This window comes from Bubalus kerabau, chromosome 13 (assembly GCF_029407905.1).
Source record: "Bubalus kerabau isolate K-KA32 ecotype Philippines breed swamp buffalo chromosome 13, PCC_UOA_SB_1v2, whole genome shotgun sequence".
Lineage (NCBI taxonomy): Eukaryota > Metazoa > Chordata > Mammalia > Artiodactyla > Bovidae > Bubalus > Bubalus kerabau.
In genome coordinates this window covers 81,714,664-81,786,752 of record NC_073636.1, presented here as the reverse complement: position 1 = coordinate 81,786,752, position 72,089 = coordinate 81,714,664, and the positions used below count along the sequence as shown (strand labels likewise).

The 72,089-nt window shown below is 46.3% G+C and overlaps 1 long non-coding RNA gene across 1 annotated transcript; it reads left to right on the top strand.

The window, feature by feature from the left end:
• Positions 1 to 54,547: 54,547 nt before the first annotated feature.
• On the top strand, positions 54,548 to 65,333 carry LOC129625141 (uncharacterized). Its single transcript, XR_008701278.1, has 3 exons — positions 54,548 to 54,630; positions 64,011 to 64,052; positions 65,138 to 65,333. It is a non-coding gene; the product is annotated as an uncharacterized LOC129625141 (long non-coding RNA).
• The last annotated feature ends 6,756 nt before the right edge of the window (positions 65,334 to 72,089 follow it).

Here is a 72,089-nt window from a genome sequence, read left to right as displayed (position 1 = left end):
TCCTACACGCCACCAACAAGAGCCGGATGCTGGAGGAAAAACTGAACTCCTTCTCCCAGGATACACTGCAGATCAAGCAGAATCTCATTAAGGCTCACTTCAAAGATTCGCCCTTTATTTCCATACAAACAAGTTTAAATTATCGTGCGTGACTCTGCTGTTAGCAGGGACTCTGTTCCATTATGCATGATTCCTCACTGCTCGGATCATGAATAATGGGCAGTGCTCCATTAGCGATTTCCAGTAATATGCTAAACTTTGGGAGTGGTCACGTTATTAGGTTAAAGTTCTGTCGTTTGCATATTGATTTTATTCCTTACCCAAGTTATCAGGCTCTGCTTCATCAGAATAGCTACAGCAATCTTGTAATTAAACACAGCTAAATACATGCTGTAGCTATGATTTCTTTATTGTTATTATTATTATTTAACATTTATTGAGCATTTACTATGTGCGAAGCATAGTGCAAGAGATGTTACACTTGCGTGCAGTAATATTGTTTAATCTTCACCAGAAGCCCATGAGATAGTTTTGATTCTTTTTCTCATTTTACAGGTAAAAAAATGGACAACCAGGGAGGGATCTGAGTTGTCCGTGGATAAGGCTTGTAATGAGTCTCCCTGGTTGCTTAGTGTCTAACCCTAACCCTAGCCCATGCAGGAAATGTGGGTTCAATCCCTGGCTTGGAAAGATCCCCCGGAGAAGGAAATGACAAGCCAATCTAGTATTCTTGCCTGGGAAATCCCAAGGACAGAGGAGCCTGGCTACAGTCCATAGTGTCGAAAAGAGTCCGACATGACTTAGCAAGTAAACAACAACGACTCATAGTAATTGGGAGTGGTGATTCAAATCAGTCTGTCTGACTTCAGATACTCCTAATTGCAATATGTGTGTGTGTGTGTGTGTGTGTGTGTGTGTATGGGCTTCCCGGGTGGCTCAGACAGTAAAGAATCTGCCTGCAATGCAGGGACTCAAGTTTGATCCTTAGGTCAGGAAGATTCCCTGGAGGAGGAAATGGCAACCCACTCCAGTGTTCTTGCCTGGAGAATCCCATGGACAGAGGAGCCTGGGGGGGTACAGTCCATGGGATCTCCAAGAGTCAGACACAACTGGGCAACTAACACTTTCATATATGTGTATTTATATATTAACCACGCAATTACTTTCTGAAGAGCTTCCCCAGATAATCTATCATTTGGGAAGTAGAGAGTTTAACACCTATTGTACAAACGAGAAAACTTGTGCCCAGAAGACGGATTGATTCCTGGGAGTGAGAACCCCTTGTTCAGGCCCTGGTTTTCCACCTTTTGTTATGAGACAACTGGTCTTCCTGGATATGATGTGGTGGTTTTGCTCTGGCTTCTGCATTTTTTAGGGTCTTGGGGGCACAGGGGTTTTTCCAATATTCTCTCCTGATCACTGTCTCTGGAGGCTTCTTAGGCAACACACACACTGACCCTTCCTCTTACTGCGTGAGCTTGGGCGGATAACCTGACTTCCTCCACTTCAATTCCCTCGTCTGTGCTGTGGAGTTGGATGCCCGCATCGTTTAGGGTCATTGTCAGGAATAAATGAGTAGGAGAGACAGGGTGCTAGCTGGGGTTCAGGAAGCACTGTTTACACGTGAGCTGATATTTTTTTTTTTCCCTTTAAGATCCTTAACACTGCTTAACTTGTGTCCTTCTGATGAACCCAGAGTCACCTAGCATGTTATTGGAAGCTTTCCTTTTTTAAAGGCCTCCTTTCTGGGACTTCCCTGGAGGTCCAGTGGTTCAGACTCTGCACCTCCACTGCAGCGGGCACAGGATCGATCCCTGGTTGGGGAAGTAGGATCCTGAATGCTGTGTGGTGTGACCAAAAAAGAAAATAAAGTAAAAGCACCCTCTTTTTTTAACATCCATAGCTGGACCAATAAAGTCATCATTTGTTTCCAGGTTCCTGCCTACTCCCACCGTCCAGGACAGTGAGCTGCCGATGGCATTATCCCCTTGGCCACGCTCACAACCTAACGAATGATGTGAAGATGGTCTGAAGAAGCTGACTCCAAGTATTGTTTCTAGCCTTAGATTATTGAAAAACCGTTGGAAGGGAAGCTTGAATTGGCCACAGATTTTATTTTTAACCTCCTGAGTTAGCTGATGTCAAATCCAGCCCTGTTGTCAAGGCAGGAAATGTTGGGGTCCTCTGGAAAATGTCTTAATCATTTCTGCATTATTTATTCAAGATATTTGGCCAGCTCAACTGGGAATGAGTTTTCCATTTGGAAACGTGTCACAGAATGCCCCAGACAGGAAATAAACTTAAGAAGCTTGAGTTTAAAGACTGATCTGGGCTCTCTGAACACACCCAACCCTTTCTTGCACAGAATCACTGCTCCTGCTGCCAGCTGGACCTGCTGCTCCTTTACACACTCATCACCTCTCCTTCGACAGGGTCCAGAGTACATCATTCTTCAAGATTCATCGAAAAATCACATTTTTCTTATTCTAGGAACTGCTTCTCCAATATCGTATATTAATATTGTGCTTTGCACTTTTTGAAGTGCTTTGGCAGATATTATTTCATTAATCTGGTTGAATGCTGTCTGGGTGTATTCTTTACATCCATCCCTTTTCTATCACACAGGACAGAACTCTCCTTCCCCACAACAGGGGTTAAAGCCTCTTAGCTTCTCTGTGTTAAGAGAACTTTATTCTACCTGCAGGCTCCTCGGCCTTGTTGTTTACTAAGCCTATGTTTTTTTTTTCTAGGCCGTGCCCTGTGGCATGTGGAATCTTAGTTCCCTGACCAGGGATAGAACCTGTGTCCCCTGTATTGGGAGTGTGGAGTCTTAGTCACTGGACCTCCAGCTGCTGCTGCTGCTGCTAAGTCGCTTCAGTCATGTCCGACTCTGTGCGACCCCATAGACAGCAGTCCACCAGGCTCCGCCATCCCTGGGATTCTCCAGGCAAGAACACTGGAGTGGGTTGCCATTTCCTTCTCCAATGCATGAAAGTGAAAAGTGAAAGTGAAGTCGCTCAGTCGTGTCCGACTCCTAGCGACCCCATGAACTGCAGCCCACCAGGCTCCTCCGTCCATGGGATTTTCCAGGCAAGAGTCCTGGAGTGGGGTGCCATCGCCTTCTCGTCTGGACCTCCAGGGAAGTCTGGAAAATGGGTGAAGGGAATATTAAAAGAAGTCAATGCTATCTGGATTCCTTTACAATCAAAAAGCAGAGAAGTTACATGTGGAAAGGCAACCTGAAGGTGAGGAAATGGCAAAAAGAACCAGACCCCAGGAGGCTGAGATGGCGGCGGTCTGGGAGCACTTTTTTGGTGAGCTGCTAGGGACCGCTGGTATTTCATGCAAAGTGGAGCTCTGGGGGAAGTGGATGAATAGAAAGAATCAAAAAGTAGTTTGTAATGAATGAATGTTCTCACGCCTTTGGCATTTGGGGAGAGGCTGCAGTAAGGATTTATATTGTTCTACAAATATCTGTATGTGATGGATGGGCATTTCTCCTGAGTACAACACCTGGGTCAAAACTGGCCTGACCTTAACGAGCTGATGTCTGTACTAGAATTTATGTGTGTATTTGCCCCCATCTCTCAACACACGCATACTCCAGGAAGCTTCCTGAATGCAGAATTTGGGTTTGTATTCATTATCTATGAGGCTCTACTTCTGATTGGTTTCTTTAGTGAATAGTGCTCATTTGTCCATGTCTCGGAGGCAAATACTTCCTGATGAGTCCACGCTCCTGAATGACTTACAGATCGTCTGCGTTTTCAGGTCAAGTCATCTGCGATAGACCCACAACGGACAGGGCACCGTGGACTCAGGCTGTCAGTTTGCATCTCAACTTTGCCTTGAATGACATACAACCTGAGTGAGTTACTTAACCTCTTTGTGCCTCAGTTTCCTCATCAGAAAATGTTGTTTCCTCTAGATTATTGAAAAAGAGCAATGTGGTTCACGTTTTCTAAACTGATGGAATCATAGAATATAAGTAAGGCAAGTGTAGTCCCTGAGTTGTGTCCAGCTCTTTGAAATGCCATGAACTGTAGCCCACCAGGCTCTTCTGTCCATGGAATTCTCCAGGCTGGAAGACTGGAGTTGGTTGCCATTCCTTTCTCCAGGGGATCTTCCTGACCCAGGGACTGAACCTGGGTCTCCTGCATTGCAGGTAAGGATCAGAAGAAGTCTGAAGAAAGTAACTGGTCCTGAGATGGCAAATAACTTTTGTTAGCTCTGAGCTCTAATCAGTGGTAGTGTTCAGAGTAGTCATTTTCAACTAGGGTGCTTTTTCTGTTCAGGCAATGCTTGCAGGCATTTTTGGCTGTCAGAACACGCATTGTTGTTTAGTCACTAAGTCGTGTCTGACTCTTTTGCAACCCCATGGACTGTAGCCCTCCAGGCTCCTCAGTCCTTGGCATTTCCCAGGCAAGAATACTGGAGTGGGCTGCCATTTCCTTCTCCGGGGATCTTCCCAACCCAGGGATGGGACCCGTGTCTCCTGCGTTGGCGGGCAGAATCTTTACTGCTGAGTCACCTGGGAAGCCCCACACCAGGCTTGGGGGCAGTGTATGCCACAGGTGGAAGAGGCCAGAGGTGCTGCTAAACGTCCTACAAAGGCCAATAGTGCCAATTTGTTCTGAAGGTCGACCTTCCTTGAAACTCAGAGGGAAAGAACAGTGTGATTGATTAGTGTCTGCCTTGGATACAAGAGGCGGAGTTAGGGAGTATGTGTTTGTCATCATGATACAAGGCCAAAAGCCTATTTCATAGAGGAGGTTAACACCGAAGTAGCTTTTAAAAAATTTTTGTGTTTGGCTGCACTGTGTTTTCATTGCAGTGTTCGATCTTTCTCTAGTTGTGTGCAGGAAGGCTTAGATGCCCCGTGGCTTGTGGGACCTTAGTTCCGCAGCCAGGATGGAATCAACATTCCCTGCATGGGGAGGATGATTCTTAACCACTGGACTGCCAGGGAAGTCCCCTAAGGAGCTTTTTAAGGTGCATGGCAAGCAAGTGGGAGAGCTTAGGCTGTAACCAATTGCTTTTTGACCTAAACCACGTCCCTCAAGAACAGAAGCTGGTCCAGCACATCTCCAGCACCCAGATCACCCCTCGCACACAGTAGACATTCAACAAATATTTACTGAATCAAAGACTTGAGTTTTTGGCAAGGCTAGCTGTAACTACCAACTCTAAGCCAGTTGTCTCTATACAAAACTTACTTTCAGTTTTAATAGTTCATGTGAAAATAATAAAACTAATAAGAATATGTTATTAGATGTTTAATAGGGATGGCAGTTTCCCTATAAACCTCAGAGGCCATGTTCCCTTGTTGAGGGAACATCAACCCCATGAATAACCCCAGGACAACTTGTGAGGCCTGGCCAACACCTGGGAAGAGTCCTGGGTGTTTGGTGAATTGATTTTTTTTCCTTGCTGATTTTCTGTGCTTTTTTTTTTTTTTGACTGTATCATATGGGTTAGTTCTCTGACCAGGGATCTGATCCATGGCCCCTGCAGTGGTACACTGAGTCCTAACCACTGGACTACCAGGGAAATCCCTTCCACTGACTTTCTGATTGACCCAAAGAAGAGCAGTCTTTCGGAACCTCAGGTTTACCTCTTATAAAGGAGAACAAATGTGAATTGTGGGAGCAGCTGGAATTTGTAAAAGAGTTAATGTGTTTTTAAAATTTTTAAATTTAAAACAATTATAGGTTCACAGTAAGTTGCAAAGATGGAGTTCCGTCTGTCCATCCCCCAGTTTCCCCGAATGGTGGCATCGATCTTACAGCTGTAGGGCTTACTATGTGAAAGCAGGAGATCGAAATGGGCGCGATATTGCACCCAAAAACTACAGCCCCTGGTTTTGATGGTTTTGGATTTGTGTGTGTGCGTGTAGTTCTGGGAAATTTTACCCCTTGAATAGATTAGTGTAATATCACCATAGGCAAATACAACATTACTCAGGACAAAGAAGAGTGATGTTAACAGCTACCATTTGTTGGGTATGTGCTATGTTACAAGCACTCTGCTGGGCATTTTATATATATAACATTATTTAGCATCACAACAATCTGGCAAGTTAGATGCTACATGTGTTTTAAAAAGAAGTAAAATGAGGCTCAGAGCACTGAAGTAACCTTGCAAAGGTCATCTGCCCAAGGCAGTGAAATAGCAAAGCGAAATCTGCTGGCTGTCAGTACACGCCCTCTTAGTAACTCCATGCTGGGATTGATTTTTAAGAAAGATCGCCCCATAATCTCACCATACAGAGATAACCGTACTTAACAATTTGGTGTTTTTCCTTCTAGTCTTTTTCTATGAATATGCAGATTTAAACTTAATTGGGATGAAACTCTGTGTACAGTTTCTATCTCAGTTTTTCCCGACTTCATATTTCACACATCATTAAGACTTTTCAGAATGATCGTTTTCAAAGACTGCCCCAAATTCCATTGTTCTATGATGGAACAAGATTTCTCCGATGCCCTCTTATTGATCAACAAAATGGCTTCCTTGTTTTTATTATTTCAAGTAAGACCAGCGTGAACATCTTTGTACAAAAACTTATATGTAAAAATCCAAAGATATTCTTAGCACTGGATTCTGAGATGTGAAATTATTGATTTGAAACATAAGAAAATGTGTATGATTTTTAATAGGATCGCTTAAATATTTGAAAGGCAACGTCTTTAAAAACATGATACTGGGTACTCTCCATCAGAGGCTGGTAAATTATAGTCTCCGGGACAAATCCGGCCCTGCTGCCTAATTTGTAAATAAAGTTTTATTGGCACACAGCATATTGATTGGAAACAAATATGCTCATTTGTTTACACATTATCTACAGCCACTTTCATACTATGTCAGAGCTATTTGCAAAAGAAACCGTATGGCTAGCAAACTAAAAATATTTACTATTTGGCCCTTACAGGAAGAGTTTGCTGGCCTCTGCTCTAGATAAAAGCCATGGATAAGAGCTAACAATGGCAAATTCAGTCAACACAGTTATACCAAGCCTAGCCTCATAGCGTGGGTCCACTTGGAAGAAAACGCTGCAAAAATGTTCACCAAAGCCTATGGGACAGCTATCAGAGTTCTTGCTCTCTTGTGCCAAGTGAGAAGCACACAGTTGGAATTTAATAAGTGCCTGTTGTTTGCTGCTGAGCACAGGGTGGATAACAAATATGGCGCTGACATCCCCACCCTCCCTTCTCTCATGTTTGCCAGGCTCTTGGAATTCGTCCTGGGTGGATAACTTCCTTTTCACACCACTGGTGTATAGAGAGAAACAGCTCTATTATTTAAATTCTCCAAGATCAAGGATGTAAACTGAAGGCTGCCCCTGGCCCCACAAGACACCCAAATAAATCTTGAAGCTTCCAAATGTGGCGGTGTCACCCTGGGATTAATACCAAGTAATCCAGTGCCAACATCAAGACAGTGAAAATAAGCATTTACTCTCCCGGAAAATCATTTTATACTGATTACAAGTTGTAGCCTGTCACTAGGATGTGAATTGAAAATGTGCGCATTTGCAAGGTTAATATTTCCTCTCTAAAGTCACTCTCTCCCCTGCCTACCCCCATACCCAGCTCAAAATGAAACAGGAATTCCAAATAAATATTTGTCCAGAGACATCCTTATTCCAAGGTACAAAGTTTAAATCAGCTTTTCATCTACCTCAAAGCTCCAGAACAATCTGAACGCAAGCAGCAAGTGGTCCACCGCACCCTCTTCCAGTCTTTGCTGTTTAGTTGCTCAGTCGTGTCCGACTCTTGGACTGTAGCCCGCCAGGCTCCTCTGTCCATGGGATTTTCCAGGCAAGAATACTGGAGTGGGTTTCCATGCCCTGCTCCAGGGGATCTTCCCGACCCAGGGATCCAAGCCGAGTCTCCTGCATTGGCAGGTGGGTTCTCTACCGCTGAGTCACCAGGGAAGCCATAGCACTATGACATTTCAGGTCAGATGATTCTTCGTTGTGGGGGCCTGCCCTGTGCATCGTTGGATATTTAGTAGCATCCCTGATCTCTAATCACTAATACCAATATTCCCGTCTTGATTATGAAAATTAAAGTATCTCTTGACATTGTCGAGGCTCCGCTGGGGGTCAACTCACCCCAGATGAAAACCCACAGATCTAGAGATTTTGAAACAAGCAAGTAGTGGACTTCCCTGGTGTTGCAGTGGATAGGAATCCACCTGCCAGTGCAGGGGACACGGGTTCTCTCCCTGGTCTGGGAAGATCCCACATGCAGCAGGGCCACGAAGCCAGTGCGTCGAACTACTGGAGCCCACACACCCTGGAGTCGGATGCTGACGCTATCAATTCCATGTGCTGCACTATTGAAGCCTGCGTGCCGAGATGCTGTGCAACAAGAGAAGCCCCCATGAGTACCCCCCAGTGAGTGGCCCTTACTCACAGCAACCGGAGAAAGCCCTTGGGCAGCAGTGGAGACACCGTGCCACCAAAAATAGATAAATTAATTTCAAAAAAAGCAAGTGAGGAGCCAACCCCATAATGTGCCAAACGGCAGAGCATGGCCATCTGTCTACCTTTCCAGTGCCCTCTCTCTCTCACTACTTTGCCTTCAGCCTTTCAACCCAAAGCATGCCTGCTCTGCCATCTCCTGGCATTTGCTTGTCCTTGCCCCTCTGCCTGGAATTCTCTCTCCTAATTTACACATTCTGGAAAGTCACCTCCTCCATGAAGTCTTCCGTGACTATCCCTACCCTAGACCTAACATGGAATTAGATTCAGTTTCCTCTGGGCTCTCATGGCCCTTTCCTCATGCAGTGGGGAGATTATCATAGAAGAGTTGGTCTTTAGGTCAGTTTACAGCAAAAAGTACATAGAATAAACTTACCCTTGGGAAATTCCTTTAATCTGTCTTAAATATAGTATGATTGGTTTTGTTGAGTCAGCTCTGTTTAGTCACTTTTTATAGCCACTAATGTCTAAGAAGTATTGAGTTACACTGAAGGAAGGAATACTAGGAAACTCTATGCGATGTCTGGGCCTTCGGACATTTGCATGTTTAGAAAATCTTTGAACACAAATGGGGAACAGTATGTCCCCACCTGCCTGCAGAGTTTACTTCATTTTGTTTTAACACTGAACCTGCATAATTTTAATATCACTGACTAATTTACCATTGAAAGAATTAGACTAGATAACATATGTGAAAACTCCCTAAACATAGAACCAGGAACAAAGGTGCACATTGAGGCTTTCTGAATTTAAATCTAAATCTAAGGTTCTTTTTTTTCCTCCTTCCAGTTTTATTGAGATATAATTGACATATTGGCACTGTGTAAGTTGGTGCTTCTCTGGTGGCTCCGTGGTAAAGAATCTGCCTAACCACGCAGGAGATGCAAAAGATGCAGGTTTGATCCCTGGGTCAGAAAGATCCCCTGGAGAAGGAAATGGCAACCCACTCTGGTATTCTTGCCTGGAGAATCCCATTGACAGAGGAGCCTGGTGGGCTATAGTCCATGGGGGTCACAAAGAGTAGGACATGACTTAGCGACTAGACAACCACAACTGTATAAGTTGAAAGTGGACAGGACCATGACTTGACTCGCACACATGATTATCATAGTAAGTTTAGTGAACATCCATCATCTCATGTAGATACAAAATTAAAGAAAAACTGTTTTTTTCCCACACTGTTCTTTGAAAGTTCTAGAGAAGAGCATGTCACTTGCTGCGTGGATTTCTAAACCGGCATTTGTGTGCGTGTGACCGCAGTTGTTGGGCTCCTGACACATTTTTCTCACAACCCTCTAAGTGCCCGTGTCATCACGGTAGATTTTGTTGTTTGTGTGTGTGTTTTGCTGAGTGCCATTTCCCACTGGACTATGGGCAACTTGAAGACGCAGGCCCTGCCTCATTTCGTTTTGTCTCCTGAAAGTCTGCTGCAGAGCAAATGCCCAATAATTTGCATGTCAAATAAGGCATTGAAAAATATGAATTTTAATTACCGTCTCCTGTATCCTATTTCCAGTTTTAAAGTTCTTCCCCTACTGAATGGGAACACTGTGAGATGTTATATCTGGTGGGACCTGCACAGTGTATTAAAAGCATATACTTTCTTCTTCAGCACATAGGACAAGCCCACCAAGTATCTGTTTGTTATTACCGACTCTTTACTATGTTCTAGAAGTGGAGACGGCAAGAGTGGCACTGCTCACGGGATGGGTATGAAGGGACCCTTCTCAGGTGGCTTGGTAGAGATGGGTAATCTGCATACTCTTAATTTTACCTTCTCATGTACTCTTAGCTTTTCACTACCGCTTTTGCCAAATCCACCGACACTGGCGAGGTGCAATAATGATGTTTTGAACAAGAGGGGAGCAGAGTCAGGCTGCTTTTTTCTCAAATATAGAATTGAGAGGAAGAGGTCTGAACATCCCCCAAACCTGATTTGATTTACACCCCCAATGACTTTTGCCTTTACTGCAAAACGATCCTAGTGTTTTCCATGATCACTGTTATGTTCTAACAGGTGCCTGAATCTGTACTTTAAGGATGTCCAAGGAAAGAAGTCCCAAACTAGAAACCATCTCTGAAGAATATCCCCATGCAGAATCAAGGGAAAGTGAACCAGATCTTAACGGGAATCTAAAGCCAGGACCCGGATGGTTAATGGAGACCACGGGAAGGGGCAAACTTCCTGGCTCATTTCTTCCAGGAAGGCAGTGTTCTTAGACAACAGTTTTCCGCATTGCGTATGGGGGATGTGTGGGGTGTTTGTAGCGGAAAGTGAGATACTGTGGAGCTAGATATGCTGGACATTTGCATCGGGATCTTAATGAAAATGCAAGCGAGAGTGGTCGCACCTCACTTCTAAAGCCCCTCTCTGCTCGGGCGGATGTGTGAAGTCAGAAGCCAGGAAGAAGGAGGTGACAGCCACGTTTCCCGACCTCTGAAATCCAGATGACATCAGAAAGGGTTATTTAATTCCAAGGTGCACCAGCGGGCTAGTCACACAGAGGGAGGAAGAAAAGAATTTATATCCCTTTCATATATAAAAGGAAACAGATGTGATTTTCTTTACAAAAGAGCATTTCATTAAAAAAAAAAAAAAAAAAAGGCAAGGCGAGGCAGAGTTAACATAACCATTATTCTCCATCTCAGGAAAAGCAAATCCTGTTTGCCTGTCATTACGGAAGGTAGCAAAACCTTTTCATCCAGTGATTAGTTGTAAACATTCTGCCGCCTTCTGGGAGCAGGCCTCTGTTCCCCATCTCACACCGAAGCCATTTTCTTAGACTAATGTTTTATACACACAGCTCAGCTACAATGCAAACTCTCAGCACCCCAAAGGCAACGGGGCATTCGCTTATACTAAATCAGAAGTGTCGCCCTTGGCAACCTGCAGCAGTGAAACATTTATTCAGTCTTGCATTGCTGGCACTTAGAATTATTTCTTTCATGCCTGATAGCCAAATTACAATATGGCAGGTTTCCCTGGAGCTATGGGATCATTAGTGCCAGCTCACAACATACTTTCAACTGATATGGCATTTCATGTACAGCTGCCAATCAAAAAATGGGATATGCAAATGAGGATGGAGCCTTGGTGTACGATTCCTGTACCGTGAGCTCCTCACAGATTTCCTTAATGACTAGCAGTCATTCCGCTGAGTGGAAGAAGTGGAAAGAACACAGGAAAATTCCCCTAGGAAGCTGGTTGCAAGAGCCAGAAGTTTTTACATTTCATTTCCATATTTATTCTCTTTCTTTCTCCCCTCTCTGTGTGTTTCTAAACAGTGGGCCTAGAAATACTGGAGCAAGGCTTGTATGAATACAGCACCTTGTCACTGCAGTTGAGTCTCAGGCCACGCTTAGACCCCAGCTGTGGGTTCTGGCGAAATGCGGGCGGGTCCCGCCTCCTCTGATGGCAAAAGGCCGGGCTCATTTAGGGGCTGGTGGATGCTGGGGATGAAGTAAGATGAGGGCGAGGCGGCCTCCGTGACGCGCAGGCGCGGCGTCCGCGCGGGGTCCCCGTGATGAGTTTCCGGCTTCCCTTGCCTGCTTGTCTGGACCACTCTCCTATTGCGCTCGCTAGATCCTAGCCTCCGGAGCTTTCTTTTCACAACCTCAGAAGTCCTGAGTTCCTTCCTGCCTTAGGCAGAGACTGCCCAGCGCCCGAGGACGAGGTAAATCAAACCGTTGGAACGCATGAAGGGAGCTCTCCGTGGACCAGTTATCTCCTGACTCTGTTTGGGGATCCCGGATAAAAGCTCCGGTTCCATTGGAGACCTTAAAGACGCCTCCGTGGGGAGAAGGGACGAGGGCAATATTAAGGATGCGGCAGCCCCACGACGGGGAGTGGCGCCACCCTCCTCTCACTGCGAAGCGCTGCGCCCTCCTTCCCCAGGTTGGGGCTGTGACCTGCTTTCCCACGCGGAGGAGCACAGGGCCGGTCCTCGGGAGTGCGTCTCCATCGCAAGCTAATTCGCTTTTTTCTACTTGTGACGGTGAACCCATCTACTTAGCCAGGCTGGGTGTGCAATGCTAGCTTCTGAGTTTTCCTTTATTTCTTATTTTTGAGCAGCTGAACTCTCGGAAGTAGTAACGTGACATTCCAAAACAAAGAATCGTCTCCTTCCTGCCTGCTGTTTCCACATTGTTCCTGCTGCACATGGAATACTTTTCCTGGATAATGAGATCAAGGTGGATTCTTTTTATTTTTCAAAATGAGCAAATATAATGTCATTTTGTGACTTTCCTGCTGGCTCAACAGTAAAAAAAAAAAAAAAAAAAAAATCTGCCTACCAATGCAGGAGAGGTGGGTTGATCCCTGGGTGGGGAAGATCTCCTGGAGGAGAAAATGGTAACCCACTCCAGTATTCTTGCCTGGAAAATTCCATGGACAGAGGAGCCTGGTGGGCTACAGTCCCCGGGTTCTCAAATGAGTTGGACTCAGCTTAGGAAACAAACAACTGAAACAAATGCCATTTAACTGCAATTTTACGATAACCTCAGATCCTGAAAGATGGTGCTGTGAAAGTGCTGCACTCAACATGCCAGCAAATATGGAAAACTCAGCAGTGGCCACAGCACTGGAACAGGTCAGTTTTCAGTTCAATCCCAAAGAAAGGCAATGCCAAAGAATGCTCAAACTACCGCACAATTGTACTCATCTCACACACTAGTAAAGTAACGCTCAAAATTCTCCAAGCCAGGCATCAGCAATACGTGAACCGTGAACTTCCTGATGTTCAAGCTGGTTTTCGAAAAGGTAGAGGAACCAGAGATCAAATTGCCAACATCCATCTGCTGGATCCGGAGAAGGCAATGGCACCCCACTCCAGTACTCTTGCCTGGAAAATCCCATGGATGGAGGAGCCTGGTAGGCTGCAGTCTATGGGATCGCTAAAAGTCGGACACGACTGAGAGGCTTCACTTTCACTTTTCACTTTCATGCATTGGAGAAGGAAATGGCAACCCACTCCAGTGTTCTTGCCTGGAGAATCCCAGGGATGGGGGAGCCTGGTGGGCTGCAGTCCATGGGGTCACACAGAGTCGGACACACGACTGAAGCGACTTAGCAGCAGTAGCAGCAGCATCTGCTGGATCATCGAAAAAGCAAGAGAGTTCCAGAAAAACATCTATTTCTGCTTTATTGACTATGCCAAAGCCTTTGATTGTGTGGATCACAGTAAACTCTGGAAAATTCTGAAAGAGATGGGAATACCAGACCACCTGACCTGCCTCTTGAGAATCCTATATGCAGGTCAGGAAGCAACAGTTAGAACTGGACAGGGAACAACAGACTGGTTCCAAATAGGAAAAGGAGTACATCAAGGCTGTATATTGTCGCTCTGCTTATTTAACTTCTATGCAAAGTACATCATGAGAAACGCTGGGCTGGAAGAATCACAAGCTGGAATCAAGATTGCTGGGAGAAATATCAATAACCTCAGATATGCAGATGACACCACCATTATGGCAGAAAGTGAAGAAGAACTAAAGAGGCTCTGGATGAAAGTGAAAGAGGAGAGTAAAAAAGTTGGCTTAAAGCTCAACATTCAGAAAACTAAGATCATGGCATCTGGTCCCATCACTTCATGGGAAATAGATGGGGAAACAGTGGAAACAGAGTCAGACTTTATTTTTCTGGGCTCCAAAATCACCGTAGATGGTGATTGCAGCCATGAAATTAAAAGACGCTTACTCCTTGGAAGGAAAGTTATGACCAACCTAGATAGCATATTAAAAAGCAGAGACATTACTTTGCCAACAAAGGTCCATCTAGTCAAGGCTATGGTTTTTCCCGTGGTCATGTATGGATGTGAGAGTTGGACTATAAAGAAAGCTGAGTACCGAAGAATTGATGCTTTTGAACTGTGGTGTTGGAGAAGACTCTTGAGAGTCCCTTGAACTGCAAGGAGATCCAACCAGTCCATCCTAAAGGAGATCAGTCCTGGGTGTTCACTGGAAGGACTGATGTTGAAGCTGAAACTCCAATACTTTGGCCACCTGATGCAAAGAGCTGATTCATTGGAAAAGACCCTGATGCTGGGAGGGATTGGGGGCAGGAGGAGAAGGGGACGACAGAGGATGAGATGGTTGGATGGCATCATCGACTTGATGGACATGGGTTTGGGTGGACTCCAGGAGCTGGTGATGGACAGGGAGGCCTGGCGTGCTGCGGTTCATGGGGTCACAAAGAGTTGGACATGACTGAGCGACTGAACTGAACTGAACTGAACTGATGGTTTAAAAGTTGATTTGAGGATGCTGAGTAAAGCAGAAGCAACCTGGCTCATCACTGTGTCTGTTTTCTGGTCAGGGAGTGTTTTGACTTATAACTGGGCAAAACAGGCACTGTGCAATCATTTTGTAATATTGAACACAAGCCCAGAGGGGTCAGGCTCCTTTGCTGAAGTCACACAGCTGGGAATCGGTAAGGCTGGGACTAGTTGTCAGGACTGGAGATGGCAAAGTCAGCACACAGCTCACAGCCGCTACTCTGGCAGGGCTTCAGGGGTGTTACAAAAGTGAAGCCGTAAAGATGGTGTGTGGTGCTTTGTGACAACTTAGACGGGTGGGATGGGGAGGGAGCCACAAGAGGGAGGGACATATATACGCCTGTGGCTGATTCATGGTGATTACGGCAGAAAGCAACACAATATTGTCAAGCAGTTATTCTTGAATTAAAAACAAATACATTGAAAAAAAAGAGAGAAAAATATGGACTGATGCTCTCTCCACCAAAGAATGCAATCGTTAAAGATGCTGTATTCTCATCTTAGTTTGATTTGGACAAATACGGCTGCATGTGGCTGAAACGGGTGGCTCTATTCACGAATCCATCTGGGGCTCAGTTCCGCTTTCCTTCTTTCTGGGGTTTCCAGCCCGGATCAAACCTCTCGCCAACTGTAATGAATGTCTTCCTCTCTCCCACTTTCGTCCCTTCCTGCTATTTGTCTGTAAGCAAGAGCCGACTCACAGCTCCCAACAGTGAGCCCCTGACATAAATTTCCCTGTATTTCTGGAAGGAAACCCTCCATCTCACGGCTCCTCGGGGAACCTGGTTGGCGCTCACACCTCCCCTTGGCCAAGGTCACAGGCGCTTTCCCAGGGGCATTGCTCTGACCGCTTCAGGTTTCCAACACGGCGAAAAGGCTGAGCAGAGTCTCGGGTGGATTCCCACGTCATCCCGAGAGCGTTCTGGGAAGGTTTCAAATTGCACATATCAGATCTGGCTTCTTCAGGAAGCCTAAGCCTTTGAGTTACCTCCTGAAATTATATTAAGGGAACAGCTAATCATTTATCATGGTAAACTTCCAGGACTGAAATAACCAGCAAGCTTAAATAAATGAGGTATTTAGGAGGAAATGGGAATGGTGCATGCTTGTTTTTTGTAAGAAACAGTCAGGCAGTTGTAAAATAAAAGTCATGCAGATTCATCCGCCTCCACTGAACTAGGGTAGGTGCCGGCATTAGGGGTATACTCAGGTTGATTGCAAACTGTAAGTAAAACCATGCCTGATATCCGTGTAGTCTTTCTGGTATATGAAGCATTTACATAGACAGTCTTTCAGGGGCCCTGGAAAGCAGGGATTGTCCTTGTTGTTTTAGTCGCTAAGTCCTGTCTGACTCTTTGCAACCCTGTGGACTGTAGCCCGCCAGGCTCCTCTGTCCATGGGATTCTCCAGGCAAGAATACTGGAGTGGGTTGCCATGCCCTCCTCCAGGGGATCTTCCCAACCCAGGGATGAAACCTGCGTCCCCGGCACTGGCTTAGGTGGTGGGATAACATTGGGATGACTCTTTGATTTGTTTCCCCTTTTTCTCCAGTTCCTTTAGCCCCATGACTGTTTCCCTTTTGGAGGGTAGTTACAGAGAAACCCAAGGGGCCTGGCATAAACAATTGATTTGGTAAAAGACTTTCTCAGCTGATCTTTATCTTCACTCATCCCCAACCTCAGGGTTAGAGGGGCACATAAGAGTCTGCTGAGGACGGGCTTGAAATATAATCAGAACTGACGAAAGCAGCATAGTCCTCACTCTTTTATTATAAATATTTCGTCCTTCCTTGGGATAGAGAGGATTTCCCAATAAAACCAATATAATAATAATAATAGTCATTATTATTAAAAAATAGAAACATGTACAACTGGCACTTTCTTGAGACTTTACATAAATAATCCCTTTTAATCTCCAAAAAAGAGGTTACCTTCTTGCTCAATGTTAGCAATGAAGGTTATTTTTCAATTAAACCAATCAATTGGATGATTAATCTGGATCGATCTAAGCTTGAAAAGTGGATTCTGCATACCCACCCTCTCTGCCTATTACTTTTTTCATTATATTTTATTAAATGAAGGATGTGGACTTCTCTTCTGCCTTGTCTGTTATTAATAGAAACAGTCTCAGCTCTATATAGACTAGGGCTTCATGACTCTCAACAATCTGGGAAAAAAACTTTCTTGAATTTTACCATGTCTGAGAGCTATCCTGTGTTCAATCGTTTCCTTAAAATTCCTTTCAGAAAAATTAACATGCCTTTAAGAAGCTTCACCTTGTTCTAAGGAACAGTTCATAATATCATGGGGCCATGAGATGTATTTTTATTTATGGAGCTAGTGGTAAAGAACCCGCCTGCCAACGCAGGAGACGTAGGAGACTCAGGTTGGATCCCTGGGTCTGGAAGATCTCCTGGAGGAGGACATGACAACCCACTCCAGTATTCTTGCCTGGAGACTCCCATGGACAGAGGAGCCTGCGGGGCTACAGTCTGTAGGGTCGCAGAGTTGGTCACATACACACGTAAGATAGTACATAACTGCTAAAGAAAGTCCAGCATTGTCCACATGTTACCTAAAATCACCTCTACTGAAAATAGTAGGAAGAGTCCTGCATGTTTGGAAACACTGGTATAGAAGAACTTCCTAAGTTTTAGATAAACCTTTCATAGCACACACACACACACACACACACACACTTAATGAGCCTTCAAGTTTGTCTTTCCTTGAAGCTGGTGACATTGATGTTGAAACGACCTGAATTACTTTCAGCAGGTAAATAGACACAGATTATAGTGGCTATTTTTGTGAACTGGTTTCTCAAGACTAGTTTTGGACAGGCCAGAACTCTTTGCTACATGTTCCCTTTCCAAGTCCTTTTTCCATGGTTTGCTACATTTTGACACCTCAGTGATGTGTCCACTTTGGCGTATGATCTTACATGAGGGAAATTCATGGCACGATCATAAGCTTCTAGAAGGAAGAGGATTTTAATCACAGATGTCTTTGATGATTATTAACCAGCAAGCCCCTTGGAAGAAAACCATTTTCCCCATAGACTCTTGGGGTTGTTTTGACTTTCCCCCCCTGGCGTCAAAGGTGTCTCTTAGAAACTTTCCCTTTTAATTGCTGTTTAATTCCTAAAGCATTGCTTCAATTAGACAGACTGATTTATGGCACAATTGGGCTTCTCTTGGTGAAGACATCCCAAGAGACTGTCCACTGTTAATTGACTGATTTTAAACCAGCTCATCTCTTCCGCTCCGAGAACTTGTGAATGTGCTGAGGAGCCTCTGAAATTCTATGTTCTTGAGTCTGTGTCACATTACTTTCCATGACTCAAAATTAACCCAGTAATTTGAATGACAACTTTATTAATTTGCTTTCACATTCTGTGTATTGGTAGCCTTTTATGCAGCAAGCACTGTGTTAGGTAAAAGAGATGAAAAAGGCAAAACAGACAATAAGTTAAAAAAAAAAGAACCCTATGGTACCTGTCTTCCCCAGGTGGTTATTCTGGTGTTTGAATAAAGCCAGGTAGGGTAGGAAATATTGAATCCAATGTTTCCCAAGAAAGAATACTTTTCCACAATTTTTCCATACATTTGATCATCTCTAAATTATTTTTCTTTAGCAACTTTATATCAACTCACTTAAAAATGTAATTAGAATATTTAGCTTGTTCTAAGCAGCATCTGCCTCTTGAGAAACCTGTATGCAGGTCAGGAAGCAACAGTTGGAACTGGACATGGAACAACAGACTGGTTCCACATAGGAAAAGGAGTACATCAAGGCTGTATATTGTCACCCTGCTTATTTAACTTCTATGCAGAGTACATCATGAGAAACGCTGGGCTGGAAGAAGCACAAGCTGGAATTAAGATTGCCGGGAGAAACATCAGTAACCTCAGATATGCAGATGACCCCACCCTTACGTCAGAAAGTGAAGAGGAACTAAAAAGCCTCTTGATGAAAGTGAAAGAGGACAGTGAAAAAGTTGGCTTTAAAAGCCCAACATTCAGAAAACTAAGATCATGGCATCTGGTCCCATCACTTCATGGGAAATAGATGGGGAAACAGTGGAAACAGTGTCAGACTTTATTTTTTTGGGCTCCAAAATCACTGCAGATGGTGATTGCAGCCATGAGATTAAAAGATGCTTACTCCTTGGAAGGAAACTTATGACCAACCTAGATAGCATATTGAAAAGCAGAGATATTACTTTGCCAACAAAGGTCCGTCTAGTCAAGGCTATGGTTTTTCCAGTGGTCATGTATGGATGTGAGAGTTGGACTGTGAAGAAAGATGAGTGCCAAAGAATTGATGCTTTTGAACTGTGGTGTTGGAGAAGACTCTTGAGAGTCCCTTGGCCTGCAAGGAGATCCAACCAGTCCATTCTAAAGGAGATCAGCCCTGGGATTTCTTTGGAAGGAATGATGTTAAAGCTGAAACTCCAGTACTTTGGCCACCTCATGCGAAGAGTTGACTCATTGGAAAAGACTCTGATGCTTGGAGGGATTTCGGGCAGAAGGAAGAGGGGATGACAGAGGATGAGATGGCTGGATAGCATCACTGACTCAATGGACATGAGTTTGAGTGAACTCCGAGAGTTGGTGATGGACAGGGAGGCCTGGTGTGCTTGGATTCATGGGGTCACAGAGTCAGACACGACAGCGACTGAACTGAACTGAACTGAACTGAAGCAGCATCTGTGAAGTAACAGCTTCCATGTGGCAGTTATATGTTTATATATTTTAAAATACATATTAAAATAAATTTTATAATGAATAAATGGACAAATAAAAGAGTTCATTAATCTTATTACCTCAGGTATTTTCACTTATTACCAGAGGTGTACGTTTTACATTTTGGAGAACACTGAGTTACTTTTCAGATGCATGAATTGAACTCCTGTCATGAGAAAAGGACTCCCTGGGTTGTGCCTTCATCCTGAAGGGTCAGCTGCTGCTGCTGCTTACGTGCTGGGTCGCGTCTGACTCTGCGACCCCGTGGACTGCAGCCCACCAGGCTCCTCTGTCCATGGGCTTTCCCAGGCAAAAATACTGGAGTGGGCTGCCATTTCCTCCTCCAGGGCATCTTTCCGACCCAGGGATCAAACCCAGGTCTCTCGCATTGCAGACAGATTCTTTACCAGCTGAGCCAACAGGGAAGCCCATGAATGTCCAGAGTCTACAATAAAACAGGGAGAAAACCTGGTGGGACTGAAAAGTGCAAATTCAGCATGGATTGGAAGAGATGCTTTTTTCTGGCTTCCAGCCTCAGGCTTGGGAGATTTTGAAACTTTCCTCGGCTAATGTTTTATCTTAGTTCTCTGCCTTGTGCCATATTATTTTAATCTGTTGATCACGTCGCAGAAGCGAACTCTCCTTTCATCTTAGGCTATTTCGTCTTCACTCCTCCCTTAGCACTTTTCCCTGGTATGCCGTTGAGGCTGCCATATAACCCAGAAGTGGGCAAACTATGGCCCCGGGGTTTGGCCAATAGCCTGTTTTTGTGAATAAAGTTTTATTAACACACAAGCACACCCACTTGTTTACATATCACCTGTGGTTGTAATGGCAGATTTGAGTAGTTGGAACGGAGGCTGTGAGATCTGCAAAGCCTAAAATATTTGCTGTCTACCCTCGGCTGTACAAGGAAGAGCTGAGAGAGCTCTGATTCGTCTGGGAACTTTTTGGAGAACGAGAGCTGTTAGGGAAGGGGAGGATGTAAGGCTTTCCTAAATGCTACGTTCTGCAAGAAGACGGCAAAATCACTGCAGGAGACACTCAGGGCAAAAAAAAAAATCTTTTTTTTTTTTCCTGTTTAGATAATTTTATTATACTTGCAGTGAATCTATAAATCAAATAAAAAAATCTAGAACTGGGGTTTCATTCACAGGTTTGTTCCTTCTTTATACCATCACGTGAGATGTTTTCCTCATGTGAAGAGAGTAAGGTAATGCTCTTGAAAGGGATTAGAAAGTGTTGTACCATGAGAACCAAACCCTGACTTCCACAAGCCGTGGTTAAAACATGTAATTTTGAACTAGACTTGCAATGACTCCTTGCCTGTTTTCATAGGGCCAGATGTGTCTTGTCAGTCAAGCTTACCATGATGGGATGGAGCAGACTGATCTGCAGCATCTTTGGAAGAATAAAGATGGTCACACATTTCTTTGCTATTCTTCCCATCAAAAAGAGTCTGTTTCCACTGTTTTTGAATCTGCTCTGCTGCTAAGTCACTTCAGTCATGTCCGACTCTGTGCCACCCCACAGACAGCAGCCCACCAGGCTCCTCCGTCCCTGGGATTCTCCAGGCAAGAACACTGGAGTGGGTTGCCATTTCCTTCTCCAAAAGGCCTGTGACTCACTTTGACCCACAGAATGCAACAGAAGTGACTTCCAAGCTAGGTCATAAAAAGCTTTGCAACTTCTGTGGGTCTCATGGAAAGTCAGTATCATGTAAGAAGCCTGATACACGTCCATGGTGTGAGGAAGCTAAAGCAGCCGTGTGGGGAGGCTGAGGAGGGAGGCAGCGAGACCCAGCCAGCTCCCGGTTGGGCCAACCATCCCAGGACAGTTGGTCCCCATGAGCACCTACTAGCCATAGCGACTTTCTTTCTCATCCTTATTTTTTTTTTCCTTTGGCCATACTGTGCAGCTTTGGGGATCTTAGTTCCCTCGCCAGGGATGGAACTTATGGCCCTGGCAGGGGAAGCACAGTGTCCTAGCCACTGGACTGCAGGGAAGCCCCTATTTCTCATCTTTAAACACATCAGTGCTTCACGTCCAGAAGCTCAGTCATGCTGATGCCCTTCCCCGCTGGGTTGACTTCTCTCCTTCCTACTGCCTTTTCCAGGAGAGTCTTCTCTGCCTCCCAAGACTAGGGAGCAAAGACTCTCACAACACTGTGGGCTTCCTGATAACACCAACCTCGGCCGGCCGCTCTCTGTGCACTGCGCTGATGAACACCTTCTCCCTTGCTGGATGGCGAGACCCAAGCCCGGGAGGGTTCTGTTTCCGCTGCTGCTGTTATGTCAGTATTCGGCATAAGAGGCGCTCGATAAACGAAAGAATAAACGAACACATGAAGGCAGAGGGGCAACATGGGTTCACACTCAGTACCACGGTTTAGGTCTTAGATGGAGGGAAAAAGTGGAAAGATTCAGCACTTCTCAGATCCTTTAGTATTTAGGAGATGGCTTGAACTGACACAGGTCCAGAGGCTAGTGCAGAAAACATGATTTCAGTGAAAGAGAGTCTCTCACAACTGTCCTCACGAGGACAGAGGACAATCCGCAGTTGGCTAACATCTTGTCTCACGGTCTTGATGCCGTGAGGATGGAGAGATGGAAAGAGCGGGCAGGTCTGTGGCTCCCTTGCGAGGCTTCCAGCAACAGCTTGCCCGTGTGCTGTGTCGTACTGCTCTTCCTCAGCAGGTTCAAAGGAGACAGAAATGCTACGATGACTAATGGGAGGCTATAGAAAGATTTATTGGACAATTACCAATGTTTTTCCTCACTCAGCTCTCCTTTAGTAAGTCATTATTTCATTTGGGGAATAAGTGCCGCTCATACCACCCCTCTGATTCTGTCATCTCATCTCCGAGCTTTACGCTACTTCGTCGCCTTGATTTGTAGATGTAGGTAGACTGTGGATTGGAACAATTTCTCACTAACTGAATTTGAGTTTTATTCTCCTGTCATTTTCATACGCATGAAGATAAGATTTGGAATGATTCTCTGCTTTTCAAACTGCGATCGTTTGTGGGCCACCTTCATAATATTTTTGCCATATTCCAGAACTTATTTTTTTATTATTCTCTTAGTACTTAAAAAATGGACCAGTTTTTAAAAAGTTAGTATCAACCTTGTGTCATAATTCTCACAGTCATGGGTTTGATTGGTTCATGTATGTATGTGCGTGTGTGTACAACTGTCAGTGAAATAAATGCCCCAAAATTATAATTAAAAACACGTCCATCAAAGCTATATTTTCATGAATTATGACTTGGGCTAAAGCTATGTCAACAAGTAGAAGTTCTATTGCAACTTAAAGTAATCTATGAAATTAAAAGACACTTGCTCCTTGGAAGGAAAACTACGACAAACTTAGACAGCATACGAAAAAGCAGAGACATCCATCACTTTGCCGACGAACGTCTATATAGTCAAAGCTATGGTTTTTCCAGTAGTCATGCACGGATCTAAGAGTTGCGCAGTAAAGAAGGCTGAGCACTGCAGAAATGATGCTTTCAAATTGTGGTGCTGGAGAAGACTCTTGAGAATCCTTTGGACAGCAAGGTGATCAAACCAGTCAATCCTAAAGGCAATCAACCCTGAATATTCATTGGAAGGACTGATGCTGAAACTGAAAGTCCATTACTTTAGCCACCTGATTCAGTGAACTGACTCAATGGAAAAGACCCTGATGCTGGGAAAGATTGAAGGCAAAAGAAAAGGGTGGCAGAGGATGAGATGGGTTAGATAGCGTCACCGACCCAATGCACATGAATCTGAGCAAACTGCAGGAGAGGGTGAAGGACGGGGAGTCTGGCGTGCCGCCGTCCATTGGGTTGCAAAGGGACACAACTGAGCCAACAGCAACCAGTTTCTGTGGTATATACACAGCTCGGAAAACCATGATAAAAACCAAGGTGAGCTATTCCTTTTCATAGGAAGCCAGTCTGAAATTGCTGCTGTAAAGGCAACTCCTGGCCCAGGAAGACTGTTGGCTTACATTTCACCTGAACCCCACCCAGATCCTGGTTCCAGAAGCCTGATGCCGCTGATCTGTGGCTCTGACTTTATAAAAACCTCACTCATAGAATCTTAGAGACATCCATGAGTCCTTGCTTTCTTTAGGATTCCACTATCAGCTGAAGCATTAGCGAAGCCTGTGGATTCAACTAAAGATGTGTCCTGAATTTCCCACTATCTCTCATGACCTCCACCCACCTCTAAGTCTGCATCGTCTCTCCTGAAGTTGACGGCATCACCCTCCTAACTGGGCTCCTCATTCCCACTCCTCTGAAAGCACAAGAAGAAAGCCATTTCCAGGCTGTTATTATGTATTGGATGCAAATAAACTCTCATTAGGGAAATAAGAGGAAAGACAATTTGAATATTTAAAACACTTGGAACACAAATGATGGAAGAAAAAAGACCAGAATTGTTGGGTGGCCTCATAATAACATCTCAGGTCAAAATCACAGAGTCCTTTTTAAAATCTCACTGAACATATTTTCTTCATAATTTGTCGTTCCTTTTGGACATAGCATACAGGGTGATTTTAAATTGATATGATGTAAGAATAAATACCAAACCAGTCAAAGAAGTCAGCAAATGTTCGGAATTATAGAAAACCAAAGAAATGGGCTCTAATTGCATCATTATCTAATCTCTGTACTTTTGAATACCATTGCTAAGAATGGACTCACTCATCTTATGTCATTATCTTTTCTTGTGAACTTTTCCATTTTCCCCCAAGAACAAGACATCCATATTTTAGGGCTTGCTGTGTTTTGTCGTGCAAAGCAGGAAAAAGACTCATCAGAAACATGATGGGAAGGAAACTCACAAAGATCTGGAGTTAGAAAAGGCCATAAGGGAATATGATTGGAAAAGGCCTGGAACACTTTTCTTCCAAGTTCTTTATTCACTGGGAGAAAGAAAGTGAAACAGTGGTTTGGTTTTCTTCCTCTGAGTGCTCTATTTCAGGATTTCTACAGGTGGTTTTTCAGAAGGGTCTACTGGAGCTTGAAGTCTACAAGTCAGGAGCTATCAAGTTTAAAAATGGCAGAGGAAATAAAGCCCTCTTTTTCTCTTGAAATATTTTACCACTAATGACATTTTCAAGTTCACACTGGATTTTAAATTGGCGTGGATGTTTGGAAGTTGATACAAGCGTCTTGAGGAAGTACCTGGGTAGAAAGTTTAACAATGATTCTCAAAAAAAGCCAGAAAAGTTTTATTCACAGAGTTAGGCAGTTGGAAGGGACCTTATTGGTAGTAGAATCTGTATCAGGTTGAATAGAGTCGTTCTCAAATTCAAGATGATCAGATGAGAATGAATCAGTCCACTGATTGGTGTCCTTAAGAGACGAGGAGAAAACACAGGCACCCACCCAGTAGAAGGAGAGGCTGAGGGATGCAGCTACAAGCCAAGGGACCCCAAGATAGATGGGAACCCCCAGAAAGCGAGGAAGAGGCAAGGAAGTTTCCTCCTCTAGAACCTGCCAGGGGAGTGTGCCCTGCTGACACCTTGACTTCAGACTTCTAGCTTCCAGAACCCTGAAAGAATACACTTCTGTGGTTTCTGCCACTCAGCACATGATACTTTGTACGGCAGCTCTGAGAAATCAGGCAACACAGTTCAGAGAACATGACCTGGGTCTCAGGGCCAGGAGAAGTCACTTTAGAAATCCACAGCAGGTCTCTTCCACTTATGTTCACTTCCTGGAGAGACAGACACCTTTAACTTGACAGAGTAGATTTTTTTTTTATTGGAGGATAATTGCCTTACAATGCTGTATTGGTTTCTGCTGTACAACAATGTGAACCAGTTATGTGTATACATACACATATAACTGTGGATACTATATGTATACATATGCATATAGCCGTGTATACTATATGTATACATATACATATAACCATGTATACCATATCTATACATATACATATAGCCGTGTATACCATATGTATACATATACATATAGCCGTGTATACTTTATTTATACTTATACATATAACCGTGTATACTATATGTATACATATACATATAACCATGTATACCATATCTATACATATACATATGGCTGTGTATACCATATGTATACATATACATATAACCTTGTATGCCATGTGTATACATACACATATAGCCATGTATGCCATATGTATACATACACATATAGCCGTGTATGCCATATGCATACATACACATAAAACCGTGTATACCATATGCATACATACACATATAGCCGTGTATGCCAGATGCATACATACACATATAGCCGTGTATGCCATATGTATACATACACATATAGCCGTGTATGCCATATGCATACATACACATATAGCCGTGTATACCATATGCATACATACACATATAGCCGTGTATGCCAGATGCATACATACACATATAGCCGTGTATGCCATATGCATACATACACATATAGCCGTGTATACAATATGCATGCATATACATATAGCCGTGTATGCCATATGTATACATATACATATAGCCGTGTATGCCAGATGTATACATATAACCATGTATACCATATGTATACACATACATATAGCCATGTATACCATGTGCACACATATACATACACATATAATCGTGTATACCATGTGTATACATACACATATAGCCATGTATGCCATATGTATACATATACATATAGCCCCTCCCTCTGGGGCCTCCCTCCCATCCCCACCCCCAGTCCCAGCCCTCTGGGTCATCACAGAGCACCCAGCTGAGCTCCCTGTGTCACACAGCAGCCTCCCACCAGCTGTCTGTTGTACACACGGGGGTGTATACATGTCGGTGCTCCTCTCTCAGTCCGTCCCACCCCCTCCTTCCCCTGCTGTGTTCACAAGTCTGTTCTCTGTGTCTGAGTCTCTATTGTCGCCCTGCAAATAGGCTCATCAGTCCTGTCTTTCTAGCTTGCATATATGTATATACACAGAAGCAGGTTTTAATCCTATTACAGTTCTCAGGTTTCTAGGCCAGAATCTCCATTTTTAAGAATTCATAATAGAGCCGTATTCATCTGTAGAGGGTTTGATTGCATCCCCTTGAAAGTCGCGTTCGAGCCCGGATGGGTGGGGCCTGTGTCCGGATGGGTGGGGCCTGTGTCCGGATGGGTGGGGCCTGTGTCCGGATGGTGGGGCCTGTGAACGTGACCTTGCTCGGAAGTGGGGCCTTTGCAGCTGCCATCAGGTTACGATGGGTCCTCCTGGATCAGCGTGGGCGACACTCATGCCTGGCGGACTTGATAAGGAGAAGACCCCGAGACACAGAGGAGAAGGCCATGTTAGGGAGGAGGCCGAGGTTGGCGTGTTGCAGCTGGAGAGTCCGACCCAGAGCTGGGAGCTGGAGGATGCTGGGCCACCCTGCCCTGGAGCCCCTGAGGAGCACGGCCCTGTCTGCACCGTGATCCCGCTCCTCTGGGGCTCCAAGACCTGAGAGGGTGCATTTTTGCACTTCAAGTCACCCAGTTCAGTTCAGTCGTTCAGTCATGTCCGACTCTTTGCGACCCCATTAACTGCAGCACACCAGGCCTCCCTGTTCATCACCAACTCCTGGAGTTCACCCAATCTCATGTCCATCAAGTTGGTGATGCTATCCAGCCATCTCATCCTCTGTCATCCCCTTCTCCTCCTGCCCCCAATCCCTCCCAGCATCAGACTCTTTTCCAATGAGTTAAATCTTCACATGAGGTGGCCAAAGTATTGGAGTTTCAGCTTTAGCATCATTTCTTCCAAAGAAATCCCAGGGCTGATCTCCTTTAGAATGGACTGGTTGGATCTCCTTGCAGGCCAAGGGACTCTCAAGAGTCTTCTCCAACACCACAGTTCAAAAGCATCAATTCTTTGGCACTCAGCTTTCTTCACAGTCCAACTCTCACATCCATACATGACTACTGGACAAACCATAGCCTTGACTAGATGGATCTTTGTTGGCAAAGTAATGTCTCTGCTTTTGAATATGCTATCTAGGTTGGTCATAACTTTCCTTCCAAGGAGTAAGCATCTTTTAATTTCATGGCTGCAATCACCATCTGCAGTGATTTTGGAGCCCAGAAAAATAAAGTCTGACACTGCTTCCACCGTTTCCCCATCTATTTCCCATGAAGTGATGGGACCAGATGCCATGATCTTCGTTTTCTGAATGTTGAGTTTTAAGCCAACTTTTTCACTGTCCTCTTTCACTTTCATCAAGAGGCTTTTTAGTTCCTCTTCACTTTCTGCCATAAGGGTGGTGTCATCTGCATATCTGAGGTTGTTGATATTTCTCCCTGCAATCTTGATTCCAGCTTGTGCTTCTTCCAGCCCAGCGTTTCTCATGATGTACTCTGCATAGAAGTTAAATAAGCCGCTAAGTCACTTCAGTCATGTCCGACTCTGTGCGACCCCATAGACGGCAGCCCACCAGGCTCCCCACCCTGGGATTCTCCAGGCAAGAGTACTGGAGTGGGTTGCCATTTCCTTCTCCAATGCAGGAAAGTGAAAAGTAAAAGTGAAGTTGCTCAGTCGTGTCTGACTCTTAGCAAACCCATGGACTGCAGCCTACCAGGCTCCTCCATCCATGGGATTTTCCAGGCAAGAGTACTGCAGTGGGGTGCCATTGCCTTCTCCGGTTAAATAAGCAGGGTGACAATATACAGCCTTGACATACTCCTTTTCCTATTTGGAACCAGTCTGTTGTTCCATGTCCAGTTCTAACTGTTGCTTCCTGACCTGCATACAGATTTCTCAAGAGGCAGGTCAGGTGGTCTGGTATTCCCATCTCTTTCAAAATTTTCCACAGTTTATTGTGATCCACACAGTCAAAGGCTTTGGCATAGTCAAGAAAGCAGAAATAGATGTTTTTCTGGAACTCTCCTGCTTTTTCCATGATCCAGCGGATGTTGGCAATTTGATCTATGGTTCCTCTGCCTTTTTTAAAACCAGCTTGAACATCTGGAAGTTCACGGTTCGTATATTGCTGAAACTTGACTTGGAGAATTTTGAGCATTACTTTACTAGCGTGTGAGATGAGTGCAACTGTGCGGTAGTTTGAGTATTCTTTGGCATTGCCTTTCTTTGGGATTGGAATGAAAACTGATCTTTTCCAGTCCTGTGGCCACTGCTGAGTTTTCCAAATTTGCTGGCATATAGAGTGCAGCACTTTTACAGCATCATCTTTTAGGATTTGGAATAGCTCAACTGGAATTCCATCACCTCCACTAGCTTTGTTCATAGTGATGCTTTCTAAGGCCCACTTGACTTCATGCTCCAGTAATCCAAGTCTATGCCCCGACCAGTAATGCTGAAGAAGCTGAATGGTTCTATGAAGACCTACAAGACCTTTTAGAACTAACACCCAAAAAAGATGTCCTTTTCATTATAGGGGACTGGAATGTAAAAGTAGGAAGTCAAGAAACACCTGGGGTAATAGGCAAATTTGGCCTTGGAATATGGAACGAAGCAGGGCAAAGGCTAACAGAGTTTTGCCAAGAGAACACACTGGTCATAGCAAACACTCTCTTCCAACAACACAAGAGAAGACTCTACACATGGACATCACCAGATGGTCAACACTTAATCAGATTGATTATATTCTTTGCAGCCAAAGATGGAGAAACTATACAGTCAGCAAAAACAAGACCGGGAGCTGACTGTGTCTCAGATCAAGCCACCCAGTGGGTGTTAATTTATCACAGGGCCTTAGGGCCCTGATAGGCCATTCTACAGCCAACCCCGTCGCTCAGGGGTGTTTTGGGGCCGTGCATAGTGTGTGCGTGCACGTGCGTGCGTGTGCATGCATGTGTGTGCGTGCGTGCACATGCACGTGTGAGTGTGCATGTGTGTGCGTGTGAGTGTGCGTGTGTGCACGTGCGTGCATGCGTGTGCGTGTGCGTGCGTGTGCATGCGCGTGCGTGTGCATGTGTGCGTGCGCGCAGTTTTAAACGTTTACTATGCGGGTCTTAGCTGCAGCACATTTGCTCAGTAGTTGCAGCGCGTGGGCTTAGCTGCTTCTCTGCGCGTGGGATCTTCGTTCCTTGACCAGGAATCGAACCTATGTTCCCTGCATTGCAAGGCAGACTCTTAACTACTGGACTGCCAGGGAAGTGCCTTGGTTTTATTTTTAATTGAAATAGTTGCTGATATTTACAAACAGGGAGATTTCACATAAAACCCTGATTTCCGTGTTGTCTTGAAACCTCCAGGGAGGTGCGAGTAACCCTTGGGTTTCCCCGTACGTGGTGACCTTGGGGCTCAGCGGAGCTGTCGCTTCGTCAACACCCGTGTGGTCCAGCGCGGAGGTCCCGTTACTCCCCGGGGCTGGGCCCGCTCGGCTGGTTTATCCAGCTGCCTGCTTTCTTTGTCCTTTGTGCGTTCATTGACTCAGGAGTCTTCTAAACCTCGCTCCTGGTTTTGGAGAGCGGAAAAGTGAAGCCCAGAAATAGCAGCCCGCCGCGTGCCCACCCGCGCGTCTGAGACGGCGGGCTCCGGGTCCAGGCGCCCGCTCGGGCCGCCCCCACCTACAGAATGCCACAAGATGTTCCCGGAGCAGGCGGCACAGACTTCTAGATTTCACAGACCAGCTTCCAAAAAATTTCAAGGAATCGACAAAGAGTTTCCCACATTTTATTTTGCCAAGAAAGAATGTTTAAAAAAAAAGAACACTGCCATACCATCTTTTCCTTTTAAAAAAGGTGATTTTATCACCAGCAAAGCAGGAAACACACAAGCTCAGTGAAACCTCACTCATGTTCTGAGCACCTCTCAAATCTCTCCTCCTTCCTTCCTCACTTCCTGCGCCCCCCACCCCCACCCTGGCTTCCTTGCTGTCCTCTGAAAGCAGGAGGCCATCGTTGCCTGAGCGTCTGTATGTCCACTGTTCCTTTTCTCTGATACACCTTTCCCCGAGGTCTTCAAGACTCACTTCCTCCAATCACTCGAGTCTCTACTAGAATGTCCCTTACGGTCCATCCTCACCTGACGACATTCTCTGGGCTCCTTTGGATTCTCTGGGCTCTTTTTTTGGATTCTTACTACTACCACATTGTCCATATATATTTATTTTCTGTTTACTTGTTCATGCTCTGATAAAAACTGCAGAGGAACAAAGATTCTGTCCTCTTCAATGCCTAGAAGAGTGGCTGGCACAAGAAGATGCTAATAAATTGTATTGAACTGGATCAAATAAAGTATACCACACTACACTGAATACATTTCACTTACTGTAAAGCCTCCGACATCACCTTTATTTCTGCTCATGTTGCTCAGGACAGGTGAGAATGTTTATCTTATATCGTCACCTATCCATTTGTGGTTTGACTCTTGACCCTCACTGTGGTGGTAGGGTTCCCCTGGGATTTGAACCCCTGCTGGCATTTTGATTTGGGATAGCAGTAGTCAAAGACCCGGTAGCTTTCGACTGCTCACCCTCCCCTAAAACAACCCTGTGTGTGTGTGCTCCGTCGCTCAGTCATGTCCAACTCTGCGACCCCACTGACTGTAGCCCCCCCAGGCTCCTCTGTCCATGGAGTTTTCCAGTCAAGAATACTGGAGCGGGTTGCCATTTCCTCCTCCAGGGGATCTTCCCCATCCAGGGATCGAACCCCCATCTCTGGCATCTCCTGCACTGGCAGGCGGATTCTTTACCACTGCATAACCTGGGAAGCCCCAAAGAACCCTATATCCAATCAAAAGACATGTAAGTGAAAAAACTCTCACCAAAAACCCCACCAGACAGCAATCCTTTAGGGGGGCTCCACAAGCTTCTGTAATGACCGTCTGTCCCAGGGCAGGCGGGAAATTATGCGTGAATCCAAACACATACATCACATATAAAGTGCACAAAATTTACACTGCATCTGTGTTCATCATTTTTTAATACCTGAAGTTCATGAAACTATAAAAATAAATAGATTTGTCTTTGGTTTTCATTTCTAGTCATCAGCTTGTCAGGGAAGAAAGAAGAAAGAAAAACTGTAACTTTATTCTCAGCAGTGCTTACCATCTCAGCATTGTCACATGAAGTAAATGTACAGAAAGCCGGTCTAATTTGGATTAACTAGAAGAAAGCGCTTGCAGAATTAGCACAATTCTGAGATGTTTGGCATTTGAAAAGTGAGGCGCTCTCCAGTACCAGTTAAGGGTAGGGGCTGTGGGATCAGATGTACTTTGGATCCTGGTATCCACACTTAAAGCTGTAAGTCCCTGACCCAGCTCTGTGGCCGGGGCCCTTCATCTGCAAAGCTGAGCTGACACTCACGGCACATCACGGAAGCGTTGCCAGGCCTGAGTGAAATTACACATGCAAATTGCCTGACTTGGAGTAAGAATTGGATACTGACGTCTAAGGTTATTTTTGGTGGCTCAGTGGTAGAGAATCCACCTGCCAATGCAAGAGATGTGGGTTCCATCCCTGGGTTGGGAAGATCCCCTGGAGGCGGGCATGGTAACCCACTCCAGTGTCCTTGCCTGGGAAATCCCATGGACAGAGGAGCCTGGGGGGCTACAGTCCATGGGTTCACAAAGAGTCGGACATGACTTAGCGACTAAACAACAGCAACAACAAGGTTATTATTGTTTGAAAAGACATGTGGTTCTATTACTTTCAAGGATGTGCCATTCTGGATAGGAGGGGACTTTGGGAGAGAATGGATACCTGTATGTGCATGGCTGAGTCCCTTTGCCGTCTACCTGAAGCCATCGCGACATTGTTAATTGGCTATACTCCAGCATAAAATAAAAGGTTGTCACTGAGCACCAGCTGTGGGTGCCCTGTGACCATGTGAAGGGATGGAGGGGAAGGGAGGTGGGAGGGGGTTCAGGATGGAGGGGACACAGGTAAGCCTGTGACGGATTCTGATGTATGGCAGAAACCATCACAATACTGTAATTATCCTCCAATGAAAATAAATAAATTTTTTTAAATAAAGAAGGAAAAGTTTAGAATAAAAATAGTCGTGTCAGAATTAAAAAAAAGAATATGCAATAACATAGCTACTGACAAAAATGTGGACAAAGCAGAGCAGAGTCTGGGCTATCTGCTTCATCTTCGTAACCACAATAGCTACACCTGATGCGAAGAGCTGACTCACTGGAAAAGACCCTGATGCTGGGAAAGATGGAAGGCAGGAGGAGAAGGGGACGACAGAGGATGAGATGGTTGGACGGCATCATCGACGTAACGGACATGGGTTTGAGCAGACTCCGGGAGATGGTGAGGAATGGGGAAGCCTGGCGTGCTGCAGGCCATGGGGTCGCGAGGGGTCGGACATGACTCGGTGACTGAACAACAGGGACCTGACAGGTCCCTCCTATGTGCTCAGCCCTCGACGTAGCCTCGCATTTAACAGCAACAACAGCTCTACGAGGGCGAGCCTGTCAGGACCTGCACTGGGATGAGAAAACCTGTCAGGACCTGCACTGGGGTGAGAAAACCCACTGGCAGAGGTTGAGCCATTTTCCACAAAGGTAGTTAGAGGCGAGGCTTGCGTTAGGTCCCAGGCAGTTGGAAATTCAGCAGCAAAATGTTTATTATCATGTTTGGAATCAACCCATGTGTTTGCATGCAAAAAATGGGCAAAACTCCTTTTAGAGGATTTATTTCCTTAAACTGGCTAAACATTTTGCTTCTTAACTTTCCTGACAGATGGACAGAAGTGCAGATAGATAGACAATAGCACATCAGCTCTATAGGAAAACCCTCAGGGAAAGTGTGGATAATGTGACTGGCTAGACCCCGAGAACCGTGGCCTCCACAGTAGACAGAAGACCCTCTGCCCTCTGTGACATGCTCTAAAATAACCCTCTGGGAGAACGGCCCCAGTAACTCTTCTCCTGCCAAGCGAGGAGACGGGTGTTCACGTTCTCCTAATGTAGAAACCTAGAAGCTTTTATTCCCCTTTCTCTTTCTTTGCTCTATCAGAAGATGCGAACGCTAAGCCTTCCCTTCCTTTGAGAGAAATGGAACAAAATTTTGGCTGACTGGCTTCGGGCCCAAAGAATCTTCAAGATGTAGAATTGAGAAAGAACACAGAAAGAGGAAGGCTTTTGTGGCGGAGGTGACGGGGGCCCTGCTCTTGGCAAAGGAACTGTCCTCAGAGCATCAGACTCGCAAGGGATTCAGCTGATGGAAAAGACGTGGCTCCTACGGGGTCCCTGCCATCTGAGCTGGAGAGGCTTTTTGAGAAGATGGACCAACTGGTACTCGGAAGGACTTAGATGGGGACGAGTGGCTTTGACTGGGGCATCCCAGCAGCAAGGCCATCGGTGGAATGACAGACGTCATGGAGCTGGGCAGCCAGGGCCAGCAGGCATGGCGTACTGTCGCTGTGGACCACTGCTTGTCACCACACCGCCCTTTTGTCAGAATCCAGCATCTAGCCAGTCACTCCCTGGCTGAAGGGCCATTCATCCATATCCTAAGACATCACTGTTTGCATTTGACTTACTCTACACAGAAATCCCCGCTTGCAAAGCCCCGGACACTGGGAGACCTCCCAAACAGCTGGTGTGGTGATCAGCTGAGGGGGTGGTGTAGAACCCCTGTGTGTGTGTGTCAGGATTACACACTGAACGAACCAGCCACAGACCTCCAACCTGGGCGAGCTGTTGGCAACACCCCGGTTACATGTGCATGCAACACACCAGGAGCCAAGGTTAAGTCAACTGACCGCTTAGGAGAGGGCTTTAGAACCAGGAAACAGGCCAGTCAGTTTTGCCCAAGCATCACTCTTCATTACAAAAACACCCTTTATTCTCTGGCCTTGGCTTCTTCAGGAGCCAGAGGAATCCACAAATGTTCGAGGACAAAGATTTTCCTGAGTTGGGGCATCTTTGGTAAGGGGCAAACTATCCCCCCTGGTTTCAGGGGCGGTCTGCACGCTGGCATTGTCGTTCTTGGCAGTCCTGCCTCTCCGCACCAGGCCAGCATCCTGCAGAGAGGCCGTTAGCACCTCCAGGCTTTACAAGGAGCACGTCTTCCCTAAAAGGCGAGGTCTTCCAGGCCACGGCAGGATGACGGAGGACTTGGCCATCGTTATAGCAAGAGAGTCATTAGACGTAATCAGGCCTCTGCCCAGATAGCGGTTTGGATGACAGAGGGCTGTAAAGCTCCCACTGGAAGCTCTGCTGGAGTTGGCAGTTGCGTCCTGGAAATGCTGGTGCAGGTCTGCCAAGGAAGTGCCCCTCTGCCAAGCCTGGAGCTCCAGGAGCAAAGATGGCTTTTCTATTTGGGGCTTTCCCACTGGGATCTCCAGCAACACGCCGTCCTGACACGCTGGAGGAAAAAAAAGGCACAAACCTCCCTGTCAAATAGGGACAAAAAGCAAGGCGACGCTTCCCACGTTCTGGGTGTGTTGCGAAGAGAACAAGTGAGCCCAGAAAATCCTAACCTAGGATTCGTCTTCTCTCTGCCTTCGCCTCCCCTCCCCACCGCAGGCAGGGCATGCTGGCTCAGGGGAGGTTGGGCAGGACGTTCAAGATGGGCCACCTGCACAACTTTGTGGCTATTGTTTTAAAAATACTGTGGAGAAAGTTTGAGCATCCTAAATTGCCAGGAACTTTGCCCTGCTGGCGGGCAGCCCTCTATGGAGGCGACATATCCCTCAGTTTTCCCTGGGAAGTCAGACGATCTTGCAAGTCTGGGCTCTGCCTTCGAACGGGGCGATCTTTGCTGTGCTCAGCGCAAATACTTCTAGGGGTTGGACCCTCTGCAGCCTACACCGTGCTCGCTGCTGCTTTAGCGAGGATGCAGATCCTGGACCTTAAGGATCAGTGTCTTTGCCATTCATCACTCTCATGCGAGGTCTTCTCTGACCTGCCTTTAAAAAAAATCCACACCGTCACCTCTAGCCTCCCCTTCTGTCCCTGTCCTGTTTTCTTTTTCTCTATTTTCTTTCATTTAATATAATCCACTTGTTACAGGTTTATTTATTATCACCCTCTCCTAACTTGATAAGGGAAGTGATCTTGTGAGTGTTGTACACCGATGTATATCCAGTGCCTGACCAAGAGCAGGTGTTCAATAAGTACTGCTGAATGAAAGGATGGAAGCTCTATGAATCCATGTTTCTGCTCAAAGTGGGAAACAAAAGCTGTTTCTATCTGTGCGACTTTTCCAGCAGCTAGGCAGCTTTGCTCATTCGTGTGGTGGGCTTTAATTCGTGAATCTGACACAGCAACCCCTGGAGGTCAGAGGCTGGTTTGCAGGGGCTGGGTGTTTCAGTGCTGGAGAACGCAAACCGGGGCAGCTACTGCGGAGAATGACACGGAGGGTCCTCAAAACACCGAAACCAGCACTGCCGTATGACTCGGTGCTCCCGCTCCTGCGTATGTGTCCCCAAACACAGAGACGCTAGCTTGCAAGCGTGCGTGCACGCCAGTGTTCACAGCAGTGTTATGTACAATAGCCCGAAATGCGGACGTGGCCTGAGTGTCCAATGACAGATGAACGGATAAAGATTTGGTGTATATATACCACGGAATATTATTCAGCCTTAAAAAAGAAGGAAAATCTGCCATTTGCAGCAACGTGGATGGACTTGGAGGGTATTATGCTAAGGAAGGAGAAGGCAATGGCACCCCGCTCCAGTACTCTTGCCTGGAAAATCCCATGGACAGAGGAGCCTGGTGGGCTGCAGTCCATGGAGTCATTAGGAGTCGGACACGACTGAGCAACTTCACTTTCACTTTTCACGTTCATGCATTGGAGAAGGAAATGGCAGCCTACTCCAGTGTTCTTGCCTGGAGAATCCCATGGACAGAGGAGCCTGGTGGGCTGCCGTCTATGGGGTTGCACAGAGTTGGACACGACTGAAGCGACTTAGCAGCAGCAGCAGCAGCATGCTAAGGAAAGTGAGTCAGACAGGGAAAGTCAAATACTGCATGATATCACTTATAAGTAGAATCTAAAAAAATACAAGGAACTTGTGAACATAACAAAAAAGAAATAGACCTGAATACAGAGAACAAACGAGTGGTGACCGCTGGGGACAGGGAAGGGGGAGGGGCAGGTTCGGGGACGGGGGATTAAGAGGTGCAAAGTATTAGGTATAAAATAAGCCATGAGGTTATATCGTACAACATAGGGAACATTGTCAATATTTTATAATAACTATAAATGAAGTAATTCACTTAAATACTGTGAATTACCATTTTGTAACCTGTAACTTATATAATATTGTACATGGATTATACTATAAAAGAAAAGAAAGATAGGCCCAGAACCGGGAGACTCGCAGTCCTGAGAGAGCCGCCTGAGGAGGGGTAATCGAGGCCCCGGTGGTCTCTCCTCGGCATCACGGGGCATCGCACACAGACCCTGGAGCGGCGGCGCCCAGCGCTGTCACACGCAATCCCTTTTTCAAGCAAGTGCGTCGGAACAGCCTGTCTGGGTTGAGGTTCCCCAGAAGACCCTGAGACAAAGACACGAGTTTAATCGCAGACGGGCGATGATCCCCAGGGGCGCCGCCAGGGCATGAGTGGGCAGGAGCCGGTTCCGGACGCCTGGTGGAGAGGGTCACCATCGCGGCAGCGGGGCCTCTCGGGGGTCTCACCGTCAGCTCGGCCCGCACCGCTGCTCAGGGGAAGGCCTGAGGCCCAGGGCGGCCGCTGGGGGCGGAGGGCGTCTTTCTGTGCGAATAAGTGCTCTGGGGATGCGTGGGACATCAGCAGAGTCTGTTAAACACTCCTTTACAGACCTGAAATCCTTTATCTACACTCATGATTCTTGCTTTAAAAATTAAAATGCGTTATTTAAATTACAAGTTTTAAAATGACTATTGTTGAGGCAGAAGTGTATGTTCTAGCTAATATTTTTTTTAATGTATTTATTTTAATTGGAGGCGAATTACAATATTGTGGTGGATTTTGCCATACATCGACATGAATCACCCAGGGGTGCATGTGTCCCCCCGACCCTGAACCCCCTCCCACGTCCCTCCTCCCACCCCATCCCTCTGGGTTGTCCCAGAGCACTGTCTTTGACTGTCCTGCTTCATGCATCAAACTTGCACTGGTCATCTGCTTTACATACAGTGATATACACGCTTCAGTGCTATTCTCTCAAATCATCCCACCCTCGCCATCTCCCACAGAGTCCAAAAGTCTGTTCTTTACATCTGTGTCTCTTTTGCTGTGTTGCTTATAGGATCGTCATTACCATCTTTCTAAATTTCACATATATGTGTTAATATACTGTATTGGTGTTTTTCTGACTTACTTCACTCTGTATAATAGGCTCCAGTTTCATCCACCTCATTAGGACTGACTCAAATGCATTCTTTTTTATAGCTGAGTCATATTCCATGTGTATATGTACCACGGCTTCCTTATCCATTCATCTACCGACGGACATCTAGGTTGCTTCTGTGTCCCGTATACTGTAAACAGTGCTGCGATGAACTACAATCATGATTCTTCAAAGGACAAATAAGAGGACATTATTTATAATAAAATATGGATGTCAACACTTAGATACTCGGGCTTGGCATGATAGCATACATGATAAAGCAGTCAGGTGCCTGCCCTCATACACAGGATCGAACTCAACAGCCTCGAATACAGATCAAGATGTGTGTTACATCAAAGACTTGAACGCCATTCCCAGTATTGCCCTTCAATGAGATCTTCTGTTACGTGGAACCACTCTTGGTTTGGCTAGAACAATGTATAGATTTGTTTTTTTCCTCCAATTTATATGATAGTTAGTAGTAGTGTTAATCACTCAGTCTTTTTGACTCTTTTCGACTCCATGGACTGTAGGTATTCTTCAGGCAAGAATACTGGAGTGGGCAGCCATTTCCTTCTCCAGGGGATCTTCCCAACTCAGGGATGGAACCTGGGTCTCCTACGTTGCAGGCAGGTTCTTTACTGTCTGAGGCACCAGGGAAGACCATGGGATAGTCACATGCTTGTAAAATTCAGCATGTATTAAAACCATGTGAAGAATACTTTGTAACCCTATGCCAAATGAACCTAGGGTCTAGGCTCAGAGAATTATACAGGGTTCTCCATCTTTAGGAGTGTCAATGGCACCCCACTCCAGCACTCTTGCCTGGAAAATCGCATGGATGGAGGAGCCTGGTGGGCTGCAGTCCATGGGGTCGCGAAGAGTCTGAGCGACTTCACTTTCACTTTTCGCTTTCCTGCATTGGAGAAGGAAATGGCAACCCACTCCGGTGTTCTTCCCTGGAGAATCCCAGGGACGGTGGAGCCTGGTGGGCTGCCGTCTATGGGGTCGCACAGAGTCGGACACGACTGAAGGGACTTAGCAGCAGCAGCAGTGAACATTCAGAAGTCAGGCTCCCAACAGTTCTTCGTGGCATGGGGCTGTCTCGTTCATTTCAGGACATCTGGTACCCCTGGTCTCTGACTACCAAGTTCGAATGTCACTCTAATTCTTTGTGATTGCTGACTCCCCAAAATAATTTCTGGAAATTCCCACTAGGGGCAGTATCTCTCCCACTCATGAACTGTTGATTTAAAGAAAGGGTGGAGGAATTTCCCTGGTGGTCCAGAGGTTAAGGATCCCCCTTGCAATGCAGGAGATGGTGTTTGATTCCTGGTTGAGGAGTTGAGATTCCACATGCCTCGGGGCAACTCAGCCCATGTGCCACAACTAGAGAAAAGCTGAGTGCCACAACAAAGACCCAACACAGCCAATAATAATAATAATTAAAACAATTTAAAGGAGTAAGTTGGGCAGAGAAGGAGAAATATCGTATCCCTTATATGTGGAATCTAAAGAGAAATGATACAAATGAACTTACTTACAAAACAGACTCACAGACTTAGAGAACAAGCTTTTGGTTGCCTGTACACACTGCTATGTTTGAAATAAATAACCAAGAAGGACCTACTGTACAGCACATGAAACTCTGCTCAATGCTGTGTAGAAACATGGATGGGAGGGGAGTTAGGGGGAGAATGGATACATGTATACGTGTGGCTGAATCCCTTCCCTGTTCACTGAAACTATCCCAATATTGTCCATCAGCTATACCCCAGTACAAAATAAAAAGTTAAATAAAAATAGAAATAAATAAAGGGTGGATGGAAAACTCCAAGAATGACTGAGACATGATTTCCCATTGACTGAGATCAATGGGTATCTGAAATGAAAAATCAGGTTGAGTTGCAGGAGAGCTGATTTTGCAGGTGTCTCTGATTTTTGTGGCCAGATTCCTACGCACTCCAGGAGCAAGCGGAATGCTCGAGAATCCTCAGCTTTATGACCCTGTCACTGATTCCTGGAGGAACTACCATTTATCATCAGGGCAATACCTGCCTATTATGCTGCAGGCCTGGGGAAGATGCTGAAAAATACCATTTCTCCTGAAGGACAGTTTCCTGCAAGAGTGTCATTCTTTCCTGACCCAGCGTCTAAATTCAAAGATCCTGGGCCAATGACAGAGGAGCTGGCTCATCGATGGGGTGTGTGCATCAGTGCAGAAGAGTCTGACAGGCGGTGGGGCATGTCTGCTCTTCCTCAGTCCTTCAGTACTGACGGTGCAGAAGGGGCTGGTGAGCGCAGCCGCGTGGGGCCAGTCCTGGGGGCTGGGCCAGAGCAGCTGCCAAGCCCGTGTGGAGCTCGTGGTGACTGTGGCTTCTCAGCTTCATTGATTCAAAGCAAAGCCCGAACCAGCCCTCGAGGCTGAGACAAAGAAGAGGCTTGAAGCAGCTTTTCTATACAAAAATCCGTATTAGCTAAAGTGGAAGGGAGACTGGCTATTTGTGTTGAACTTGAAAAACAAGTTTCTAATATGTTTTATCACAGCACAACAGATAAGAGGGCTGGCTTTGGAGTCAGACTTGCCAAGGTTTGGTACCTCAAGTCAATTGTTAACAAGCTATGGGTCTTGAGTAAGATGCTTATTTCAGCACTTAGTTACCCTATCTGAAAAATGGGGATAATGCTACATTTGGGGCTATGTAAAAATTAGGTCGTATCCAACTCTTTCCGACCCCGTGGACTGTGTAGCCCACCAGGCTCCTCCGTCCATGGGATGGATTCTCCAGGCAAGAATACTGGAGTGGGTTGCCATTTCCTTCTCCAGGGGAATCTTCCCGACCTAGGGATCGAACCCAGGTCTCCCACATTGCAGGCAGACGCTTTACCCTCTGAGCCACCAGGGAAGCCCCAAGAATCAGGTGGGGTTTCCCAGGTGGCACTAGCAGTAAGGACCCTGCCTGCAGCAGGTGTAAGGCACACAGGCTTGATCCCTGGGTGGGAAGATCCCCTGGAGGAGGGAATGGCACCCCACTCCAGTATTCCTGCCCGGAGAGTCCCATGGACGGAGGAGCCTGGTGGGCTATAGTCCATGGGGTCGCAAAGAGTCAGACACGACTGAGCGCCTATGCACACAAACACAACAATTAGGTGAGACAATCCACATAAAAGCTGAGCACAGTGGCCAGTACACTCTGAGAATGTGCTAGATGTTTGTATTACTAAAGTCAGGACAAAATCACAACTTCTTGGCACAATGAATCACTTCCTTGGCATCTTGGGAATAAAATAAATTGTAGTTACTAAAAGCTTGGTGAATTCGGGACAGTATCTTAACTACTTCTAGGACTTTAGTGGCCAACCCTGTGCTTGATGGTGAATAGAAATTCAAGAAAAATTTATGGATTTTGGGTGAAGAAGGTAGAAAATTCAGGTCAGTCCACAGAGGAGGTTGGCCAGATAACCACATTCCACCAATTCTAGCCCCAGGGAAACGACATCTTAGGGCACACAAGAAGGCGATGTGTGTAGCAAGCGGTGTACATGATTAGGGATAAAATGGGGCAAGTCTTATACCATTAATAAATTATCTTGTCATTATTATATTATGTTTTAATATAGCTTTATACCCTGCTTACAAACTTTCTCCCCTCATTGTGAAGTCTTGTTTTTCACTAAGATGCTTTCCTGTCACAGAGAAACTCTGCAAGAGCTTTTGTGCAGGCATCAACGCCATCATCTTGAAAGAAAATCTATTGAAGTTGCAACCCTTTATGGTGGCAAAGTCAGTGCAAGCATTGAGTGGATGCCACATTTATTAATTTTTTCATTAGTCCCAGAGCCTGAAGATATCTTTTTCCTTTTATTTTTTTTTTAATTTTTAAAATCTGTATTGAATTTGTTGCAGTATTGCTTCTGTTGTGTGTTCTGGTTTTTTGGTCCCCAGGCATGTGGGATCCTAGCTCCCCAACCAGAAACCAAACCCACATCCCTTTCATTGGAAGGCAGAGTCTTAACCACTGGACCCCCAGAGAGGTCCCGTGACGATATCTCTACAATGAGGACTTAAATTTTCTCCCATGTTGAGAAACTGGCTGAAGTACTGACAGGTAGAATTGACCAAGGGTTGAATCCTGGCTTTGCTGCTCCTCCGACATGTGACCTTGGGACACTGCATCCCATCGTGAGCACCAGATGGCCAGCGTGGGGTCCGCTCCAGGCCTCCTCTCTGATGCTGTCCCTGCCCTTCTTCCCGCCCCTGCCCCATCTTTCTGCTCTGTCCCCGGCGGGTTTCTTTCTGTCCAATGCACCAAACATGTGGGGTTGTGCTTGCTGGCCCCTCTACTCAGACCTTTGCCACATCAGGCAAATTATAAAGATTGTAATAACCTCGTGCCTGCACAGTCCAACCTTTTTTGTCAAATTAGGGTTGGTACAAAGCTAGTGTTGCTGGACATAGCAAAGAAAAATATGACATGCTCAGTTAAATTTGATTTCAGATAAACAGCAAATAATATTTTTTGTATATCTCTTGTCTTGGGTTTCCCTGGTGGGTCAGTTGGTAAAGAATTTGCCTGCAATGCAGGAGACATGGGTTCCATCCCTGGGTCATGAAGATCCCCTGGAGAAGGAAATAGCAACCCACTCCGGTATTCTTGCCTGGGAAATCCCATGGACAGAGGATCCTGGGAGGCTACAGTCCATAGGTTCGCAAGGAGTCAGACACGACTTAGCGACTAAACCATTACTGTGTCTCTTGCAGCCCTATTTACAAAATCAGTTTAATGTTCAGAGATTTTAGAATTACAGGTAAGTGATTGTGGCCTGACATTATTTTCCCTAATTTAGAGATAGGAAAGTGAGGCACAGAGGGGTTAAATAGCTTGGCTAATATCTCACGGCACAAAAGGGGCAGAGGCAGGTTCTGACCCTGGCCACCGTTGGGTGCTTTTCTGTGAATGACAGTCTCCGATACTGAGCTTCTTTGTCTACAAAACAGGGTTGTAACTCCTTCAAGGAATTGTTGGTAGGATCAAATGAAATAAATGTACAAAATCCTGGTATACATAGGCCTCCAGTAAACAGTCCTATGGATATAGCCTAAGAGGGCAACCCGGGAAAAGTATTAGAAAATTTAAACAGAAAAAGCATGCCATCTTGGACAGATTCATGTTTCTAGTTTTTAGACATATGTCAACAATACGTATTTAGTTTTTAAAATAAAGAAAGCATTCACAGATTTTTGGTTTTTAAAACACAAAAACATCCGAAGAATTTATCTCATAAGGAAAGGAAAGATTTTTTCTCCTGGATTATTTGCCAGCTGAGTCAAGTTTTACTTTGCTTCATCAAGTGACAAAAGACTATTAAAAAAAAAATCTCGAATGGATGAATGGTTTACACAATTTATTTTTCCAAAGAAGTCTATTTTACCATTTTAACTTATGTATAGATTTGGTGAATTTTCCCATCTAATGGGAATGAAAATGAGCTGGAAATGAAAAAATAAAAAGATGAACAGAAGCTTTTCTCTCTCTGTTTCGCTTGCTATGGTTCTGTTCCAGTTTACCAGCTTCAGTGGCTACATGGAAACAATCCACAGCTGGTTTGGCGTGTTTTTTCCCCGAAAGACACAGAAAAGAAAACCTGAAAAGGGTGTGTGCTAAGTCCCTTCAGTTGTGTCCGACTCTTTGCAGCCCCATGGACCCTAACTCACCAGGTTCCCCTGTCCTTGGGAGTCTCTAGGCAGGAATGCTGGAGTGCCAGCATTTCCTTCTCCAGGGGATCTTCCCAACCCAAGGATCAAACCTTCGTCTTTTACGTCTCCTGCATTGGCAGGCGGGTTCTTTACCACTAGCGCCACCTGGGAAGCCCTATGAAAAAGGTGAAAGTGAAAGAAAAATCAAAGTGAAGTCGCTCAGTTGTGTCCGACTCTTTGTGACCTCGTGGACTGTAGCCTACCAGGCTCCTCCCTCCATGGGATTCTCCAGGCAAGAGTACCGGAGTGGGGTGCCATTGCCTTCTCCAGGGGATCTTCCCGACCCAGGGATGGAACCCGGGTCTCCCACATTCCAGGCAGACGCTTTAACCTCTAAGCCACCAGGGAAGCCCTATGGAAAAGGTATTAGGTGGCAAATGAGAAAACATTGCTTTTGTCTCAAGGCAACAGTCTTTGTGTCTTGGGTGTCTCATGGCCCTTTAAAAAGACAGGGGTTTGTGGTGCTAAATGTGAAAATGAAATTAAAACAACTACCTCTGGTTCTCTCTAGGAAGAATTTTCCACTGTGAAAAATTCAGACTGGGTTTGAAGCAGAATTAATATTTTGTTTTCACAGAGAGATCTTCTTGTCTCTGTATTCTTTTCTGGTGGTCTGCGTCATAACATCTCCCATGTGTATGCAGTTGCTCACTCTAAGAATAAACAGAGTCAGGCGGTCCCCACGAGGGGCTGCCTGGGGAGAGCTCTGGAGACACAGATATCACTTGTCTGAGAGCTCAGAGATCTGGGGACTTCACACAACCACGGCAAGGCCATCAGAGAAATCAGCACCTCAACAGCCAAGAGCAAGCAAACTTTCTCTTTAAATTCAAGGGCCTATTTTCATTCCCACATGGGTACATACGTGCTAAGTCACTTCAGGCCTGTGGGACTCTTTCTGACCCTATGGACTGTAGCCCACCAGGCTCCTCTGTCCATGGGATTCTCCAGGCAAGAATACTGGAGCGGGTCGCCTTCTCCAGGGGCTCTTCCCGACCCAGGGACTGAACCTGCGTCTCCTACGTCTCTTGCACCGGCAGGCAGGTTCTTTAGCACTAGCACCACCTGGGAAGCCCATTTTCATTCCTAGTATTCTTAAAATGGGTAATTCCATCTTTATGGGTATGTAATTGTTTATGAACACAAACAACTTCCAGAAGATTTTGTTCCAGGAGCTAAAAGTTTTTTTTAATCACTTGTCTTCAGCAGCTTAGAAATTAATTGAAAGTGAAAGTGTTAGCTGCTCAGTCGTGTCCGACTCTTTGCGACCCCATGGAAGCCCGCCAGGCTCCTCTGTCCATGGGATTCTCCAGGCAGGGATACTGGCGTGGGTTGCCATTTCCTTGTCCAGTGGATCTTCCCAACCCAGGGATCGAACCTGGGTCTCCCACATTGCGGGAAGATTCTTGACTGTCTGAGCCACCAGGGAAGCCCAGCAATTACCTAGAGGTTACTTTACTTTTTCTTATTTATTTGTTTGTTTATGGCTGCGCTGGGGCTTTGGTGCTGAGCGTGGGCTTTCTCTAATTGTGGCAAGTGGGGCTCCTCTTCCCTGGGGCGCCCGGGCTCCTCACAGCAATGACTTCTCCTGTTACAGAGCACAGGCTCTCGAGTGGGGGCTTGGTCGTTGTGGTGCATGAACTTAGTTGCCCCAAGGCGTTGGGAGCCTTCCGGAAGCAGGGATCGAACCCATGTCCCTGCAATGGCATGCAGATTCTTCACCACTGTGCCACCAGGGAAGTCCAATGGTTATTTTAAATGGAATTGAAAACTTGCTCTTAAAATTTAGCCCTCTTCTAGTTATATATTAAGTCCAGCCTACAGGATGGTGATAATAAATTACTGAATAAGTTAATTATAACATTAAAACTTATACTTTTTTTCTAAGTAATACAAGTTATTTAAATGTGAACAGAAGAATTTGGGGAGATCTTTTCACAGTGTTAAGTGGAGAAATTAGGCAAATGTGTTTAAGAAGAGGGCTGGAAACAGATGTCCTTTACTGGACTTGGTATCAATGGTTGCCCATGTAGGGTAATTTTTAGTAATACCCAAAAGGTTTGCAGCTAGCTCCTCACTGTCATTTTGGTTCCATTCCTGTGTCAGGAAGATCCTTTGGAGTAGGAAATGGCAACTCACTCCAGTATTCTTGCCTGGAAAATTCGAATGGATGGAGGAGCCTGGTGGGCTTCATCTCATGGGGTCATAGAGTTAGACACAACTAAACGATGGAGCACGCATGCCCACAACTGTCTTTACATCAGTTCTGAAGCTAATGCTTAAAATTCTCATTTTATTTCTTAGACTTAAGGTATTAAAAGTCCCTAGTGGAACATGTATGGAAAGTTAAGTCATCATTCATTGGTCATTATCAACTTGGTGTAAATTAGTTTTATAAGACTAGGACTTCTCTGGTGGTCCAGTGGTTAAGAATTCACCTACCAATGCAGGAGACATGGATTTGGATCCTGGTCTGGGACGATCCCCCATGCGGTGGGGTAACTGGGGGCCAGGACTACCGAATCCCCTCTCTGGAGCCCGACCTGCAACAGGAGACGCCACTGTGATGAGAAGCCCACGCGCTGTAAAGAGAGAGCAGCCACTACTCGCTGTAATAGAGAAAGTCTGTGCAGCAAGGAGGATCCAGGGCAGCCCCCAAAAGAGAAATGCATGAGTCTGTTTTCAGCTAGCCTGTGGAGACCTGTAAGAGGAAGACATGGACTAGCTAGGTCTTGCTGAGAAAGGTGTGGTCCTAAAAGTTCGGACATCCGGAGAGATGCAGGGTTGGTCGGTTACGCATTAAACTGAAGAAAGCTGAGCTTAGGCAGGGAGTTAAAATGGAACATGGACAGATGAACTGATGCTAAGCGAGCTCTCAACATAATGCAACACTCCCTACTTGAACTACGCTTTTCTGTGTCATTTCATGTGGACTCACATGGTTTTAGAATCAAAACCCAGATTGCAGAAGAGTTCGTGAACGATAGTCTTATCAAGAGGACATAAAAAGAAAGTGGTACTGTTTTATTGTGCGCGTAGTCTGCGTCAGGCACGGCACCAGGCATTCGTGTGCCTTCTGTCTCTTAATGCCCCACGATGAATTCATGAAGGTGCTGGTATTACAGGTTAGGAAACGAAAGGATTTGATGTTAGGATTTTGCTAAAGTTCACAAAACTATAAATGAAGAATCTGAACTCAAATCTGTTTGACCTTATTTTTTCCCCTTGAGGTCAGTGGGCATGCATATGTCTGACTTTCTTTCCTACCAGCAAAAGCACTCTGCTTTTAAAGGGGTCATACACTTCGATCAGGCCCACGTGAGATAGATAATCTTGGTATCTTAAATTCAGCTGATTTGAGATGTTGATTACCTCTGCAAGATCCTTTCTCTGAAGTACCTAGCTTATTGTTTGATTGAATAAATATGAGATGGGAATCTTGGGAGATCATCTTTAGAATTTTGCCTACTATGTATAGTCTTCCAAAATTTTGGATTTATAATTGAGTTAATTTTTTATGGGACCTGGAATGATACTCCTTTTGACAGAGAATCAATGAATACTTGTAAACACTAAAATTAACATCATAGAGTTAAGTATCATTAATATCCTATTTGCAAAAAAAAAAAAAAAAAACCCTCTATATTTTCTTCATTTTTTTCCCCCTCCATCAGACTCTTTGGGTTATAATGCTATGTTGTTCCATCAAACATTTTTTGAAGTTTGCAATTTGTTTGGAGTTCAAAGGAAATGTCACTCTCACCTCTCTGATTTTTAATAATGCAAAGTATTCTATAACTGATTCTGGATAAAAACACAGTTGACAGAAAAAAAATCTTTTCACTCAATAAGAGAAAACAGTGAATTAATGAGTATTTAGTTTAATTTTCTAAAAAACAGTATTGGCAGATTAGACATTGACAAAAATTATTCTGGTCCAATTTGTGGATCAAATGCAAATAGCCCCTTCTTTACTTCTTTCTAAAGGATGGCAATTGAAATGTTACATTTTCCTTTTAGACTGACAAAGGAAAAACACTCAGCAATATTCTGAGGCCAAAAATTATGGCTAGAACCCCTAGTCAGTCATTTCATAACAGCTTTGTTCCCTGAATGCTGGCTTATAAAAAATGCCCAGGGTCTTACTGAAGTGAACTGTCCTAATGAAGGCCGTCTCATGCGAAGCTGACTCATCGGAAAAGACCCTGACGCTGGGAGGGATTGAGGGCGGGAGGAGAAGGGGACGACAGAGGGTGAGATGGCTGGATGGCATCACTGACTCGATGGACGTGAGTTTGAGTGAACTCCGGGAGTTGGTGATGGACAGGGAGGCCTGGCGTGCTTCGGTTCATGGGGTCGCAAAGAGTCGGACACAACTGAGCGACTGAACTGAACTGAATCCTAATGGAAAATAAGATGCGATGAGCAGGCATTGCTCTAAGAAGCATGGCTTTCCCAGTCTGTCCTCTTGTTTCATATGGGAAAACCTGAAGTTTCAAGGTGACCACAGATTAAGATAATACTCAGAGAAATCCAGGATTTTCCAGGTGCAATATTGGCAGAATAGACAAAATGCATTTCATCTTTATGAAAAAGTTATAGTTTGCAAATACTATAAAACCTCTCAATATCAATCACTCGTTCATTGATACAGTGTGTGTGTGTGTGTGTGTGTGTGTGTGTACGTGCTAAGCCGCTTCAGTTGTGTCCAACTCTGTGTGATCCCTATGGCCTGTATCCCGGCAGGCTCCCCTGTCCACGAGATTCTCAGGCAAGAATACTGGAGTGGGCTGCCATGCCTCCAACACACATCCTCTAGGGGATCTTCCTGACCCAGGGATGAAGCCTGCATCTCTTAGGTCTCCTGCATTGGCAGGTGGGTTCTTTACCACGAGCGCCACCTGGGAAGCCTATTACGGTGAGTATTTATTTATTCATTGTCTGCAAGGTGCCAGGCACTGTTCCAGGCACTGCAGAGCCAGCAGAGAACAGAACAACAGCACAATTCACCACTTGATGGAAGCTATTCCTCTGTAAGGAATAAGAAAGGCTTGGCCAGGGGCGTGAAGGGACTGTGCTGTCTTCCATGGATCAAGTAGAATGCAACATCATGATCAAACTCCCAGCCAAGCTGATATTCCTCAGTGTGACATAATTGGGGTTAGAAGCCTTGAATAGCTTCAAGTCTAGGATTGATGGCTTTCCCAAGGGCTCACTGGTAATGCATCTGTCTTCGACGCAGGAGATGAGGAGACGTGGGAGATATGGGTTTGATCCCTGAGTCAGGAAGATGCCCTAGAGGAGGAAAGGGCAACCCACTCCAGTGTTCTTGCCTGGGAAATCTCATGGTTAGAGGAGCCTGGTGGGCTACAGTCCAAGGGGTCGCAGAGTCAGACACGACTGAGCAACTGAGCACGTCCACCTAAGGTTGATGGTCCAACTGAACACAATTCCCACAAAGCCTCTGAGCCGAGATGTGCAAGAGATGGCACCATCCTGCACATCCCTTCCAATCTTGGATTCCGGTTTCTTTCTCCAAATGAATTTTCCTTCCTCAAAGTGGCACTGCGGAAGTACACTGAGAGGTGGGAAGGAGTCAATACTCTCCACTGAGAACCACTTCCCACTGCAGAGGAAACCATCTGTGGTAGGCTGAGCAACGGCCCCTTACACGTCCAGGGCCTGATCTCCAGAACCTGTGAACCTCTCCCCTTACAGGGAAAAAGGGACTCTGCAGATGGGAGTAAATTAAGGGTCTGGAGACTAGGGGAGCTTAACTTGAGCATGCAGTGGGTCCAAGGCTCCTTTATGACAAGGGTCCTTATAAGAGGAAGGCAAGAATGTTGAGCCATTAAGAGATTATAAGAACAGAAGAGGCTGGAGTAAGTCAAGGAAGGAGCTATGCGCCAAAAAATGCAGGCTGTTGCTAGAAATTAAAAAGGCAAGAAAAGAGATTCTCCCTGGAGCCTCAGGAATGCGCCAGACTTGCTGGCACCTTGATTTTAACTCGGTGAGACTGATTTAGACTTCTGACCTCCAGAACTAGAAGATAACAAATTTGTGTCGTTTTAAATGTAAGTGGGAAAACAATTTGAAAAAGAATAGATACATGTATATGTATAACAGAATCACTTGGCTGTACTAACTACAAACAACACAATATCAGTGATCAACTATACTTCAATATAAAATAAAAGTTAAAAAAACTTTATGTTGTTTTAAGCCCCTAAATTTGTAGCAACTTGTTTCAACAGCGATAGACATGGACACATCATTAAAATATGCCTTAAAACTGTGTCTGACTTCTTAATTCTTTCAGAAAGCAGAAGGGTAGCCCCTTTCCAAAAGTCCTCTGGGAAAGCAACACAATTGGAGAACTCCTTAAGGTAGGATTAGTATTCTGCAATTTATCAACAAGGAAACCGAGGCACCGTTTCCCAGGCAGTGGCATAGCCTAGGGAAGGCACTTGAAACCCTGGCTCAGCTGGACTTGGAAATCTTTGAGCAAAGCCAGAAGTCACTGGAAATAAAGGCTAGTGGAGCTGACCAGGTCATTTTGCTGAGTTAAACGGCTTTTGATCTATGATGAAGTGTAATTATAATGATTATAATCTCGTTAGCTTCCTATCCTTGTGGGGCTCATCAGGCAGCTCCTGCAGAAATTTTGCGAAAATCTTTGCAGCCACGGAAACTATGTGGGAACAAACGTCTCCTCTTCCCGGGGTGGGGTGGGGGGGCTATTTTGAAGAAGACATCTATTTACCATGGACACCCTAAGTACATCCTCTTCTAAAAGAAACGTTTGGAAAGATGAGATGGAGTCTTATACTGAAAAAAAAAAAGCAAGGAGATTTTAGAAATTTTAAGATTCTATCTAGACACTTTCATCACAAGCCCCATCTCTGTGATTCAAATATTTTCCACAAACTGGTTAACAACAACAGCAAAAATTCCAATTCAATATCAAGTTAATTTTTGTTTCCTTATCTATAGGTTTGGGAATCTACTTCCTTTCCCACCTCCACCTCCGAATTGAAAGAAATGGTTAATATCAATAGCTCTTGCTACTTCTATTTATTCATAGCTCTTGACTATCTCTAGTTCATTTAGTTTTCTGTGCCTTTTTTTATTCAGTTTGTATTTACTGAGCACCTACTAAGAGCCAGGCACTGTTGTGGGTGTTAAAGACACAGTGATGAAAATACAGGCGAGGTTTGTGGATGTTGTGGCCGCATTAATACTGCCAGGTATGGCTGTTTCATTGCATGGATGGACCATGTTTTATTTATCCCTTCATTAACTGTAGGATGCTAGGGTTGTGTCATCTTCTGGCTGCTGTGACTTGTGCCTTCTAGTACAAATATTCGTGGACAGGTGTTTGTTGGAAGACCTGTTTTCTATTCTTTCAGGAATACATACCTGAGAGGAATCGCCAGGCCCCCTAGTAACTCCGTATTTACCTTCTCGAGGAACTGCCAGACACAAAGGGCCACCTACTGTATTTTAGGAAATGTCCAGAACAGGCAAATTCCAAAGATGCAAAAAGCAGATTATTGATTGTCAGGGACTGGGAGGGAGAAAATGGGAGAAGACTGCTTAGTGGGTACAGAAGGTCCTTCCAGGGCGCTAAGACTGTTCTGGAACTAGATGGTGGAGACGGTGGCACATGGTGAAGGTACTAAAGGCCACTGAACCGCCCTGCACGATGGGAAAAGCGGTGAACTTTATGTTATGTGTCTTTCACCACAATTAAAAAAGAGCAGTTGAGTAAGAACATGGAGGTGGATGGAGGTTGGCTCCTGGATAGGGTGTCAGGCAAGGTCCACCTCAGGGGGAGCCTGGGAAGAAGTGAAGGAGGGGCAGGCAGTGTAGACAGGCCAGGGCCACAGGCACCACGGGCTGTTGTCTGTCTCTGCGGTTCTCAACCCGGGGTGATTCTGCTCACAGGGGGCATTTGGCAAAGTCCAGAGGCATCTTTAGTTGTTACCACTCAGGAAGGAGGTGCCACAGGCTCCTGGTGAGTAGAGGTCCAGGCAGCTGCTGATCACCCCACAATGCACAGCACCGCGCCCCGGATGGCCTGCCCCGGATGACAACACCGCCCCAGCTGAGAGGTCCCGGTCTAACCCCTTTGGACCGAGCCTTAAGGGCTGGTGAAAAGAAGCCGCTTCCATGGAGCACAAGGTGAGGCGCAGCCGTCTCGCAGCTCTCTAGCTGTGACCCTGGTTTTAACCTGCCCGCCTACAGCAGAAGAGAGCTACAGCACCCTCTTGTGTATGCTAAATCGCTCCAGTCGTGTCCGGCTCTTTGCAACCCTACGGACTGTAGCCCACCAGGCTCCTCTGTCCCTGGGATTCTCCAGGCAGGAACACTGGAGTGGGTTGTCATTTCCTAGTTCAGGGATCAACCCCCAACCCAGGGATCAAACCCAAGTCTCTTACATCTCCTGCGCTGGCATGGGCAGGCAGGTTCTTTCCCACCAGTGCCACCTGGGAAGCCCAACAGCCTCCCCGCCACTGACTGTGGGAGAACTGGTCACCTGTAAGGTGGTCAGCACGCTTCCTAAGCACGTCCTTTCACACAGACCTGGCACTGGGCAAAGAGGTGTTTGCATTAATAAATTTTAGACTCTGTGCATTGTGGGGAGAGGTGGGCATTGGGGGAAATTCCACGAGATCAAGGATACGCTTTGTCTGTGCTCAGTCAGGTCTGACTCTTTGTGACCCCAGGGACTGTAGCCTGCCAGGCTCCTCTATGCATGGAATTCTCCAGGCAAGAATACTGGAGCAGGTTGCCATTTCCTTCTCCAGGGGATCTTCCCAACTCAGGGATCAAACCCACATCTCTTGTGTCTCCTGCCTTGACAGCTGTATTCTTTACCACTGAGCCACCTGGAAAGCCTTACTTTTCCTTTAGCTAGCTGCAAACCTATGGAATGCACACCCACTGATCTCCATAAACGCTATGCTTGTCCCTCTTAAGATGGAACTCTTTCCAGCCTCTATGCTTTTTCTTGGGTGACACCAACTGCCCACTCTACCCCAGAATCCCGGCAGGAAGTGGCCATCAGCCGCTGGAGGAGCCTCGCAGGCCTGACTTTTTGTCAACAGGAGGAGCCTAATCTTTCTTGGACTAACCCTGGAGGAGCTTTCCATGCAAAGCTTCACCACCACAATGAGATATTTACTGTCTTTATCGGCGAGATCAAACCCACACACAGATGTCACATTTCTCAAATTCCGTCAGTAGATCAGACAAGCCATCTCTGGGAAGAGGACATTCCAGTCGGCAAGTTCAGAGCGCCTGGCTTCGAGGGCCGTTCCCTTCCTATTTTCTGTCGTGCACCCTGAGCCTTTGTTGTCTCTGCAATGCTGATAAATCAATCCATCAAAAAATTTCCTCAGTGAAACTCAATCAAGAAAGGTCATGTCAGCGGGAGAGGAACAGATTAAATTAGCATCAAATTAGACATGGAAAGTGAGTTCTGTCAAAATCATCGCAGCGCTCAGCACAATTAGAATATGTTAATTATGCATTTCATTAAGGTGGATGTGAGCTGAAATGTCACTGGGGTAGGCATCCGAAAAAGGGAAGATTGCCAGGCACAACTTTCTCTAGACAATGTGTGACACCTTCATTAACGTCAAGAAGCGCGAGTCTGCCTTGACTTTTTCTGCAAAGGATGAAACCGTTAACTGTTTGCTGGTTTCTCTCCTGGGCTCGGGGTCCCTGTCCCGGGAGGGCCCCCGCCGCACCCCCAGAGCCTGGCTTCCTCCCACCACAGCCCCAGGGGCTGCTGCCTGTGCCCGGTGGGCACTGGCGAGGGAGGCGGGTTTTAATGAACTGCCTGGAAGCTGGCGGGGATCAGCCACCGCCTTAGGGGGGGCAGGGCGCTGAGAAGGGGGAGAGGAGGGAAGTGAGGGGCGAGCAAGGGTGGCGGAGGCGGCTACTCCGCACCGGGAGGGAAGGGGCGTCAGGTTTACACACGTGCGCTCGGCACGCTCTGATTTGGTGAGTTATGTTGCAGATCAGTCTCTGAGTCACGGGAACCAGGGGGCTCTTTCCTGGAGCCGAGTCGCTCCTGGTGAGGCAGCTTCGTGGACCCTGGTGAGGAGCTCGCAGGAGCGGGGGGTTTCCACGCGTGCAGCCTGCCTAGGGCGCACGCTTCCCGGAGCTTCTCGGCTGGAGGCGCGCCCTCTGCCTGCCTTACTCCTCTGATGTTACTTTCCCTCGCAGCCCCCCTCCTCATAACCTCCGAGAGCTGTTTCTGGGTCCCGCCAGCCATGGGAGTTTCCCATCATACCTGGAGGATGCTCTGCCCGCCTCCCCTCCCCTCCACACTGCTTCTCTGTGGGGAATGCTCACCTTCCACCTGTCTGCCGTGTGCCCTATGTCTTAACACCCACAAAACACACCTCCCCCCTCCTTGCTGCATCACACCTCTGGAGGGGGACACGAAGCTTCTCACAGGTTCCGTCGCTCACCTCCGGGTCACCAGGCTTCCGGAGCATTCGCGGAGCCCGCCGCCAGGGGAGGAAAGCCACCGCCTGCCTTTTCTGGGCGCCTGGGCCGCCCCAGGCTCCATGCTGGGTGAGGGCACCCTGCCGCCCCAGGCTGCCTGAGACGCAGGGCTCGCCTGGGACGTGGCACCCTGGCTGCTAAAGCCGTGGTCTCCAAGATGGACAGGGACAAGCTGGGCACCTTAGTAAAGGCTGCCCAGGGATTAGCTCATTTATTTTTAAATGTATTTTGTTTTGCATAACAGTTTTAGACTTAAGAAAACTACAGAGACCCTAATCCAGAGGGTCCCCACGTGCCTGCCCCCAGTTTATGCTGTTCGTAATCTCTTATATCACTCAGTACATTTGTCACAACTCATGAACCAGTGTGGATACGCTATTATTAACTAAAACCCATCCTTGATTCCTGTGTGGGCTTCCCCGGTGGCTCAGCGGTAAAGAATTCACCTGCCAATGCAGGAGACGTGTTTCGATCCCTAGGTCAGGAAGATTCCGTGGAGGAGGAAATGGTAACCCACGCCAGCATTCTTGCCTGGAGAATCCCACGGACAGAGGAGCCTGGCGGGCTACGGAGTCACAAAAGCATTGGACACGACTGAGCAACTAAACAACAGCAACAATACTTGGTTCGTATTTCCTTTGTTTTCCCCCAACGTCCTTTTCCTGCTCCACCCAAGACCCTGTGTCACGTGTACTCCTCATGGTGCCAGAGGCTCCTCTTGGCTCTGACAGTTTCTCAGACTTTCCTTCCGCTTGATGACTTGACATCCAAGAGTCCAAGTTGGGTGTCCTCTATGATCTCTTTTAATCCTCATGCAGATCTAAGGGGCAGAAACTATTGTCCTGTTTCACAGATGGAGTTGTTGAAGCTTAGGACCAAGATGATAACCAGTAAAGGGATGTAGGAGAAGGTGTTTCCACTGGGGACCAATGGTTCCTTAATCACATCAGTAATAATAATAGCTAATATCATTAGTGCTTGCTGTGTTCCAAGTACCCTGCTAAGAAGCCCATACATATCATATCACTTAATACTCATGACTGCCCTATGTTATGGGGACTAAAATTATGACCATTTTATAGCTAAGAAGGGTACTTGCCTGGTGGCTCAGAGGGTAAAGCATCTGCCTGCAATGCTGGAGACCTGGGTTCGATCCCTGGGTCAGAAAGCTTCCCTGGAGGAGGAAATGGCAACCCACTCCAGTATTCTTGCCTGCAGAATCCCATGGACAGAGGAGCCTGGCGGGCTACAGTCCATGGGGTCGCAGAGAGTCGGACACGACTGAGCGACTTCACTCACTCACTTTTACTATAGATAAGAAAACTGAGGCCCAGGACGTTTCCCTGAGTGTCTCCCTTAGATCTGTATTAGGTGAATTTTTTTTGTCCTGAGGGCACTCTGTACCTCCTTGGATGCACCAGTCAGTTTCTGCAGCTTGTACCCAGATAACTAAAGTAACAGTGGAAGTCACTCGGTCGTGTCCGACTCTTTGCAACCCCATGGACTACACAGTCCATGGACCTCCAGGCCAGAATACTGGAGTGGGTATCCTTTCCCTTCTCCAGGGGATCTTCCCAACCCAGGGATCAAACCCAGGTCTCCCACACTGCAGGTAACTAACACACTCGAATAGTTGTTCTTCTCACAGTGCATCACAGGCACTAGTTAAATTGTCCATCACTCCCCCTCGCCTCCAGGTGATAAGTTCTACTATTTTGCTTTTTTTAAAAAAGAATCTCTATTTCTTGGTACATATATTAACAAATATATCTTAAATATAATTGAAGTACAATCTACAAAAATATTGAATGACTGTGTTGCACCAAAACCAATATAATGTTATAAATCAACTATACCTTCATAAAGGAAAAAAGAAACAACCAGATTATGGAATTTTAAAAAAAATTTTTCTTGGAGTATAGTTGATTTACAATGTACATGTGTTAGCTTCTGCTATACAGCAAAGTGAATAAGCTACAAATATACATATATCCACTCTTTTAGATTCTTTTCCTATATAGGTCATTACAGAGTATTGAAAAGAGTTCCCTGTGTTATTCTAATCCCTGATTATACAATTTTACCATGACTTAAGTGATGGAATTCCAGTTGAGCTATTCCAAATCCTGAAAGATGATGCTGTGAAAATGTTGCACTCAATATGCCAGCAAATTTGGAAAACTCAGCTGTGGCCACAGGACTGGAAAAGGTCAGTTTTCATTCCAATCCCAAAGAAAGGCAATGCCAAAGAATGCTCAAACTACCGCACAATTGCACTCATCTCACACGCTAGTAAAGTAATGCTCAAAATTCTCCAAGCCAGGCTTCAGCAATATGTGAACCGTGAACTTCCTGATGTTCAAGCTGGTTTTAGAAAAGGCAGAGGAACCAGAGATCAAATTGCCAACATCCGCTGGATCATGGAAAAAGCAGGAGAGTTCCAGAAAAACATCTATTTCTGCTTTCTTGACTATGCCAAAGCCTTTGACTGTGTGGATCACAATAAACTGTGGAAAATTCTGAAGGAGATGGGAATACCAGACCACCTGATCTGCCTCTTGAGAAATTTGTATGCAGGTCAGAAAGCAACAGTTAGAACTGGACATGGAACAACAGACTGATTCCAAATAGGAAAAGGAGTACGTCAAGGCTGTATATTGTTACCCTGCTTATTTAACTTATATGCAGAGTACATCATGAGAAATGCTGGACTGGAAGAAACACAAGCTGGAATCAAGATTGCTGGGAGAAATATCAATCACCTCAGATATGCAGATGACACCACCCTTATGGCAGAAAGTGAAGAGGAACTAAAAAGCCTCTTGATGAAAGTGAAAGTGGAGAGTGAAAAAGTTGGCTTAAAGCTCAACATTCAGAAAACGAAGATCATGGCATCTGGTCCCATCACTTCATGGGAAATAGATGGGAAAACAGTGGAAACAGTGTCAGACTTTATTTTTCTGGACTCCAAAATCACTGCAGATGGTGACTGCAGCCATGAAATTAAAAGATGCTTACTCCTTGGAAGGAAAGTTATGACCAACCTAGATAGCATATTGAAAAGCAGAGACATTACTTTGCCAACAAATGTTCATCTAGTCAAGGCTATGGTTTTTCCTGTGGTCATGTAGGGATGTGAGAGTTGGACTGTGAAGAAGGCTGAGCGCAGAAGAATTGATGCTTTTGAAGTGTGGTATTGGAGAAGACTCTTGAGAGTCCCTTGGACTGCAAAGAGATCCAACCAGTCCATTCTGAAGGAGATCAGCTCTGGGATTTCTTTGGAAGGAATGATGTTAAAGCTGAAACTCCAGTACTTTGGCCACCTGATGCGAAGAGTTGACTCATTGGAAAAGACTCTGATGCTGGGAGGGATTGGGGGCAGGAGGAGAAGGGGACGACAGAGGATGAGATGGCTGGATGGCATCACTGACTCGATGGAGGTGAGTCTGGGTGAACTCTGGGAGTTGGTGATGGACAGGGAGGCCTGGCATGCTGCGATTCATGGGGTCGCAAAGAGTCGGACACGACTGAGTGACTGAGCTGAACTGAAGTTCTATTTTTTTGCGGTGGGAGAGAAAGCATAGGTGGGTCAGTGGTAGAGAACTTGCCAACGCAAGAGATGAAAGAGATGCGGGTTTGATCCTTGGGTTGGGAAGATCCCTTGGAGTAGCAACTGGCAACCCACTCCAGTATTCTTGCCTAGAAAATTCCATGGACAGAGGAGCCTGGCGGTCTACAGAGGTCGCAAGAGTCAGACATGAATGAGCACAATGAGAAAGCAAAGGTTTATAACTTTGCTTCTAGCCTTTCTCAATAGGGCTGTTTTTCCTTGTGTTAGATTAACAGTACCCAGTAATGCAAATCTAACAGCCAGCTGGAATTCATTTCCTCTAACGCTGAATGTAAACACGATACACACAACGCTGCTGCCGTTTTTCTTACGCAAACACTTCTAGGGCGTTATTCTGTGAGTTTCCTTGATTTTCTCTTTTTCCTTTTCCTCTTCATTTCTTCTCTCTCTTTCTCATTCTTTCACTCTCTATTAAAAAAAAATCAATGATCAACTCCTGGTTTTTTGATGGAACCCATAATGCAATCACTTTTTATCCAAATTCTTTCAGGGATTTGCACAGTGGAAAATAACCTTAGTCCCAGCTATAATGACAGAGTAGATGGGATAATCAACTAAGTGGTAAGTTGGCTTTAGGTAAGCCTGTTTTCTCCTCAGTAATGTGAGAATACCCTTCCTTATTGCATGCATGAATTGAGAGAATACAGGGGGAAAAATGCAAAACCTGGCGTCTAGCATGTAACAAATCCCCAATAAATGGCAGTGGTGATGATGGGTAGGACATTGATGATGATGATAATAGGGACTGTGAATTGGTTTCTATGCAGTACCCAGAAGCGTGGGAGGCAGCCTAGAGTCCTATTTTGAAAATATTGCATCAGCATAAATATCTCAATTTATAGGGAGAAAAGACGCCACTGGCTACCAGTGCCCATTTTAAATTTTGCATGAGAACAACGAAACACACGGGGGCTGGGTCCCTCTGGCAGAAACACTCCAAAGCTGCGAGGTTCTGGGGTGAGGCTTGCCATGCGCCCGAGTCCTAAGGGAATTCCAAGGAAACTGACAAGGGAAGTGAGGAGTGCGCGCGAGTCCAGGTTGGGCTATTAATGCCTGGCTCTCCAAACTGTCTCATTTTCTGAGCTTCATTTAATTTTTAGGATCACCCGGGGCCCAGCCTGTTAGAAAAGGAAGGATAGTGGAAATTACTCATGAGCTGGCTCCGATTTGATGGAGCCGACCACCTTCGCTCGTGGCGAGAACTCCTGGAAAGGGAGGGCTGGGGAGAGGGCCGCCTGGGTGCAGAGCTTCCTCCCTGCCCGCCCTGCCTTCTAGCTTCCTTGTCAGCGCTGCCATTGATATTAAAATCAAGGGGTTGGCACACAGCTCCTGGTAGCATTGGCAGAATTCCAGGCCGGCTCTAATGAGCCTCACCTGGGCTAATTACATTTTTTACAAACCCTGCTGGAGAGGTGAGAGTTGCCAATCGGTCGTCCAGAGTGATAGTGTCTGGGATTTCTGAGCCCTGAGATTTCTTTCTGTCTCTGGCAGTCAGAGCCGCCGAGGGTCAGAAAGTGGCCTGGGGAAGTCTGGCTACTTGTGGTCATCTGGCAGGACCCTGTCCAGAAAGGGAGACTGCGAAGTTCGGAGGTGAGCCTCAGTCTTGTCCTCCAACGATAGGCTCACTTACCTTCCTGTTATAAATTTGGGCTCCCAGGCCTCACCCTAGACCTCTGGAATCAGAATGTGCATTTTAAACAGAATCCTTGGGTGCGGTGTGTGTACCATGAAGTTTGAGAAACACTGATACAGATTTTCTTCATAATATGTTCCTTAACACCGCAACCTCCAATAGAGACAAAAATTTCCTAGAAGTACAGAGCATAAGGCGCTTCCCAGGTGGTTCCGCAGTAAAGCATCCACCTGCCAGTGTAGGAAACGCACGTTGGATCCCTGGGTCTGGCAGATCCCCTGGAGAAGGAACTGGCAACCCACTCCAGTATTCTTTCCTGGGAAATCCCACGGACAGAGGAATCTGGTGGGCTACAGTCCACAGGGTCACGAAGAGTTGGACTGAGCGACTAAACAACGGAGCATAAAGGACTTCCAGAGGTGAGGGTCAGGGTTCCCCTTCCACTATTTGTCAGCTGTATGACTTGGGCTAGGGATTTAACCTCCTTGAGCCTCAGCTTCCTTATCAGTAAAAATGCATGCTAGGTTTAGTCCCTGTAACACAGGGAGAACGTGAGACTCAAGTGCCTTTCACCACAATACAGGCTTCACAGACAGAGCACACCCAAGCTGGATGAGATTAGAGAGGACTTCTCGGAAGAGGTGGGCTCTAAGTAAGGACTTAGCAGGTGCTTGGGGCGGTTCCCAGGAGCCCACCAGCACGGTGTCTCCCACACCCTCCCTGGTGAGTCTGTTGGTCTCCCAAACAACTAACATAGTGGGGGGCAGTGATGGGTGGCCCACTCATTGCACAAGGTGGAAAAATCTGAAAAGTCAGCTTGATTTTCCCTAGCCTTCCTGTGCCGGCTGCTTTCCCCTCACCAGTCATCAGTATTCACTGCCTCAGGGGAGAGATGATTGCACCAAAAATACAGGGAAAGAAATTTGAGTTTAACAAATGTAGGGTTTGCAAAAAGCATGATTCCAGAGACAACTTAGCGAAAAGACAAGACGTGATTAAGAGCAAGTCTTCCCTGCTGGACTCGACTAGACAAACATGTGGAGCTGGAGGGGGGCAGGGAGAGCTGAAGTGGTGCTGGGGAGTCTAAGGCTGCTCAGCGTTCCCGAGAAAGGGGTGGGTGATAGCAATCCCAAGGGTCTTGAATAGACGCAGGAGAAGCAGTCACATGACCCTCTTCCTGGGAGGCCGCAGTTCCCCATGAATGCCCTGGGCTCCGCTGTAGCTTGCGGGGAAAAGCAGCAAAGTGATTGAGAGGGTCTCCAGCCGAGGGGTCGGGGGTGCCCCCAGGGCCTGCTTTGTGGGCATTGGAGCTGCTCACTCACATAGGGCCCTGTGCTTGGTTGAATGCTGGGCTGTTGCTGCCTTGAAATTCCTAATCATTTTGAAAAAGGAGCCCGCGTCTTCATCTTGCACTGGGCCCTGCAGAACACACCCCGAGTCCCAGCGTGATGGGGTCACACGCGAGCTCCAGGCCTCACGGAACTCCAGGCGGCTCAGGGGGACCGGAAGGCACTTAGAGAGCTTGAGGCCACCACCGTGTCCTCTGGGAGGGACGAAGCTCCCCTGCTCCCTCGGGTTAGTTGCGTATCCTCTGGAGAGCAGTGGGAGCCCTGACGTTTCCGCCACGAAGAACAGTGGCTTGAAACAGACGCTGAGTTCAGGCGAAAAGCGGGAGAGAAGGCGGCGTCTCTCCATGCCTGGGTGTGTGCCCTGTCTGAAGGTTTGCCCGCTACACTTTTCCCCTGGCGTGTTCGGTGGCTAAGCCGAGCTTAGTTCCACTTTCTGCTCTCCCCTGCCGGCGATGAGAGCTGGGCTTGGAGCCCGCCGCCCTACACCCAGGCGCTGGGCCGCCTGCTCACGCTTGCCCACTGGGCTGGGTTGGCACTTCCACCACCAGAGCTTGCCCGGCTCTTGCCCACCTTGATGGGCAAGACACTGCCCTGACCTCACGACCCTGGCGCGAACTGGAGGCGGGCTTGGCAGAGGATCTGGGGCAGGGTTTCTCGCCCTTGGCACGGGGGCGTTTGGCGCTGGATGGGTCTTTGTTGGGGGCCTGTCTGTAGGATGGAGGAAGCATTCCTGGCCTCCACCCCACCCCGCCCAAATGCCAGGGGCACCCCCTCCATACAGACAAACAAGAAGCTCCTTCAGGCTTTGCCAGCAGTTCCCTCGGGGGCAAAACCACCCCTGTGGTTTCAATCCATTGTGGCCAGTTACTGCAAGGTGACCTGGGACAGGTTCTCCATCTGTGAAGGGCCTGAAGGAGACCTTTTGGAAAAGGAGATCGTGAATTTGTTGACTTGTCATCCTCATGGTGAGGGTTCAAGGAGCTGCCACAGGGGGCCTCTTGGTGAAGGCTGGCATGCCTCACAGGGGTCTCTCTCGGCCTCTGCCAAGCCCAGGTCACAGATGAGGAACACAGGCTGCGGGGATGACGGCTCTCCACCATCCCAGGGCTGATGCCCCTTCTACAGTATGTAAAAAATTACAAAAATGGCCCCTGCACTCGGAAATTATGAATGTCCTAAAAACATTTGCATGACCGGGGAAGCTGGTTACGGGCCAGGCACCACGGGAAGAGTGTTACAGGATGACATGGGCCTCACGTGGCGGGCATCCTTGCTTTACAGGTGCGGAAATGGGGCTCCAGGGAGGTGGGCTGGCTTTCCCGATTCCGCACCTGAAGCTGCATGAGTGGAGCCGAGCGCCTGTGCCTCAGCAGGTGCAGCACTGAGGGAGCGTGTCCAAACGTGAAACACGTGTGTGTTCGCACAGCACGCTCAGTCGCCTCTGTCGTGTTCGACTCTTTGTGACCCCACGGACGGTAGCCTGCCACAGTTCCCTGTCCGTGGGGTTCTCCAGGCAAGAATACTGGAGCGGTTGCCATGCCCTCCTCCAGGGGATCTTCCCAAGCCAGGGATCAAACCTGCGTCTCCTGCGGCTCCTATACTGGCAGGTGGGTTCGTAACAACTGGAGCCCCCTGGGAAACCAAAGAAGTCATAGTACATACACACAATGGAATATTACTCAGCTGTAAAAAAAGAAGGAAATGATGTCATTTGCTGTAACGTGGGTGGACCTAGAGATTGTCATTCTAAGTGAAGTCAGACAGGGAAAGACAGATGTCATATGGGATGACTGACGTGTGGAATTTTAATAAGTGATACTAATGAACTTATTTAGAAAACAGACTCACAGACTTTGAAAACAAACTTCCAGTTACTGAAGGGGAAAGGTGGTGGGGGGAGGGATAAATGAGGGTTTGGGGGATTAACATATACACACTATCGTATACGAAATAGATAATCAGCAAGAACATACTGTATTACAGGGACCTCTACTCGATATTCTGTGATAAGTGAAATGGGAAAAGACTCTGAGAAAGAGCAGATGTTTGTGTATGTATAACTGAATCACTTTGCTGTACGCCTGAAACTAACACATCATTGCAAACCAACGCTGCTCCAATATAAAACAGAAATTAAAAAAAAATGCAGTGGCTTATGCTGGAGTCATGCATTACCCGCCCTGTGTCTGCTTCTGCAAAGTCCTATTACTTATTTATTAATTTTCTTTTAGTGGATATACTTTTTTGGCTTAAATATTTCAAGAGGCGTTTTACAGCACTTCTCCAAACCGAAAAGCAGTTTTAGCAGCCACCCATGGAAGAGAGAAATGGGTTTTTCACATTGGGAGTCCATGTTGTTAATTATCTTTGGTAATCCAAACAAGATTCGGATCTGGGCTGGGCGTGGTTGTTCAGCCTCTTGTATTCACTAAACGTTCGATAAACAGGCCACGGGAGATCCGTTGGGCTGGCTCACTCAGCATCCACTCACAGCCACTTTCCCTGCGTGTCCCCTCCTGTGGGGGCTGAAGAGCTGAACACTTGCTATGCCCTTTGCTGTGCGGTGTGGTCATGCGACGCTGCTCTGCCCGCGAGGGGTATGAAGGAACAGAGTCTTTCCCTGATCAAAAAGACAAAACCTTGCCAGATGTTCTTTCATCATGTCCCTCTGTGACGCTGAGTTTCACGTGTTGACTTGGCTGAACTCTGCGTGCTCAGTCGCTCAGTCATGGCTGACTCTTTGCAGCTCCGTGGACTGTAGCCCACCAGGCTCCTCTGTCCATGAGCTTCTCCAGGCAAGAACACCAGAGTGGCTTGCCATGCCCTCCTCCAGGGGATCTTCCCCACCTAGGGGTCGAACCAGGTCTTCCGCATTGCAGGTGGATTCTTTACTGATTGAGCCACCAGAGAAGCCCAAGAACACTGGAGTGGGTAGCCTATCCCTTCTCCAGGGGAACTTGCTGACCCAGGGATTGAACTGGGGTCTCCTGCATTGCAGGTGGATTCTTTACCAAATTCTTCAATCAAACACTTCCCTAGGTATTTTGTAGATGTGATTGGCATCCACAGCTAGTTGATTTTAAGTAAGGACAGTATCCTCTGTAATGTGGGTGGGCCTCATCCAACCAGTGGAAGATCTTAAGAGTAAAACCCAGGCTTCCATGAGGACCAAGACATTCCACCTGTGACCTGGAAGCCTTGGCTGCTGCCGGAGAGTTTCTAGTCTACTGCCCTAGCCTACAAATTTCAGACTCGGTCAGCCAGGCCCACAGCTGTGTAAGCCAGTTCCCTGAGGAAAAATCCTCCTGACCTCTCTGTCTCTCTCTCACGTCTCACTGGCTTGCTCCTCTGGTAGAATCCTGACTGATACTGTCCTCTTCCTTTTCGCAAAGGAAGCGTGAGCTGTGGAGACGTGCCCGGCATCTTGCTGCTGCGTAAGTGACGAGCGTGGGATGGGGCCCTGAGGTCAAGCCAATGGGGAAGCGGGGATGGGGAGGACTCGGGTCTGGGTGGCCTGACCGCGTTCACCTGTCTGCTGAGACAGCTACCACTCAGGTCTGGGTGGCCTGACCGCGTTCACCTGTCCGCTGAGACAGCTACCTCTGGGCATCTTCCCATCACTGAAATTGGAACGTGTCTTCTCAATGATCACATCTTACAATTCATCGACAGGGTTGTTCGGCTTGTGTTGCGTTGTGTCTTTTTCCTTCTGGAGGCACCTCACTAATGGCACAGTTTATCACCGGTGGTGTCTTAGGTTTAATAAATTAGAGTGACTGCAAACCCAATGCTGACTTGATTTAAGGTTTTATATATTTTGGAGTGTCCAGTATGTGAGTGCGGTATTTCCCTGAGCTGGACGCTATGAGATAACCAGTCTTGGAAGGCATTGAGCAAGACCTTCCAATAAAGACGTTAGAGAAGAAAGAACACCTTTCTCCTCTGATGTCTTTACTTTTTTTATTCTTTAATTAATTTTTAGTTGGAGAATAATTGCTTTACAAAGTCGTGTTGGTTCCTGATGTACAACAAGGCGACTTAGTGAAAAGCATATATATATACACATATATATCTACATATACATATACATGTATATATATCCGCCCCCTCTTGAGCCTCCCCCCATCCAGGACGTCACGGATCGCCTAGCTGAGCTTCTTGTGGTATACAGCCTCTCCCCACTAGCTGTCTATTTTATACACGGCAGGGTCCTCTAGTGTCTTTTCTCCTGCAGTTCGGCCGCCGTGTAACAAGGTGGTCGCAGGCTCAACCTTTCATTTCTTCATGAAGGTTTCTTTTAAAACAAACCAAATCCTCCACATACTTGCATTTTACCTGAAGAGACAATCAAAGCTTTCCCAAATCCTGTCCCTTCTCACCCCGCAGAATCCACTCCCCAAGCTTTAATGCAGGTTGAAATGAGCTTTTTTTTTTAACTGATGAAAATATTATAGGAATTTAAAACCAAACCCATTAATATCCTGATTAGACACCCCATGTTAATTGCGGATTCTTTCAGGCGACAGAACAGGTCACCGTCGGGCGTCATGCAATAGCGGTTTCATAAGAGCTGCTTCGAGGAGCTGCCGTTTACGGCTGAAACTTTTCCCGCCTGGCAAGCGAGGCTGGGGAGTGACTTTCCTGTCTCAGCTTGCAAGGAGGAACAGCAGGTGCTGAGTGCTGCCTCTGAGGAGGGGAGCCAGATTGGAAAAAGGGAACCTTGGGGCCCATTTATTTATTTTTTTTTCCTTTTTAAACACGCTTCCTTGAAAACTTAGTACAGACTTTCCTCTTTTCCTCCTGACGCTTCCAAGAAAGGATGATTGAGATGATTCTGCCACACACAAGGAAATGACTCCAGGAAATTTTTCTAACAGGAGACATTTCTGGGATTTCCATCAGCTAATCTCTACCTCCTTCCATGGGTCTCAGGCAGGGGACAAAATCAGACACCTACAAGGTCCACAGAGGGAAAGGCTGAGTGGGGACTGTGGCAAATGAGCCCTGGTTCTGTTCTTTTTATCTACTTGTTTTTGGCTGTGCTGGGTCCTCGCTGATGCGCGGGCATTTTCTCCAGCTGTGGCAGGGAGCTCTGGGTGTGATGCGCAGGCTTCTCCTTGCCATGGTCTCTCTTGTTGTGGAGCACGGGCTTAGCTGCTCTGCAGCATGAGGGATCCTCCCGATTCGGGGATGGAACCCGTGTCTCCTGCATTGGCAGGAGGTTTCCTTACCACTGAGCCACCAGGGAAGCCCCAAACCCTGATCCTGTTTTAAGGTACTAAGACAGAAGGAGCCTTTGCCTGCTGCCTGAGCTCTGTATTTCAGGCGTATCCAGACTCTCATCACCTCCATGGCTGACATCCTAGTCCGAGAGAGTGGTGGCTCTCGGACTCTAGGCTCCAAGGCGCCAGGGACTAGCCCCAGGGCCCGAGGGTATCAGGATCGTATGCGTGCCTGCTCAGTCTCTCAGTCGTGTCTGACTCTTTGTGACCCCATGGACTGCAGCCCGTCAGGCTCTTCTGTCTATGGAATTTACAGGCAGGAATACCAGAGTGGGTTGCCAGTTCCTTCTCCAGGGGATCTTCCCGACCCAGGGATGGAACCTGAATCTCTTGTGTCTCCTGTATTGGCAGGTGGATTCTTCACCACCATGCCACCTGGGAAGCGCTATCAGAATCACATCAAAGGCTTGTTGGAACGTAAGGCACTGGGCCCCATCCTCAGGGTTTCTGACTCAGCAAGTCTCTGCTGAGGCCAAGAGTTTGCTTCTGAACACGTTTCCAGGCGACAGTGATGCTGCTTGTGTGAGGACCGCCCTGAACCGCAAGCCCAGCACTGCATCTCTCGCCTGGGCTGCGAAAGCCTCTGAACGGCCCCTGCTTAGACGCTGTCTTCCCGGAGGGTCCTGGGTCTCCATGGTCCAGCCGTGCTGCCCACACCTCCTGTCTCCCCGCAGGTCCCAGGAAGAGATGCAGGTGTCCCAGCCCCGACTGCTTTCCTGGCATAATCCTCCCTGCTGTCCATGCGATGACTTACGTCTTTGGTCGGCCTCTCCCTGGTTAGTTACTATCTTCTAGTCCAGCTGCCCCATTAACTTTTCTCCATCATACTGCTTTATCGTTAGGTCCCTGAACAGACATTGTTAAAAAAACAAACAAAAAGCCTTTTAACAACTTCCCTAAGAAGAGGGAATCGCTTTTTCTCTACCTGTTGTCTTCTTACATTTCTGAGGCCCATGAACCCAGCCTCACTAGGCACAAATGCTCATCTATCTGGAATCTCCATGGACATTTGGTAATTCTGTCCACGGGGAAATGAGTTATGATGCAACTCATGACAAGTCGGGCAGAGACATCGCTCCCTCTCACTTGGTTTGCCAGAAATGCTGGCATCTTTTCTTCTGAGCTGTTGAGGCTTGAGAACTTCATCCCTTGTAAAGTGAAGCCAGGCACAGTGTGGGAAAGGATTGAGAAGGAGCCCTACGTTCTACAGATGAATCCCAGACAGATGTCAGATAAACATATTTAAATGAACTGAATGCCACTTTTCTCTTTAATCTCTGGTTTCAGAGGGGCCGAAACTTTCTGGACCTTAGTAGTGTGCTCTCACCTCTGATTCCTGTCATATTTCATGCACTTAAAAAAAGTGCCGAGAGGATGGGAGTGCAAAAGGCAGAAAATAGAAAGGATTATATGTTCAAGTGAAAATAAAATATGCAATCTCCACCAGGCATTTCGGTCAACATGACTTAGGAGTGACTGTTGGTACGGAAGAAATAGCCCTGGCTTTCTCAAGACAGCTGGATCGTATCAGACTCTTTGGGGAATCTCAGGATTCACTAACTATATTCCTGTTCTTTCCCCTCACTCTGGCAGTTGAGGAGTTTTCATTGTTCTCACTCAACTTAAAAGTGATGTGTTATATCGCTTTTATGTGTAAAAGGCCTGTGCATCAGCACACATGGCTGCGTGGAGCTGGTGAATCTGAATTCGATTTGAGTTTGAGATTGCGCAATGGTTGTGCAAGTTGAAGCGACGGGGGAGCTGGGTGACGGCACATGTGGCTTCTCTCGACATTTCTTCCCGCTTCCTGTGGGATTTAGAATTATTTCAAAGAAAAAAAAATGCATGAAACTCTAAATATAAATGGTTGTTGTTTAGTCTCTCAGTCATGTCCGACTCTTTTCAACCCCATGGACTCTAGCCTGCCAGGCTCCTCTGTCCATGGGATTCCCCAGGCAAGAACATTGGAGTGGGTTGCCAATTCCTCCTCCAGGGGATCTTCCCGACCGAGGGATCAAACCCGTGTCTCCTGCATTGGCAGGCGGACTCTTTATCACTGAGTCGCCTGGGAAGCCCTAAATATCAGAGACAAAAAGTGTTGATTGGGGCTGACAAATCTATTCTGTGAAGGGCCAGAATATAAATAACAGATAGTTTAGGTTTCACGGACCATATGAGCTCTGTTGCTACTGCTCCGCCCTCTGCCACTGTACCATAAAATTAGCCAAAGATAATATGTAAATGGATGAACATGTCCGTTCAACAAAACTTTATTAACAAAGACAGGAAGTGGACTGGATTTGGCCTGGGGGCTTTGGTTTGTCAACTGCCCACCCCCACCCCCCCCCGCCCCCGCCCCTGCCCCGATCTACAATTTGGGTCCTAAACACTAACGGCTAATAAAATGTTAATCATACACACTCACAGCTTCCTCCTTTCTCTCTCCTTCCCTCCCTTCCTTCTCCCCTCCCTCCTTTTTCCTTCTTTCCTTCCTACTTGTATGCTTTAATTTCCCTTCAGTGAACATTTATTACTTAAGTTGTTAAAAAGTAAGGTTCTTGATGGTTTTGATGATTTGCTGGCTTCTTTTCAGAAAAGATTTGGAAAACCACCTGGACCATCTTACGGAGTTCGGCACCTTTTCCTCTTTTCTCCCCGGAACCATTCTCTCTGTAATTAGTCCAGATGCTGTCTGAGTTTATGACTGATCCTACATGTGGGTTATCTGGTTAATACCTCCAGCGTGGTTTCACCGGTCAGCATCAGCCATGCCAGGAAATGCCAGCCATGAGATGAAACTGATACGGACCATCAGAGGGGGAGAGGGAGGGCGCGGAGCCTTCCGGAGTTAAATTTGGCCATAAATGGTTTTCAGCACTAGATCACAGAAATGCAGACCTTGGGTCTGTGAGTAACCACCGCCCCCATATTTCCTGCCTGCTGGGAGCAGAAGAGAAGAAGGGCTCTTTTATTCTTTTATTTTTACTTGAAGTTCGTTTTGCAATTAACAAGGTGCAACTGAGGTGCTTCCTGGCGTTCTGAGCTGGAGAGCAGGGATTCAGACTTGGCGTGCTGGATGGCTGCCCGAAGCCCCCTCGAGACAAAACAGTCTCGACAGACAGTTGTCTCTCCGGTTTTTAAAGTTCAACAGGAAAGGAGACAGAAGTTGAAGTTCTTTGGCAAATACATTCCGGTGATGAGAAACATTCCTGTTTTAAATTAAGCTTAAAAATCCTTCTGATGGCAATAGTCAGACCTTGAATTTATGGTAAAACCTGATTTTCCATAGAGATGAGGCTTTCCTGGGTGCTAATTCTTGGCTGAAGTCCCGAGGCTTAACATTTTATAGAAATTATTAATAGTAGCGTACTTAATCGCTAATTCAGCTAACTATTCTTACCCTGCCTCTGATGGATGTAACGTGTCTAAGGTATTTATCAACCTGACTAGGCTTATGGCTTTGAAGTATGTAATTTTCTTTATTGATATTCCAACTCTAGCCACAAAAAGATTTAAGGTAACTTATAAAGGGAATAAATAATAAAACACGTGAAAAAAGGAGAAAGGAAATATCTTAATGATAAGAATTAAAATGGCTTCCAACAACACAAGAGAAGACTCTATACATGGACATCACCAGATGGTCAACACTGAAATCAGATTGATTATATTCTTTGCAGCCAAAGATGGAGAAGCTCTATACAGTCAGCAAAAACAAGACCAGGAGCTGACTGTGGCTCAGACCATGAACTCCTTATTGCCAAATTCAGACTTAAATTGAAGAAAGTGGAGAAAGCCACTAGACCATTCAGGTATGACCTAAATCAAATCCCTTATGATTATACAGTGGAAGTGAAAAATAGATTTAAGGGCCTAGATCTAATAGATAGAGTGCCTGATGAACTATGGACTGAGGTTTGTGACATTGTACAGGAGACAGGGATCAAGACCATCCCCATGGAAAAGAAATGCAAAAAAGCAAAATGGCTGTCTGGGGAGGCCTTACAAATAGCTGTGAAAAGAAGAGAAGTGAAAAGCAAAGGAGAAAAGGAAAGATAAAAGCATCTGAATGCAGAGTTCCAAAGAATAGCAAGAAGAGATAAGAAAACCTTCTTCAGCGATCAATGAAAAGAAATAGAGGAAAACAACAGAATGGGAAAGACTAGAGATCTCTTCAAGAAAATTTGAGATACCAAGGGAACATTTCATGCAAAGATGGGCTCGATAAAGGACAGAAATGGTATGGACCTAACAGAAGCAGAAGATATTAAGAAGAGATGGCAAGAATACACAGAAGAACTGTACAAAAAAGATCTTCACGACCCAGATAATCACGATGGTGTGATCACTGACCTAGAGCCAGACATCCTGGAATGTGAAGTCAAGTGGGCCTTAGAAAGCATCACTACGAACAAAGCTAGTGGAGGTGATGGAATTCCAGTTGAGCTATTCCAAATCCTGAAAGATGATGCTGTGAAAGTGCTGCACTCAATATGCCAGCAAATTTGGAAAACTCAGCAGTGGCCACAGGACTGGAAAAGGTCAGTTTTCATTCCAATCCTAAAGAAAGGCAATGCCAAAGAATGCTCAAACTACTGCACAATTGCACTCATCTCACACGCTAGTAAAGTAATGCTCAAAATTCTCCAAGCCAGGCTTCAGCAATATGTGAACCGTGAACTTCCAGATGCTCAGGCTGGCAGAGGAACCAGAGATCAAATTGACAACATCTGCTGGATCATGGAAAAAGCAAGAGAGTTTCAGAAAAACATCTATTTCTGCTTTATTGACTATGACAAAGCCTTTGACTGTGTGGATCACAATAAACTGTGGACAATTCTGAAAGAGATGGGGATACCAGAGCACCTGACCTGCCTCTTGAGAAATTTGTATGCAGGTCAGGAAGCAACAGTTAGAACTGGACATGGAACAACAGACTGGTTCCAAATAGGAAAAGGAGTCCGTCAAGGCTGTATATTGTCACCCTGTTTATTTAACTTCTATGCAGAGTACATCATGAGAAACACTGGACTGGAAGAAGCACAAGCTGGAATCAAGATTGCCGGGAGAAATATCAATAACCTCAGATATGCAGATGACACCACCCTTATGGCAGAAAGTGAAGAGGAACTAAAAAGCCTCTTGATGAAAGTGAAAGTGGAGAATGAAAAAGTTGGCTTAAAGCTCAACATTCAGAAAATGAAGATCATGGCATCTGGTCCCATCACTTCATGGGAAATAGATGGGGAAACAATGAAAACAGTGTCAGACTTTATTTTTTTGGGCTCCAAAATCACGGCAGATGGTGATTGCAGCCATGAAATTAAAAGACACTTACTCCTTGGAAGGAAAGTTATGACCAACCTAGATAGCATATTCAAAAGCAGAGACATTACTTTGCCAACAAATGTTCATGTAGTCAAGGCTATGGTTTTTTCTGTGGTCATGTATGGATGTGAGAGTTGGACTGTGAAGAAGGCTGAGCACAGAAGAATTGATGCTTTTGAAGTGTGGTATTGGAGAAGACTCTTGAGAGTCCCTTGGACTGCAAGGAGATCCATCCAGTCCATTCTGAAGGAGATCAGCCCTGGGATTTCTTTGGAAGGAATGATGCTAAAGCTGAAACTCCAGTACTTTGGCCACCTGATGCGAAGAGTTGACTCATTGGAAAAGACTCTGATGCTGGGAGGGATTGGGGGCAGGAGGAGAAGGGGACGACAGAGGATGAGATGGCTGGATGGCATCTCTGACTCGATGGACGTAAGTCTGGGTGAACTCCGGGAGTTGGTGATGGACAGGGAGGCCTGGCGTGCTGCGATTCATGGGGTCGCAAAGAGTCGGACACAACTGAGCGACTGAACTGAACTGAACTGTGACTAATCTCCCCATTTGTATATGAGCATCCTGGCAACCAGCGCAAAGAAAGAGCAATGCAACCTTCAGTCTTTGTATGATTAGAACAGAAAGATGCCACCTCCTCACTAAATTGGAAAAGATGCCTCATTGCAGATTCCACATGGAGAATGATCAACTATCAATGATTTATCAATAATCAATCCAGGTGTGGAGACTCCAGGACCACGGCCCCAGTGCCCCTCCGTGAACCAGTCCTCCGGGAAGACAGTGGCCCTGCTGAGGGACGGGCCTTCCTTCCACTGGGGGCAGTGGTGTCCACGCTCACCAGCCAGG